General features: G+C 43.8%; 3 protein-coding genes across 6 annotated transcripts; 1 reads left to right on the top strand and 2 right to left on the bottom strand.

The window, feature by feature from the left end:
- Positions 1 to 22,158: 22,158 nt before the first annotated feature.
- LOC123070289 (probable receptor-like protein kinase At2g42960) lies at positions 22,159 to 25,881 on the top strand. The gene is made up of 8 exons (XM_044493417.1): positions 22,159 to 22,453; positions 22,955 to 23,723; positions 23,797 to 23,901; positions 24,207 to 24,329; positions 24,572 to 24,742; positions 24,831 to 24,960; positions 25,050 to 25,259; positions 25,367 to 25,881. The coding sequence occupies exons 2-8, from the start codon at positions 23,065 to 23,067 to the stop codon at positions 25,451 to 25,453; spliced, it is 1,485 nt and encodes a 494-aa protein (XP_044349352.1). The 5' UTR covers positions 22,159 to 22,453; positions 22,955 to 23,064; the 3' UTR covers positions 25,454 to 25,881.
- A 987-nt stretch (positions 25,882 to 26,868) lies between these two features.
- Positions 26,869 to 31,902, bottom strand: LOC123070288 (uncharacterized). Its single transcript, XM_044493416.1, has 8 exons — positions 31,681 to 31,902; positions 30,560 to 31,242; positions 29,347 to 29,535; positions 29,167 to 29,258; positions 28,352 to 28,411; positions 28,146 to 28,215; positions 27,658 to 27,861; positions 26,869 to 27,503 (listed from the first exon to the last, which is right to left on the bottom strand). The coding sequence occupies exons 2-8, from the start codon at positions 31,223 to 31,225 to the stop codon at positions 27,120 to 27,122; spliced, it is 1,665 nt and encodes a 554-aa protein (XP_044349351.1). The 5' UTR covers positions 31,226 to 31,242; positions 31,681 to 31,902; the 3' UTR covers positions 26,869 to 27,119.
- An 11,340-nt stretch (positions 31,903 to 43,242) lies between these two features.
- LOC543433 (carboxyl-terminal-processing peptidase 1, chloroplastic) lies at positions 43,243 to 56,017 on the bottom strand. 4 transcript variants are annotated; one of them, XM_044493413.1, is made up of 13 exons: positions 55,582 to 56,017; positions 55,312 to 55,431; positions 50,107 to 50,244; positions 48,961 to 49,065; positions 48,691 to 48,859; positions 48,265 to 48,341; positions 47,847 to 47,891; positions 45,158 to 45,241; positions 44,632 to 44,670; positions 44,493 to 44,555; positions 44,250 to 44,379; positions 44,073 to 44,161; positions 43,243 to 43,869 (listed from the first exon to the last, which is right to left on the bottom strand). In XM_044493413.1, exons 1-12 carry the CDS (start codon positions 55,930 to 55,932, stop codon positions 44,106 to 44,108), a joined length of 1,377 nt encoding a protein of 458 aa, XP_044349348.1. In that variant the 5' UTR covers positions 55,933 to 56,017; the 3' UTR covers positions 43,243 to 43,869; positions 44,073 to 44,105. The 4 variants fall into 4 exon arrangements, with proteins under 4 accessions (XP_044349348.1, XP_044349346.1, XP_044349347.1 ...); XM_044493411.1 differs by having other exon boundaries at positions 43,243 to 43,566; XM_044493412.1 differs by having other exon boundaries at positions 43,243 to 43,566; positions 44,105 to 44,161.
- Positions 56,018 to 71,824: the final 15,807 nt, after the last annotated feature.

The raw sequence follows: 71,824 nt of genomic DNA, 5'->3' as shown, positions 1-71,824 counted from the left end.
TTTTCAATTTGGAATGTTATACATTAGATCATCATTGCATATCATATTTTATTGCATTTTGGCTTGATCCTATAAATTCTACGCAACTCAAGGACCCATGGAGAGAGTTGGGGATTTCGTTATTTTCATATTTGAGTTTTATCAAATTTTGAAAAGAGGATCATTTGATTTTAATTATTTTTCTCTTTATATATTTATTTTATAAAAATAAAAGAGAGGGAATAAAATGACTTTCCCAAAATAAAGAAATATTGGAGATTTAATATTAAAATCAAATAAGAATTTTATTCGGAGTTTTATCGCTATTTTATTTGAATTAGGAAAATATGCGTTTTTCAAAAATGCATTATAGGCCTAAGTAAATGTTCACTTTGTCCGATATATTTTTAGGATTTTTGGAGTCCGTTTAGTATTTCTTTTATTTGTTCTTTCCGTGGAATTGTTTAAAAAAAGAAGCGACTCCGGGCCGTAACCAGCCAGGACTCCCCCAGCCGGCCCTCTTATAAGCCGCCACACCGAGCCCCCCCAGCCCACCAGCCGCCGCCGCCGAACCCTAGCACCGCCCCGCCGCCAGATCCATGCCGCCGCCGCCGGTTGACGCCGCCGACAACGACGCCGCACGCCGCCGCCCGACACCGCCGCCCCTTGCCCCGCCGTCGTCGCCGGAGATCCCGCCGCCACCGGAGACCGCCGCCTCGCCCGCCGGACCACCGCTGGAGGTAGCCGCCGCCGCTGTCTCGCCGTTCGTCGGTTTTCCCAGAAAAACTGTTCGGTTTTTTATTCGAAAACCTAGATCTGTTTTTTTCAGATCCGGTTCAGGTTTTTTTTGGTTTAGTTAATTAGCGAACGCCCGTTCGTCCGTTCATTTTAACGAACGATTTTCACCGTTTAGCCGCAGACAGCGAATGTTCATTCGTTATCCTGTTCGTCAGTTTTTCTATTTCTAGGGATTTTCCGCGATTATTTTCGATTGCGATTTCTGCCCTGATTTTCGTATTAGTTTATCTTTTCGCTCGTTTAATGGAATCAGGTGATTCAAGCGCCTAGAGTTTTGACTCGAAACCCTCTTTCCGTTTAACCAACTTAAACATGGTTTTGCTACTGTAAAATTTGACTTAAGTCCAGATTAGTAAACGGAGCTTGTTTCTTTCGCAGTTTGATTTTCGTTGTTTCGTTTGATTTGATTCTTTTTACAAACTGGAGTTCTTAAGTTGAACTTTCTACTTAGATCTATTATTTGAGTTTTACCCATGCTTCTAGTTGAGTGCTTATTGTATGCTTGTTTGTTTGCGATAGAGTACCCGGAGTGCGAAGCGTGCTACTACGAGTCTCTAGGTTTCACGGATCATCAGCAAGGCGGGTAAAACTTTGATCATACCTCTTCACTACCCAGTTTTATTGCATTAGATCAATCCTCAAACAATTGCATGGTTAGGATCTGATTAATATGTGGATTTTGGGAACTAGATGAGGTAGTACCTATTGTCCTGTTTATTATCAAACTTTGGGAGTTACTTGTACAGTTGCTTATATTGCTATGCTTGTAGATGTGGATTGGGTGAGTGTATCCATGACAGATGTGAGTGTTGTTAATTAATGGTTAACTTAAGGTGGCTACTTTAATTCACATCTGGGTGGATTGAGGCACCTGGGGAACCCAGTGTTGCCTGTATTTTTTGGAAATCCCGGGGTACCGTGTGATTCTCCTATGCACCGCCACCCAGACTCAAAGGGATCGTAAGATTATTCATGCTAGAAACTTCCGTGTGTAGCCACAAGCTATTATTGGCTCTAGCATAGTTGAGTATGTTGCGTGACCTCTTTCAGTGGTAGGCTAGTAGATGTAGGGGATGTAGGTTGGTACTGTCTACCCAGAGGAAAGAGTTAATGCTTCTGAAAGATTGTGTCTCAGTCATCCGTTTCTCAAACATCATGTAGTGCAAGGAATCCAACGGAAGAGATCGAGTCTTGTGGGGAAAAGTGCGCAAACCTCTGCAGAGTGTACAAACTAATCATGGTTAGCCGTGTCCCCGGTTATGGATGTTTTGAGTATCTAGTTTCTTGGATTATCATGTGGATCTCATCACTCTTAATATAATTTGATTAGGTTTAATGATGATGCTTAATTGGGATTTAGTTGGGTGAACCTTCTCAATGTTTTACAACCACCACGATAGTTAAATAAAACTTATTCTTTTGTTGTAGGGAAAATTGGCTTTATGCAAAACTGTAACCATAGAGCTTTCCACCAGCCATATATGCATGTAGTGATAGCATTATTCTCTTCATTACTCTCTATGTGTTACATTGCCAGCATATTCCATGTGCTGACCCATTTTTGGGCTGCAACGTTCATGTTATAGACTTTTCAGACGACGAGTAAGGTGCCTTAGGTCGTGATCTTTCACTCAGCGATGTCGTTGGAGTTTATGGACTCGCTTTATCTTCCAAGCCTTCCGTTGTTATCGTATTTAGATGGCCTTAAGCCATATTTATTGTAATAAGTTCTCTTTTGAGACATTCGATGTAATAAGTGTGTGATTGCTACTCTGTTATAAATCCTTCAAGTATTGTGCGTGTCGGCATTACCGATCCAGGGATGACACTGATGCACAGAGATCAGACTGTTTGAGGTCTGGTCGCTACAGCCGCCCGACGCCGCCGCCTCCCCGCCGACAATGACCGCCCCGCCCGCCGCCGCCGCCCGCCCGCCCGCCGGAGTCGCCACCGCCGCCACCCGATCCCGCCGCCACTCGCCGGAGGTAGAAACCGCCGTCGCCGCCGTTTCATTTTTTTTTCAAAAAAATATTTTGGTTTTTTTAAACCCTAGATCTAGTTTTTTTATTAGAACGGTTCGGTTTTTTCGGTTTAGTTAATTAGCGGGCGTTCATCCGTACGTTAGTTTTAAGGAACGTTGTTCGTCAGTTAGTCGCAGACAGCGAACGTTTGTTCATTAGCCTATTCGTCTCGTTTTATTTTCCAGGGGTTTTCTGCGATTATTTTTCGATCGCGATTTCTGCCCTGATCTTCGATCTAGTTTATCTTTTCGCTCGTTTATTCAAATTAGATGAAACAAGCGCCTAGATATTCGAATCGGAGCCCTCTTTCTGTTTAACCAACTTGAACATGATTTTGGTACTGTAAAATTTGACTTTAGTCCAGATTAGTAAATGATTCTTGTTTCTTATGTAGTTTGAGTTTTGTTGCTCCGTTTGATTTGATTCTTTTTGCAAACCGGAGTTCTTCAGTTGAACTTCTGGTTAAATCTTCATATTTGAGTTTTACCCGTGCTGTTAGTTTGAGTGCTTATGTATGCCTTTGTATGTTTGCGATACAATTCCCGGAGTGCGAAGCGTGCTACTACGAGTCTCTAGGTTTTGCGGATTGATACGTGTCCAACGTATCTATAATTTATGAAGTATTCATGCTATTATATTATCTGTTTTGGATGTTTATGGGCTTTACTAAGCACTTTTATACTATTTTTGGGACTAACCTATTAACCGGAGGCCCAGACCAAATTGTTGTTTTCTTGCCTATTTCAATGTTTCGAAGAAAAGGAATATCAAACGGAGTCCAAATGGAATGAAACCTTTGGGAGAGTTATTTTTGGAACGGAAGCAATCCAGGAGACTTGGAGTGTACGTAAGGGAAGCAACGAGGAAGCCACGAGGCAGGGAGGCGCGCCCTACCCCCCTAGGCGCGCCCCCAACCTCATGGGCCCCTCGTGGGCCCCTGACCGACTTATTTTGCCTATATATGTCCATATACCCTAAAAACATCGAGGAGCACAATAGATCAGGAGTTCCGCCGCTGCAAGCCTCTGTAGCCACCAAAAACCAATTGGGACCCTGTTCCGGCAGCCTGTCGGACGGGGGATCCCTCACCGGTGGCCATCTTCATCATCCCGGCGCTGTCCATGACGAGGAGGGAGTAGCTCACCCTCAGGGCTGAGGGTATGTACTAGTAGCTATGTGTTTGATCTCTCTCTCTCTCGTGTTCTTGAGGTGGCACGATCTTGATGTATCGCGAGCTTTGCTATTATAGTTGGATCTTATGATGTTTCTCCCCCTCTACTCTCTTGTAATGGATTGAGTTTTCCCTTTGAAGTTATCTTATCGGATTGAGTCTTTAAGGATTTGAGAACACTTGATGTATGTCTTGCATGTGCTTATCTAGGGTGACAATGGGATATCATGTGATTCACTTGATGTATGTTTTGGTGATCAACTTGCGGGTTCAGTGACCTTGTGAACTTATGCATAGGGGTTGGCACACGTTTTCGTCTTGACTCTCCGGTAGAAACTTTGGGGCACTCTTTGAAGTACTTTGTGTTGGTTGAATAGATGAATCTGAGATTGTGTGATGCATATCGTATAATCATGCCCACGGATACTTGAGGTGACATTGGAGTATCTAGGTGACATTAGGGTTTTGGTTGATTTGTGTCTTAAGGTGTTATTCTAGTACAAACTCTATGATAGATCGAACGGAAAGAATAGCTTCGTGTTATTTTACTACGGACTCTTGAATAGATCAATCAAAAAGGATAACTTTGAGGTGGTTTCGTACCCTACCATAATCTCTTCGGTTGTTCTCTGCTATTAGTGACTTTGGAGTGACTCTTTGTTGCATGTTCAGGGATAGTTATATGATCTATTTATGTTATTATTGTTGAGAGAACTTGCACTAGTGAAAGTATGAACCCTAGGCCTTGTTTCCTAGCATTGCAATATCGTTTACGCTCACTTTTATCATTAGTTACCTTGCTGTTTTTCTCAAATTACAAAAACCTATATCTACCATCCATATTGCACTTGTATCACCATATCTTCGCCGAACTAGTGCACCTATACAATTTACCATTGTATTGGGTGTGTTGGCGACACAAGAGACTCTTTGTATTTGGTTGTAGGGTTGTTTGAGAGACACCATCTTCATCCTACGCCTCCCACAGATTGATAAACCTTAGGTCATCCACTTGAGGGAAATTTGCTACTATCCTACAAACCTCTACACTTGGAGGCTCAACAACATCTACAAGAAGAAGGTTGTGTAGTAGACATCAAGCTCTTTCCTGGCGCCGTTGCCGGGGAGGTGAGTGCTTGAAGGTATATCTTTAGATCTTGCAATCGAATCTTTTAGTTTCTTGTTTTATCACTAGTTTAGTTTATAAAAGAAAACTACAAAAAATGGAATTGAGTTTGCCTCATACGCTTCATCTTTTTAATATCTTTCGTGAGAATGATGGAAAGGAAAATTGTGTTCAATTGCTAGAAGAAGAAGTCTATAAAATGTTTGGTACTAAATGTTTGAATGATGAGCATGATTGCAATGTTGTTAGTATGAACTCCTTGAATATCCATAGTACTAATGATGATTGCACTAGAAAATATCTCTTATAAGTATGTCGATTTTTGTGGAGTGCATAGAGTTTGCAAGTACATACCAAATAGAGAAGATAGATTTTGCAAGAGGCATAAGTATTTAGAAACTAAATGGTTGCAAGAAAGGCTAGATGTGAGTGCTGAAAATTTAAAATATCTCCGCCATACTTGTGAACTTTGCAATGAACATGGTCATTTAAATCTTCGATGCAAATTGTTTCATGATCGAATCGTGTCCAAAAATTGTGATGACTTGATTTCCCTTGCACATCATATTGAACTTAGTTTGCTTTTGGGTTATGAAGAATTGAAACATGCAACTAAACATATTCTAGAAATTAACCTTAAGAAATTTCTTGATATTGATCTAGAGGAAATTTATATGTATTGTGCGGTGAATTGCATTGAAAACCCTTATATTGCCAATTACATAAAGAAAAGAAAGCAAATAGAAGATGAAGAGAATACTAATGAAAGGGAAGAAACTTCCCAATATCCTCCTATTATTTCTTATGATGAATCAGGTAACAAGGAGGAGCCTTCTATTCAACCAATCTCATTAATAAGGAGCTCCAAAAGGAGGATTCAACCCACACATGATGTGAAGGAGAAAAAGAAAAGACGGAGAAAAGATAAAAATGTATCCCTCCCAAATGATGTTGCTCCTACTACTCATTATGATGATGATAATTGCTATACTATTGGTGCTATCCATACTATTAATGATGAGAGTGATTATGCTTATGATATGAAAAGGCCCAAGCTTGGGGAAGCTATGTTTGATGAGGATGACATATTTGAGAATATATTTGCTGCAAATAATATTTGTCCCAAGCTTGGGGATGCTATGTTTAATGAAGATGATATTGTTAGCCTCCCAAGTTTTGATATGCAAATTTGTTATGATGATAGCATGCCTCCTACTTATGATGATTATATTGATGAAAGTCGGTTTGGAAGAGTGTCAACTTTAGGAAGTAATGATCCCACTATTTTGGAGGATGTTGAATCTTATTGTGATGATTATGAAAGTGGATTTGGATAGGTCATGACTTTATTTAGTAATGATTCCACTATCTTGGAAGAGGTTTCAATTGATTATGATGAGAACAAAGTTGCTACTTATGATGATTATTGTGATGAAACTTATGCTATAAAAAGTAGTGATGATTATATTTATAAAACTTGTCATGATTATGATTACCCTTTTTCTGAACATTACTCTTTTAATGTGGAAACAATTTATAGTATTCGAGTCTCTTATGATTCTCCCACTATCCCGAATGCGAAGAATTTTGCTTATGTGGAGAGTAGTAAGTTTTCTATGCAAGTAGATCATGGAAAGAATGCTTTAGGTGCTGGTTATATTGTTGAATTCATTCATGATGCTATTGAAAATTATTATTAGGGAGGAACATATGCTTGTAGGAATTGCAATAATATCAAGTTTCCTCCCTGTGTGTTGAAAATTTCGAAGCTATACTTATTTTACCTTCCTATGCTAGTTGATTATTGTTCCCATAAGTTGTTTGTTCACAAAAATCCCTATGCATAGGAAGTGGGTTCGACTTAAATGTGCTAGTCATATTCTTCATGATGCTCCCGCTATGTTTCAATTCTTATCTTTTATGTGAGCATCATTGAAATCATCATGCCTAGCTAGGGGCGTTAAATGATAGCGCTTGTTGGGAGGCAACCCAATACTTATCCTTACTGTTTTTGTGTGTTCACATGATTAGGCTACTGTAGTAATCATGTTTTATAGCTTTTGTTCCAATAAAGTGCCAAGTAAGACCTTTAGGATAGCTTACGGTGATAGTTGTGTTGATCCTGCTGAAAATCAGAAACTTTTGCATCAAATAAATTAGTTTTGATAATTCACAGAGACGTGATTTTGATCTGATTCTTTTTGAACTGAATTGGTACACACATTTCTCAGGTCTTCCTAATATGGTAGAATTTTTGGAGTTACATAAGTATTCGAATGATACAGATTACTACAGACTGTTCTGTTTTTGACAGATTCTGTTTTCTATGTGTTATTTGCTTATTTTTGATGAATCTATGAGTATTATCGGAGGGTATGAACCATACAAAAGTCGGAATACAGTAGATATTACACCAATATGAATTTAGAATGAGTTCACAACAGTACCTAAGTGGTGGTTTTATTTTCTTATACTAACGGAGCTTACGAGTTTTCTGTTGAGTTTTGTGTTGTGAAGTTTTCAAGTTTAGGATAAAGATTTGATGGACTATGGAATAAGGAGTGGCAAGAGCCTAAGCTTGGGGATGCCCAAGGCACCCCAAGGTAATATTCAAGGACAACCAAGAGCCTAAGCTTGGGGATGCCCCGGATGGCATCCCCTCTTTCGTCTTTGTCTATCGGTAACTTTACTTGGAGCTATATTTCTATTCACCACATGATATGTGTTTTGCTTGGAGCATCATTTTATTTTGTTTTGCTTTGCTTGTTGTTTGAATAAAATACCAATATCTGAAATTCTTAAATGAGAGAGACCATCTTCATCCTACGCCTCCCATGGATTGATAAACCTTAGGTCATCCACTTGAGGGAAATTTGTTACTGTCCTACAAACCTCTGCATTTGGAGGCCCAACAACGTCTACAAGAAGAAGGTTGTGTAGTAGACATCACGGATCATCAGCAAGGCAAGTAACACTTTGATCATATCTCCCTATTACCCATGTTTTTATGCATTAGTCCCAGTCCTCAAACATTGCATGGTTAGGATCTGAATAACATGTGGGTTTGGGAAGTAGATGATGAGGTAGAACCTATTGTCCTTTTACTATCAAACCTTTGGGAGTTACTTCTCGTTATGCTCAAGATTGCTATGCTATGCTCGTAGACATGGATTGGGTGAGTGTATCCATGACAGATGTGAGTATTATTAATAAATGGTTAACTTAAGGTGGCTACTTAAATACACATCTGGGTGGATTGGTTGAGGCACCTTGGAGTACCCAGTGGTTGTCAGAGCACCTGGAGAATCCAGTGTTGTCCTAGGATATCCTGGAGTACCAGTGTGATCATCGTACGGTTCGCCACCCAGGCTCAAAGGGATCATAAGATTATTCATGCTAGAAACTTCCATGTGCAGCCACAAGCTATTATGGGCTCTAGCATAGTTGAGTAGGTTGCATGACCTCTTTCAGTGGTGGGCTAGCAGATGTAGGGGGAAGTAGGTGTAACTGTCCACCCAGGGTAAAGATTTAATGTTTTTGAAAGACTGTGTCTCGGTCATCCGTTTCTCAAACACCATGTAGTGCGAGAAATCTAACGGAGGAGATCGAATCTTGTGGGGAAAAGTGTGCAAACCTCTGCAGAGTGTACAAACTAATCTTGGTTAGCCGTGTCCCCGGTTATGGACATTTTTGAGTATCTGGTTCTTGGATTATCATGTTGATCTCATCACTCTAAATTAATTTGTTGGGTTTAATGATATTGTTTAATTGGGATTGAGTTGGAGAAACCTTCTCGATGTTTAACAACCACCATGATAGTTAAATAAAATGTATTCCTTTGTTGTAGGGGAAAATTGGCTTTATGCAAAAAAAGTAACCATAGAGCTTTCCACCAGCCTTACATGCATGTAGTGATAGCATTTATTCTATTAATTACTCTATGTGTTACTTTGCCAGCATATTCCATGTGCTGACCCATTTCGGGCTGCAACATATCATGTTGCAGACTTTTGAAATGACGAGTAAGGTGCCATAGGTCTTTGTCGTTCACTCAGCTATGTCGTTGGAGTTGACGGACTCACTTTATCTGCCAAGCCTTCCGTTGTTATCTTATTTAGATGGCCTTAAGCCATATTTTTGTAATAAGTTCTCTTTTGAGACGTTCGATGTAATAAGTGTGTGATTGAAACTCTATTATAAATCCTCAAGTACTGTGCATGTCAGCATTACCGATCCAGGGATGACACTGATGCACAGAGACTGGACTGTTTGAGGTCTGGTCACTACAGGGAAACATCATCCGGTAATAACCCTACATGTTTGTGGCTAGGTCTCATTATGATCATGAGGGAGTCGTCAGTAAGTCGTCTCTTTGTGTCTAGCCCTAGAGATTGTTTCTTCTTACTTATCCCTCTTTGGGGAGCCCTACCCCTCCTTATATAAGTTGAAGGGGCGGGTTACATGACTAGTCCTAGTAGGATTAGGATTACTCTATTACAAGTGGAGTCCTAGTCTTGCTTCCTTTATAAGGGAATATTCCTTATGCATTCCTCTTAAGCCAGCCCATCATAACATAAGCCGGCCTTCTGGGCCTTGGGCCTAGTATTCTAACTGACCTGTCGTCGGGGCCATTAGTGAGTCGCCAGGCTTGTGAGTCGTCAGACCAGTGACCCGCCAGACTCGTAAGTCGCCAATCCTCCGATGGGTTACCAATGAAGCCGCTGCGGTCTCTTCTCACCTTGCGGCCACAACTTCGTTCAGTTACGGCGTGCCACTACGGCCTTGACCCACCGTCGTGCTTGTGAGCCGCCGCCCAGGATCTGCCACGAATTTGTGCCGGCTCTGCCCTGCGTTGTGATGGTCTCCCGCGCACGTACTCGCAGCCGCCGTGGCTCGTTGCATTTTCAGCTTCCTACGAACCGCTGCTGCAGCGTGGACTTGACTCACCGTCACCCGTGCTGCAAGTCGCCGGCCGGGTCTGCCTTCGCCTTGCCTCAGCTCGGAGGAAGCTGACAACGCAACAAGCCACAACGGCTGTGAGTACGTGCGCGGGAGACCAACGCAGCTCGGGGCAGAGCCGGCACAAATCGGCTGCAGGGCCCGGGCGGTGGCTCATAGGCCCAGCGGCGGGTCAAGGCCACGGTGGCACGCCGTAACTGAACGAAGTTGTGGCTGCGAGGTGAGAAGAGACCGTGGCGGCTTCATTGGCAACCCTCCGGAGGATTGGGGACTTACGAGTCTGGCGGCTCACTGGTCTGACGACTCACAAGCCTGACGACTCGCTAATGGCCCCGACGGCAGGTTAATTAGAAGACTAGGCCCAAGACCCAGAAGGTCGGCTTATGTTATGATGGGCCGGCTTAAGAGGAAAGCATAAGGAATATTCCCTTACAAAGGAAGCAAGACTAGGACTCCACCTGTAATAGAGTAATCCTAATCCTACTAGGACTAGTCATGTAATCCGCCCCTTCAACTTATATAAGGATGGGCAGGGCTCCCCAAAGAGGGACAAGTAAGAAGAAACGATCTCTAGGGCTGGACACAAAGAGCCTGCTTACTGACGAGTCCCTCATGATCATAATGAGACCTAGCCACAAACAACATGTAGGGTTATTACCGGATAATGTTTGCCGGGGCCCGAAGCTGTGTAAATCCATGTCTTATATTGCGTCTCTCAATTCCGCCCAACCCCTCTCAATCTACCACATAGATGTGTTGGCCTCGCGACTAAGTCCTCACACTAGGACATCTACCGTGACAAATCCACGATAGTAAACGAGCCTTTTAACAGGCTGAAATACAAACCTGGATTAGAATGGGCCCAAAAGAACAGAGGCCTGTTAATGGGCCTGATCTGATATGGGCCGTAATTTGTCCCAAAACACGGCAGGCTATGAACATGACTGATCTGATATGGGCCTCAATTTGACCCAAAACATGGCAGGCTGTTAACGGTCCAGCCCACTAGTGTCGGAAAAAATATGGTGGGCCTTTAGCTGAGCCGGCCTTTTTTACCTTAAATGGGCCATTGTTGGGCTGTCCACGTGTCGACATATCATAGGGGTCTTTCGTCCATTGTAGGGATGACATATGTCCCAATGACGAGATGACACGTGTTTCCTTTGGCAAATGAGAATTTTACACATGGAACATCCCCATTGGTCGGGGCTGTTAACGGGTTATCGGATCCAAACTGGAACCTGATAGCTTAACCGTGACCCGTTACGGTGGATGCCACGTGTCAGTCACCCTTGACGAAAGCACTTCTACGACGCGTGATTTATCGTCATGGAAGTGGACACTTCCGTGATGATAATTTTGGTAATATCATGGAACACTTATATGACAGCACATGCATGACTATCTTAATTCTGTCATAAAATCGTCATGGATGTACATGCATGACAAAAACCGTGACCTACTGTGACAAACGCGTATCATCACGAAAGTTTATTTTTTTTGTAGTGTTATCATGAGGTTTTTCTACTTCAGGTTCACTATGGGCATGCAAAGTCCTATCATTTTTCTTCTTTTCTTTTCTTTTTAGAAGGACTAGATGCATCAGTGTTAATTCTTTGAGAATCTTGTTCAATTCTCTTAGGGTGTCCCTCATGATAAAGTGGTTCCTGAGTCATTTTACCTCCTCTAGTTGCTACTCTAACAGCAAAGTCACTTATATTATTGTTCATTTCATCAAGAAGCTCTCTTTGAGATTTAGTAACTTGTTCTAGTTGAGTTTGAACCATAGAAGCATGCTTTCCTACACCTCTAACATCATATGAAATTCAAAATAACAAGTCACTTAAGCGAGCAATCATATCAGAGTTGTATTTCAATTGTTTCATAACATTTGCATTGAAGTGATCTTGCTTTCTAATGTAATTATCAAACTCATAAAGGCATTGACTAGGATGTTTGTTATGAGGATTATCACTATCATTGAATTTCATTAAAGAATTTACCTCTACCACCTTAGGTGGTGGTGGTGTATCAAGCCCATGTATTTCTTCAATAGGAGGTAAATTTTTTACATCCTCAGCTTTGATACCTTTTTCCTTCATAGATTTTTTTGCCTCTTGCATATCTTCAGGAGTGAGATATAAAATACCCCTCTTTTTGGAGTGGGTTTAGGCGGTGTTTTAGGAGGAGTCCAATCATCATAATTTGTCAACATGTTATTCAATAATTCTTCAGCTTACTCAATAGTTCGTTCCCTAAAAACACAACCAGCACAACTATCTAGGAAATCCTTAGAAGCATCGGTTAGTCCATTATAGAAGATATCATGTATTTCATTTTTCTTAAGAGGATGATCAGGCAAAGCATTAAGCAATTGGAGAAGCCTCCCCCAAGATTGTGGGAGACTCTCTTCTTCAATTTGCACAAAGTTAAATATTTCCTACAAGGCAGCTTGTTTCTTATGAGCAGGGAAATATTTTTCAGAGAAGTAATAAATCATATCCTGGGGACTACGCACATGACCAGGAGCAAGAGTATTGTACCAAGCTTTAGCATCACCCTTTAATGAGAACGGAAATAATTTGAGGATGTAGTAATAGCAAATCTTCTTATCATGAGCAAAAAGAGTGGCTATGTCATTCAACTTAGTAAGATGTGCCACAATAGTTTCAGTTTCATAACCATGGAATGGATCAGATTCAACCAAAGTAATTAACTCTGGGTCGACAGAGAATTCATAATCCTTATCATCAATAAAGATAGGTGAAGTAGCAAACTTAGGATCACATTTCATTCTAGCATTCAAAGATCTTTCTTTATACTTGCATAATAATTTTTCTAGATCATCTCTATCCTTACAAGCAAGAATATCTCAACTTGCCTCATCACCCATAACATAACCTTCCGGTACCTTTGGCAATTCATATCTAGGATGACTAGTTCTAATAGGTGTTTCAAGATTTTTAGTTTCAAGCTCATCATCAGTTTCAACAATATCATGATGTCTTACTCTAGCAATTTGTTCATCAAGAAATTCACCTAGTGGCACATTATCATCAAGGAAGGTACTAGCATCATCATGAGTAGCATTCATAGTAGAAGTAGCATCATCTATAACTTGTGACATATCAGAATTAATAGCATGTGGTGGTGTTGCAAGTCTATTTATAACAGAAGGTGAATCAAGTGCGGAGCTAGATGGCAGCCCCTTACCTCCCCTCATCTTAGAGGGAAAAATCTTAGTCTTAGCATCCTTCAGATTCTTCATAGTGACAATTTTATAATAATCCCAAGTGACTCAACAAATATTGCTATGCTCCCCGGCAACAACGCCAGAAAAAGGTCTTGATAACCCACAAGTATATGGGATCACAAAAGTTTTTGAGGGTAGAGTATACAACCCAAATATAGATTCAGCACAAGGGGAGCCAAAGAATATTTGTAAGTATTAGCAGTTGAGTTGTCAATTCAACCACACCTGGAGATTAATTATCTGCAGCAAAGTGATCAGTAGCAAAGTGGTATGATAGTTTTAATAGGAGTAGCAACAACAATAGTAACAGTAACAGCGATAGCAGTAGTTTTGTAGCAAGTGCGGTAGCAACAATAGCAGTAGTAACTTAGCAAGATGAGTATGTAGGAAAATCATAGGCATTGGATCGGCGATTCGTTGGATGATATTCATCATGAGACAGTCATAACCTAGGGCGATACGGCACTAACTCTAGTTCTAAATATAATGTAGGCATGTATTCCGTAAATAGTCATACGTGCATATGGAAAGAACTTGCATGACATCTGTTGTCCTACCCTCCCGTGGCAGCGGGGTCCTATTGGAAACTAAGGGATATTAAGGCCTCCTTTTAATAACGAACCATAACAAAGCATTAACACATGATGAATGCATGAGCTCCTCAAACTACGGTCATCACCGGGAGTGGTCCCGGCTATTGTCACTCCGGGGTTGCCGGATCATAACACATAGTAGGTGACTATAACTTGCAAGATCGTATCTAGAACATAGATATAATGGTGATAACATAAATGGTTCAGATCTGAAATCATGGCACCCGGGCCCAAAGTGACAAGCATTAAGCATGGCAAAGTCATAGCAACATCAATCTCAGAACATAATGGATACTAGGGATCAAGCCCTAACAAAATTAACTCGATTACATGATGAATCTCATCCAACTCCTCACCGACCAGCGAGCCTACGAAGGAATTACTCACTCCCAGTGGGGAACATCATGGAATTGGCGATGGAGAAGGGTTGGTGATGATGAAGATCGAAGATCCCCCTCTCTGGAGCCCCAAACAAACTCCAGATTTGGCCTCCTGAAGAACAGAAGATGGCGCCGGCTCCGTCTCGTGAAACACGATAATTCTTTCTCCCTCATTTTTTTGGAAAAGTAGGATTTTATAGTGTCGGCTTCAGGGTCTGCGGGGCCACCAGGTGGGGACAACCCCCTAGGCACGCCTGGAGGGGGTGGCGCGCCCTAGTGGGTTGTGCCCACCCAGGTACCCCCTTCCGGTGGTTCTTGGCTCCAGAAATTATCTTTTATTGTATAAAAAATCCTCGCAAAGTTTCGTTCCATTCTGAGAACTTCTATTTCTGCACAAAAACAACACCATGGTAGTTATGCTGAAAACAACGTCAGTCCAGGTTAGTTTCATTCAAATCATGCAAATTAGAGTCCAAAACAAGAGGAAAAGTGTTAGGAAAAGTAGATACGACGGAGACGTATCATACTGCATCATCCTCTCCTCTTCGGGGAAATTCCAACGCAGCTCACAAGTAGTATACATCAACCTTCTTGCCCTTCCGATGATGTATGAGTAGTTTACCATAGACTTACGGGTCCATAGCTAGTAGCTAGATTGCTTCTTCTTTCTCTTTGATCTTCAATACAATATTCTCCTTGATGTTCTTGGAGTCTATTTGATGTAATCCTTTTTGTGGTGTGTTTGTTGGGATCCAATGAATTGTGAGTTTATGATCAGATTATCCATGAATAGTGTTTGAGTCTTTTCTGAATTCTTATATGCATGATTATTATAGCTTTGTATTCTCTCTGATCTATCCATTTGGTTTGGCCAACTAGATTGGTTTATCTTGCATTGGGAGAGGTGCTTTGCAATGGGTTCGATCTTCGGTGCCCAATCCTAGTGACAGAAGGGGACATGACACATACTTGTATCATTGCCATTAAGGAAAAAAAAGATGGGGTGTATTCATATTGATTGAGTTTACTTTGTCTACATCATGTCATCTTGCTTAAGGCGTTACTCCGTTCTTTATGAACTTAATACTCTAGATGCATGATGGATAGCGGTCGATGTGTGGAGTTATAGTAGTAGATGCAAGGATGAGTCGGTCTAGTTGTCTCAGACGTGATGCCTATATACATGATCATTGCCTGGTTATTCGCTTTTCTATCAAATTCCGAAAGTAATTTGTTTACCCACCATGTGCTATGTTCAAGAGATAAGCCTCTAGTGAAAATTATGGCCCCCGGGTCTTATCTTTATCATATATTAAAATCCAAAAATACCTTGCTGCAATTTTATTTACTTTATTTTATTTTGTGTTTTTGTTTGTCTATATATCACTACGAGATTTTATCCTTGCAATAAATCTCCAAGGGATTGACAACCCCTTGTTTGCGTTGGGTGCAATTATTTGTTATTTTGTGTGTAGGTGTTGTTCACGAGATGTTGTGTGGTTCTCCTACTGGATTGATAACTTTGGTTCTTAACTGACGGAAATACTTATCTCTACTGTACTGCATCATCCTCTCCTCTTCGAGGAAAGCCCAACGCAGCTCACAAGTAGCACACTGCTGCTGGGCTGCAGCCGCTGCTACTACTACTTCTTTCTTTCTATTTCTTCAGACAGAAAAATAAAGACATAAGCACAGGAATAGTGGAGAGGGATGTGTAAGAAACAAATATACCCCTAGACTCCTGGAATTATGTATTATTTGAACAAATTGCTTTGGACATTTTTAGAGGTAGAAAAATAATGCAAGTTTGAATAAAATTCAAACTTGGGCCATTTTTAAACCCAGCCAAAACAACTCCAAATGGGATGAAATTTGACAGAGAGGTATAAGGCATGGTGAAGGATTTATAGGAAAATACTGAACATTCTTGGAAGAGGGTAAAATGCCACTTGAAAAATGAAAGGGAGAAGAAGGGAGGAGGTGATGATGCATGGGCCAAATGCATAGGCGAGCAACATTAACAAACATAGTGCAAGCACAACAAGATGAATACCAAGATGCACATGAGATGATCTTGGCAACAACATAGGATGGCACAATGCAACATAACAATGACGGGCATGACATGCAACAAATTAAGGAACAATGCAAAACAACATGATGAAGCCATAAATCATAAAACCCACATGAAAATACTCATGACCAAGGTTGGATATGTTACAAAATAGGAAGGATCACACTTGGGGTGTTACAGTCCCCTACATTTAGTAGATGGTAGAATCCTAGTGACTCATCTAGCATAAGGATGATATAAACCATGCGTCCTGTTAGCGATATACACAGAAACCAGAGAAATCCAAGTGTTTTATCGACCACAAATCCAAGTATCAGCATACGTCATGGACCTTTACCAAAATATCTAATGGCAATTGATCAGGTTCAAACAAAAATCCTTTTGACCGAGTGACGCACTAGGAACTATAAACCAAGCAAAGGCACCGCCTGCAACAATTTCTCCCCTAAACCATGCCGCTTTAGGATTCGTGTGATTCTTGGTAGTTTGAAATAGTAGAGGTCATAATTAAAGTGGAGTTTTAAAATTAGTATCGTAGCTAGGGTCTAAGAAATTAGTCAATTAATCCCAAAGTGTGATTTTGCCAATATGTTACCATGCGTTATGGACCTATATCACAACAACTCTTGGCAACATGTTTTCTCATTAAGTGATGCACACCAAGCAAAGGCGCCGCTCACAAAAATCCCTCCTCTAAATGTATCTATCCATACAATAAAAGGCGATCTGATGAAATCTATCCGTTACATTGATGTTTTCTAGTGTTCATATGTAGATGTCTGACCGGTCGAAAGAAACTATATGCCACAATAACACATATGACCAATGATGAATGCAAATGTTTTATATCCAACATTATTCGTCAACTTGATGGATGTTCCCTACGTCCATAAATGGTGGATGGTCAAATCTTATTGGCTAATCTAATCGAAGAAACAATTAAAACCATACGTCATGGTAGAGATATACACGAAAATCACAGAAATCCAAGTGTTTCATCAACCATAGATCCAAGTACCAGCGTACATCATGGACCTTTGCCACAATATCTCATGGCAACTGAGGTTCAAACAAAAATATTTTTGACCGGAGTGACGCATTAAGAATAATAAATCAAGCAAAGGTGCCATCCGCAAAAATTTCTCCCCTAAACCATGCCACTTTAGGATTCATGCGATTCTCAGTAGTTTGAAATAATAGGGGCCGTAATCAAAGTGGAGTTTTAAAATTAGTATCCTAAACAGGGTTAAGAAAGTAATCAATTAATCCCGAAGTGTGATTCTGCCGATATGTCGCCATGGGTTATAGACCTACGTCACAACAACTCGTGACAACATATTTTTATCGGAAATATGCCCTAGAGGCAATAATATTTGTATTATTTATTTCCAAGTTTATCGTTAATGTTTATATTCTATTATATAACTCCTATGGTTCTTGAATAATTGGTTCAGAGGAAAACACATAAGCACGTGTAGAAGCATAAACGGTAAAACATGATTCTAGTCTTGCCTCTAGGATAAGCTCAGGTGTTATAATGATAATTCTATTTTCCTGATCAAAGGCATATGCCAATAACATTTGAGAGCACGATGTTGGTAGAACTCTCATGTCAAATTAACCCAAGTTGTTTGTTATACTTAAGAGATTATATCGTTTGAAGTCTTTACTTCATAACACAGGAGTTAATGTATGTATAATTCCTTGACCATAAGATTATCGAGTCACTCCATACCATACATTGCTCTTCGGGGTTGTTCAAAAGTCATTCGCAACAGGGTGATCATACCGACAACTTACGGGTTCATTGAAAATGTATGTCGAGAAACTAGATAGCTCGAGACTGGGATTTGCTCCTCCGACCATGGAGATATGTTCTTAGGGCCCTCTTAGTGTGACGGCATCCATCATCGTATGGCAGACACAGGTGACTCTGTCACAGGGATACCAGAACACGACAATGAGAAATAAGAACAAAACCAATAACGAGGAGACAGGTACAGTGAGCATGTGAATGACTCACGGGGATACCAATATATCTCACCCTGGGTTTTGTAATGTATCGCGAAGCAAAGGGAATGACATATGATAACCAACGGTTCACTTGGATATCATTCGTGTAAGTATAAGGATCATTATGGATGTCCACGATTCTGCTATTGATCATTGAATGAAAGGTGTTTTCGCTCATGTTTATATTTTAATGAACTTGCAGGGTCACATGCTTAAGGGATTATGATATATTGAGTTCTATAGGAGTTAGTAATATGAAAAAAAATGTCTGAATAGTTTTGAGAATAAAATAAATAGTTTTGAGAGAAACCAGAAGCGTTTCGGGATCATCGAAAGTGTTTCGGGTAGTACCGAGTAATACCGGGAATTAATATATATGTGGAAATTGTTTTCGCAGACTTAAATATAAATTATAAATGTCTGCAATATTATTGTGATTTGTGAGGTCCCGAGGATTTATTTAAAATCAACGGGCTAAAGAAAATACATAAAGGCCTATTAGAGGAGAATTAATGGACCCTAAGGCCGAATTGGAGCTCCACCTCCCCCTAGGGCCGACGCAAGGGGAGGGGAACCCTTCCCCAAGTCGGCCACCCTTCCCCTCTCCGCTACACATATATATACTAGAGGTTTTTACCCCTTTGAGACACAAGTTTCTCCTCTAGTTCTCTTTAGTTGATCTAGTTATAATTTAGACTTGATCTAGATTAGAGCTAGTTCTAGTTTTCTCTAAACCTCATAATAGAGAACCCCTGTGAGGTTCTCTTCTCCCCCCTCTAGTTCTTTGACGACGTCTAGCTCTCGACAGCGAATCACCATCGGATCGTGAAGCTCGTAACTGTGCAATCCGTGGAGAGGTCGTGCTTTCGGTCTTCGGTTCGAAGGATTGTTTGTGAACAGTTCGAGAGACTTCATCAACGATATACACCAATTGTTCTTCCACTCCAACTCGTTGTTGGTAACAATCTGATTTAAACCTCTTAATGCATCTTCATAGTTTTTCTGGGATCATGATCGTAGGATGAAAATTTTGTTTTCTACTACGTTTCCCAACACTTTTCTCATTAAGTGATGCACACCAGGAATGTAGCTATCTATACAATAAATGACGATCTGTTGAAATCTGTTTGTTACATTGATGCCTTGTAGTGCTCATATGTAGATGTCTGACCGGTCGAAAGAACTAGATAAACTCATATGCCACAATAACACATATGACCGATGATGAATGGAAATGTTTTAATATCCAACATTATTCGTCAACTTGATGGATGTTCCCTACATCCATAAACGGTAGATGGTCAAATCCTATTGACTCGTCTAATAGAAGGACAATTAAAACAATATGTCATGGTAGTGATATACATGAAAACCGGAGAAATCCAAGTGTTTCATCGACCAGAGATCCAAGTATCACCATGCATCATGGAAGTTTACCACAATATCTCATGGCAACCGATCGGATTCAACTAGAAATGTTTTTGACCGAGTCACGCACTAAGAACTATAAACCAAGCAAAGGCGCCGCCCATAACAATTTCTCCCCTAAACCATGCCTCTTTAGGATTCGTGCAACTCTCGGTAGTTTGAAATAATACAAGCCATGATTAAAGTGGACTTTTAAAATTAGTACCCTAACCAAGGTCTAAGAAAGTAGTCAATCAATCCCCAAAGCGTGATTTTGCCAATATATTGCCATGTGTTATGGACCTACGTCACAACAACTCATGGCAACATAATTTCTCATTAAGTGATGCACACCAGCAAAAGGTGTAGCTCACAAGAATCACTCCTCTAAATGTATCTATCTATAAAATAAAAAGCGATTTGATGAAATCTATATGTTATGATGATGACTTCTAGTGTTCAAATGTAGATGCCTGACCGACCGAAAGAACTAGATAAACTCGTATGCCACAATAACACATATGACTGATGATGAGTGCAAATGTTTCACTCTCCGACATTATTCGTCAACTTAATGGGTGTTCCTTATGTCCATAAAAGGTAGATTGTCAAATCCTATTGACTCATCCAATAGAAGGATAATTAAAACCATCTTCATGGTAGTGATATACATGAAAACTAGAGAAATACAAATGTTTCATCAACCACATATCTGAGTATCACCACACATCATGAACCTTCATCGCAATATCTCATAGCAACCGATCAGGTTCAATCAAAAATATTTTTTGACCGAGTCACACACTAAAAACTGTAAACCAAGCAAAGGCATCGATCCCAACAATTTCTCACCTAAAGCATGCCGCTTTAGGATTCGTGTGATTCGGTGGTTTGAAATAATAGGGGCCATAATTAAAGTGGAGTTATAAAAATTGGTATCCTAGCCAAGGTCTAAGAAAGTAGTCAATTAATCCCAAAGTCTGATTTTGCCAATATATTGCCATGCGTTATGGACCTATGTCACAATAGCTCATGGCAATATATTTTCTCATTAAGTGATGCACACTAGGCAAAGGCGCCACTCACAAAAAATCCTCCTCTAAATGTATCTATCTATATAATAAAAAGTGATCCGATGAAATCTACCTGTTATGTTGATGCTTTGTAGCGATATGCATGGAAACCAGAGACATCCAAGTGCTTCATCAATAACAGATCCAAGTATTACCATACGTCATGGACCTTTATCACAATATCTCATGGCAATCGGTCGGGTTCAAACAAAAAATCTTTTTTGACCAAATGACGCTCTAAGAACTATAAAACAAGCAAAGGCGTCGCCTGCAACAATTTCTCCCCTAAACTTTTAGGAGTTTCTTGGTAGTTTGAAACAATAGAGGTCGTAAATAAAGTGGAGTTTTAAAAATTGGCAACAAAGGGTGATTTTGCCAATATGTTGCCATGCGTTATGGACCTATGTCACAACAGGTCATGCAACATCTTTTCTCATCAAGTGATGCACATCAGGCAAAGGCGCCGCTCATAAAAACCCCTCCTCTAAATGTATCTATCTATAAAATAAAACGCGATCCGATGAAATCTATCTGTTACGTTGATGCTTTGTAGTATTCAAACGTAGATGTCTGACCAATCGAAAGAACTAGATAGACTTGTATGCCACAATAACACATATGACCGCTGATGAATGTAAATATTTCACTATCCAACATTATTCGTCAACTTGATGAATGTTCCCTACGTCCATAAACGACAGATGGTCAAATTCTATTGACTCATCCAATAGAAGGACAATTAAAACCATGCGTCATGGTAGCGATGTACACGAAAACCAGAGAATCCAGGTGTTTCATCAACCACAGACCCAAGTATCACCATACGTCATGACCTTTATCACAATATCTCAAAGCAACCGATCGGATTCAAACAAAAATCTTTTTTGACCAAGTGACGCACTAAGAACTATAGACCGGGCAAAGGCGCCGCCCGCAACAATCTCTTCTCTAAACCACGCCGCCTTAAGATTCATGCAACCCTCGGTAGTTTAAAATAACACGGGCGTAATTAAAGTGGAGTTTTAAAAATTGGCATCCTAACCAGGGTCTAGGGAAGTAGTCAATTAATCCCAACAAGGTATGATTTTGCCAATAGGATTGGCGTTTCCATGAGAGGAGCCAGCGGAGGGAGCCCCTGGACGTTTGACTTCCCTTGTGTAATCTTCTCTTCTTACCTCACGGGCCACATGCAGTCCTCAACCAAACCCACCATTAATTCCCTCCTTCCCCCATTCTTATTTTCCTTAATAACCACCCCCCTCCATTTTAATGGGTTCCATCTTCTTTCCTCACCTTTAACTCCAAACACTGCAACCCCTTCTCCTCCTCCTCCCCCCTCCCCTCCCCTTTGCTTCCCCTTTACTCTCTCTCTCTCTCTTAATGTGTGCATGTGTGTGCTGTGTTCGTCTTTCCGGCTCCCTCTCTCTCGCCGAGAAGCAAAGGTCACTTGCCCTTCCCCCGTCTCCGCATTTCTCCGCCACTCCACACAAGCGGGAGCAGCGCCCAGCAAGCACCGGGCTTTTCTGGTTCTGACTTCCGAGGGGGCGGAGCTGGACCTGTTGACGGAATCCCTGTCCAATGGGGCTGGATTGGGCGTCCTGTCAAGGTACTTTCTTGATTCTTCCTTCTCCCCGACCCGTTGATCTTCCTCGGACCCATCCGCATCTCCCTCTCTCTCTCGAAAGATTTGACTTGTTCATCTGAATCGTGTTGGTTCTTGCGATTCATGGTGTGTTGGACCGGAACTGAAATCCATTCTAGTACATTGTTGTCTGGATTGTTTCAAGCGCCCTGCGTGTAGCGGCTGATGTATTTTTGACCTTTTTATTTGCGGTTGTCGGATTCACGGTCCAGACCCCAGCCAGAGTTCATCACGAGTTCTCCCGTCCTGCAATGACCATGCTGCTGTTTGATTTGTTTGCTTGCTCCGAGCTTTTTTCTCCATCAATATGCAAGTGATAATTTCTTTCTCCAGGAGGGAAGAATTGTGCTATCATGTGCGGCACCTTTTTCTTGCAGAGACAAATTTACCCCTTTACTTTTGTAGTTTTGTGCATGTGCTACCTTGGATTCCCCTGCTGGCTAATGCACCTTTTTCTTGGTACAGATAAATCAGTCAGGATAAGTTTGTAAAATAAACTCCTTCGGCAAACGGCACAGGACTCTGAATTTCGCAAACATCCCATACGATTGTTCGTCAGACCAACCGAAGATAACATGTCGTCATCCGACAATTCCATCACCGCGGCATTGTCGCGGACAACACCTGTGTTTAGCCTGAGAGTATGGGTTCTGATTGCCATTGGCATTGGGATCCTGATGGCAATCCTGTTCATCATAGTACTGTGGCTTTCCATCCGAAGGAAGAACAAGGCGGTGAACGGATTCGACACTACATCGCAAACAGAAATCCCTATTGTGTCCAAGGAAATCAACATTGACAAAGGAGTTGATTCACAGAGTGTGAATGACAGCAGCGAAGTGGCCTTCATGCCAGTGCATGACAAATACACACAGATGAAGAGTGTACCACCTTTGGCAGAGACTAGATCTCTCGACGTGGACGCCTTCAGCCAATGCAGCTCAGTGTACAACATAGAGAAGGCTTTAAGCTCATACTCTGAGGACTACAACAGCTCAGGTCCAAAGAGGGCAGGGAGTTCACCATATGGATTTACATCTACTTCACCGCTGGTTGGCCTGCCTGAGCTGTCACATTTGGGCTGGGGCCACTGGTTTACCTTGAGGGACCTGGAGTTTGCGACAAATCGGTTTGCCAAGAGTAATATCCTTGGGGAGGGTGGCTATGGAGTTGTCTACAAAGGCCGGCTTATGAATGGGACTGAGGTGGCTGTGAAGAAGATCCTAAACAATGTGTAAGTGTATGTTATCTTGTTGAATTCACTGTGATATTAACTTGGAACTAATGTTTGTTAATTGGGTTTCCAGAGGGCAGGCAGAGAAGGAATTTAGAGTTGAAGTTGAAGCCATAGGTCATGTTCGGCACAAGAATCTGGTGCGCCTTTTGGGGTACTGCGTTGAAGGGATACACAGGTGACACATTTCTTCCCTTTATTTTACTTTTCATCTTGAAATATTATAGAAGCTACTAGAATTAGCTTGTGTGCATAATGCATCCACCTTGTGCAAGTTCATCATCATATCTCCGCCAGACTTCCTGTTCTGAAGAATCGTGATTGAAAATGGATAATTAATACCATGAGAAGGACATTGTTTGTGTTCCTTCGTTTTGCGATAATGCTAGCTAGTTTGTGTTTTTCCTGTCATCTGGTTTCAAGATTATTATTCCTTACCAGATAAACGACTCCGAACTAAAGCATGGTTCTTCTCACCTGCAGGATGCTTGTGTATGAGTATGTAAACAATGGCAACCTAGAACAATGGCTCCATGGGGCCATGAGTCAACATGGTATCCTTAGTTGGGAAAGCCGTATGAAGATTCTGCTTGGGACAGCAAAAGCGTAAGTTTGGCATGTGGACTTCTTTTACGACCATCTCCTGATATCATGTTAAATGAACAGATAAATTTCACGTGAGACTGTTGACTAGTACTCCCTCCGTCTGGAAAAACTTGTCCAAGGCTTGTTCCTTAAATGGATGTATCTAGCACTAACTTGGTGCTAGATACATCAGTTTGAGGGACAAATTTTTCCGGACGGAGGGAGTACTTACATGCTAATGCACGTTCGATCATGATTTTCAGGCTTGCATACCTTCACGAAGCAATAGACCCCAAAGTCGTCCACCGAGATATCAAGTCAAGTAATATCTTAATTGATACCGAATTCAACAGCAAGGTTTCTGATTTTGGGTTAGCGAAACTTCTGGATTCCGACGCAAGCCATATCAATACAAGAGTGATGGGAACATATGGGTATAGCTCTCTTTCTACTCCTTCCCCGCTAAGTTTTTCTGTGCTTTTGGAAACACATCTCCTAATCTTCCTCTTGATCTGATGATAGGTATGTTGCGCCTGAGTACGCGAATAGTGGGATGCTGAATGAAAAGAGTGATATTTACAGTTTTGGAGTTGTGTTGTTGGAATGCATTACAGCTAGGGATCCAGTTGACTACAGTAAGCCTGCAGATGAGGTACGGCTATAGCTTATCCCATTTCAAGCAATTTGATCTAATTCCTTTCTGTTAGAGGTCCTTACACCTCTTTTTTGCTGTTGCTTCAGTCAAATCTTGTAGAGTGGCTTAAAATGATGGTTAGCACAAAGAGGGCAGAGGAGGTTGTGGACCCAGGCCTTGAGGTTAAACCACCTAAGCGTGCCCTTAAGCGGGCAATTTTGGTTGGCCTCAAGTGTGTCGATCCCGACGCCGACAAGAGGCCGAAGATGAGCCATGTTGTCCAAATGCTTGAAGCGGTTCAGAAAGCATACCAAGAAGTATGTTGGTTTCTTATCCGTGTTCTCTGTGTCTTTACCACCGAATTTCAGAGCTTTTACTCTTGCCACATAACTAACTGTATGCTTCTTTTGTTAAATAATGACAGGATGAGAAGAAGCACAGCCAGATGGGAAGCATCGATCTAGAGTCGCAGCAGTCAGTAGAGGAGCTATCAAACAGTGCTGATGCCTGAAGCTCCAGTTGTGAATAAACCCCCAAACAAATAGGAAACCTTAAGTTATTTGATAGTGACAGCTGATTTGATCAAACATGTTCAATACTTGAGTAGAGTGAGTGAAACAGGTTTGCAATTTGCTTGCAGATACCGGAGGTTGTTGGATTCAGTTAGGTGCAAGCTGCTCATTTCCGTGTTTTTTTTTTTTGTGATTTCCGAGGATTGTTGCTTCTATGCTCCCCTGAAAGAGTTGCCTCACTGTCTGTTTTCTGTGGATGAGTCTTATAACTCGTTTGCTTTAGTGTTTTGTCTAGTCTTCTTCTAGGGGAGCATAGAAGCAAGCACTCTCTTCGTCTTGAGTTATTGTCAGTGAGCTACCAGGAGGAACTGATTTGATTGAAATGCATGACTATATATATAGATACCGGATTGCGTTTGCCGATGTATGGAATCCTTGTATGGGTCTAAAGTTCTACCATGAAATGAAATCATAAATCTGTTGGTGTACCTTGTGAGAAGCCTTGTTTACCTGTGGCCAAAGGTGTCCACGCGATTGCGCGTGCAGGGTGGTCTTCCACGGGAGAACCCAGGAGCACCTGCAGTACACTTACTCCGTTGTGGGGAATGAGCTGGTGTCAGTCGCCGTGGCCAATCATTTGCGTCCTTCACATGTTGAAACTTGCCACCTTTGATTGCGAAAACTGAAAGACATCCGTTTGGTGGCTATAATTTTTGGCTTGTGCGCATGATTGCAGGCTGCCAATGATCAGTGTCTGCTTGTTTTGCAAGCTTGGCCAGCTTCTCCCCTCCTTTTTCTAATGGACCATTCGTTGGTCATTGGTGCAGTTGTTGCTGCACTTGTCCAACTTGTACTCCTTGGAATTCACAAATGTACGCACCATTCAGCAAGGCTCTCCTTTTAGGTGCACAAATCTTATGTCGATAAGTACCCCCTTGTTAATAAATATAAGTCCTTTTAGAGATTTCAAATATAGACTACATACTTTACACTCTAAAACATGTCTACATATACATCCATAGTTCGTATTGAAATATCTAAAAAGACTTATATTTAGGAACAAAGGTGCTAGTGTTTATTTATTTTTTGAGGGAAAGTGGTTGCTAGTATTTTATGGTACAAACAAACAGAAAGTTTTTTTTTCGAAAAGGAGGTTGAAACAAACAGAAAGGTAGAGCTGGCCTAGGCGGCAGCCACCATCCTTAGCTGCTGTGTCCCCGACAGAGCGTGCAAGCTCCAACCTGCCGTTGGAGCTTTGACAATGGTCGCTCCAGCTGGAGGCTCGCTGGATATATAACAAACTTAATTCAGACAGGAGGCAACCAACCGTCCCAAGCTATTTCCAGAGTGGAGGTTACGGCCCATCCACAATAAGTTACCATTAGGCATTAGCAACGCCAGTCACACACACAAATAAAGAACAAATCTGTTACTCGGATCGTATTGATCATCTCTATATATTGTTTATACCAACTCCTCAGTGACAATCATCACACACAAGATAGACACCGTGTTAGGTACTATATGATTTTCTTTTCTGTACGCCTGTTGAGGACACATGAACGAATCGGACTGGAATCAGTTTACTTCCCACGGGGACAAAACACCAGGTCCCGAACGTGGCCTAAGCTTACACTACAGAGTTTGAGGCATGCATTAGCAAGATCAGGAAATCAAGATGTAGCCTTCATCGCCCGAAGCCGCAGCGGAACTCGGCGACAAGCCGTGCCGGCTCAGGCCTTCCCTCACCTTCCCATGCTGCTCCGCCTCATGCTGGAACATCGAAACAAGCTGCTGGAGCTCCAGCTTCCGCACCTTCACCTTCTCACTGGTTACTGGATTTGTCAGCCCAAGATACATCAACCCAACGCCAACAAGGACGATCCCGAGGAAGAAGAGAAGCCCCGCAAACAGCCCAAAAGCGTACGGAGTGTTCTGAGCTCCCGGTATGCCATCCACGTTGATTCCAAAGAGGCCGGTGATTATGGATAGAACTATGCCGCCACCGCCGAAAATAGCCAGGTTGTGGGTGATACGAAGGCTTCTGTCCTGTAGAAAGTTAATTTTTGGGACTATATCAGTTTCAAATTTAAAACCACCTCAAGAACAAAGGAACGGCTAAGCTAATGAAATCTACCTGAAGAGCACAGGAATAGCTAAAACTCTACTTTGTTGAAAATGCCATGCCGCAGAACTTGCGTACCTGTAACCATGCACGAACAGTGCTCTGCATAACATCCTGGATGGTGAACAAGCGGCCACGGACAGCTTCCTGCTCCTCCAACATCTCCCTTGCAGACTTCCTCTCTCTCTCTAAAATGATTCTTGTGGCATTTCCCCTTAAATGACGGAGAAGCTCAAGTATGATCTCTTCCCTTGCATGCAGTGACCATTTAACCCTGATCACCTGTAGCAGATGGTATGTTCTTACACATTCCAGTCATAATACCAGCAAGTGGAGAATAGCATGCATGAACGCTGTGTGTGAAAGCTTCATCATGTTAAATATGCTAACCATATGTTAAAGTTTCCTTGCAGTATCCAACCAGAACCTGATCGTATTTTGGATTTATCTGATCCAACTGTTGTATTATAAATGGTACAGGCACGATGACCACTCTACTACATTGATGAGCAAATATTCAAAGAGTATTTTCATGATAGAAAAAGGGAAACTAGAAAGATAATTACCTGTGTTGCTAACCTCCTGATTTCTTGATTTAATATGATGCTGACTAGGTTCAGATCTTCACTATTTCTCCTGTAAATTGAATTTTTTAATATGTAATCATTCGATTGTTAATTTAAAATGTAATAAAACCATTCCATATAAGGGCACTGGCATCAATTCAGATAAATGTTCTGGGAGTTCAAACATGTTCATTCGGCCTTCTTACCTATTCACAAACTTCAATTCAATTTCATCTGCTTCCCCAAAGACATATTTACGGAATAATCTGAGAACAGCATAAACACATGTTATACACCTCTAGAGTACCATTATTTTGGGTAACAGCGGTATTATATATAATAATGACAGTTGCAGAAGACCCAAGATGAATAAGAAGATTACCCTTTCTGCTCCTGAATAAATGATATTCTAGATTTCAAATGTAGTTCCTAAATACATGCCACTGTACGGAAAATCACTCCCTAAATTTTTTTCCCCTTCTTGTATAAGTCTTCTCTTCACAATTCTATGGTATGCAAAATATTAGTCTCACAAGCATTACTATTTCTAAAGGACATTAACTACTGTGCACTATGCAGTTCCAAGAACGATTAACTAGTCGTACATCTTCTCTATTCAATCCAAAGGACATGTTGCACCGTGTGGCATTGAAAGCAGAGTGACCATGTTAACCAGAAGTTCATTACATTACTGAATGTCTGAATGAGGGGAATTTGGTCTTCTCAACACTTGTTCTTGGTTGAAGTACAAAATCCTAGAATGGCACGCATTTGGAACGGAGAGTAGGTCGGTACATATCAAACTTACAAGTAAATACATCTTCTATGAGAAAAACAACCTATTGGAGTCTCATCTCAAAAGCTATTTTATCGCAAATTCAACGGAAGATTATTTTTAGAAAATGGAAGTATCTATTAACCCTGGTCTCTGCATCCTAAGATGTTGACCTTATTGATGAGGATGAATCCCACAACTGACACAGTTAGAAAAATGGAAGTGATGATAAAATATCAAAAGTACCTGTCATCCCATCGCGAAAGACGACTGACCAAATGTGCTATTACTTCATGAGCTGATCTGGGTGTTTGACTTCCACCAGAAATAAGCAACTCCTGGACAGATTCCCATAAGCATCTTAAGATGTACATTTAAAGCACCGAACTTCAATTTTTTAGCGGTAAACAAAACTTTAGTTGATACCTGCACTTCAGTCACTCCTAAAACATTTACGTTGGTTGAAGGACCTTTCACATGCATTGCAGTTAAAAGAAAGTTCTGTGCCTGCCACGATCTAAGTACAATTGGTATGTCTTCCTCTTCATGATTTGGATCCCCAACTGATTGACCAAGAAGCTCAAATAACAGTCCTCCTGCAACTCTAACTGGAACCTGAATAGCAAACAGAGACGACTTCTATGATAAATATGATAACCAGATCATATCAACACAGCATGTGCAAGACATAGAAGTAATGAACACATCATCATCATCAGAGTAATTATCTTACTTGTAACATGTGACGAGGTAGATAAAACATACTGAAAACAGCATTTCCCAATATAGTTGGACAAACTACTATCTGAATCAGCCATTATAATTTGCAAAGAGAAAAAGGTAGAACAGTTCGACAACATTTATATTTGCCTACTTCCCCATATTGTTCATGCACAGTTATCAGAAGAGATGCGTACAATTCATAATGGAAAATGTTTTAGCAATATTTTTCAAACATAGAACACTTGCTATAATTGGTCATGAGTAGACACCTACCAAAAATGTGAACCCATGAAAACAAACACTAAAGTTGCTTGACTTCGAGCTACTATTGCATGTCTTTTTATAACAAGAGCAACTTGTTAAACATAGACCACACGCAATTTGCAGATTGGTGTAGGGCATAGTAGATAGGAGTCGATGTAGTCTTGATTGTAATGGCGTCTGATGTATTCCAAGTGTTCTTTACTTTTCTCCTCAGCTGTAGCAGTAGCACCAGTGAAAGCTCTTGAACTATGATAAAATCTAGGATGAATTATTATTTATGTTCTAGCTGGTCTGAACCACCCAATTAGGCCAGCGCGTGATTGATATGTCACCACAACATTCAAGGAGAAAAGGTAGCTATCATGATAATATTATGCAAACAGGATCTGAACTCTGAAGCAATCAGATAATTTTCACATGGAAATCACAGGCGATCAAAAGATTGTGAAGACGTGTTGGATGCTCTCTTGAGAATTGATAGTTGATCATTAGTGCATTTTGGAGAGTTTGCATAATAAACAGTAACTTAACATGGTTAGTTCAAAAATGTTGAACCTGAATTCACTAGTCTAGAAACATCAAAGAATAGCTATATCGATATAAAATTGCAGGCAGAAAATGTGCATACACAAATAAGAATGAGAAAGATAACCTCATAGAGAAGGTACTTCATCCGGTCGCTTATCAGACGGCTTTCATCTCTCAGTGCAGTTCTGATAGCTGGATGCATCCAGTGAGCACTACCCAACCATGCATCAACGGAAGGATGGCCTGCGGTGACATGGAACCACCATGTAGGTCCCCCAGGACGCAGCCAGTACGGAGCCGCAACATCGGCTACAGTGTAATCATCCTCGCTGTCGCTGATCGGCACATGTTCATTCTCCCAGCTAGCATCTGATTGAACCCTCTGGCTCAGCTCAGCAATCCTTGACCATCCAATGGGCACCCACTTGTGATCATGAACATCTCCAGCATGTGATGGCCTGTCTTTGACCGCAAAAGGATCGATACCAAGCTCCGCCTGGCTGGGGATTTCCACCACACCTCCCTCATTCGGTGCCGGGCTCACAACGCGATGCCCATTCCTAGCTGCCTGGTTCTTCATGTGCGCGAGATCAATCTTTGGCAACGATTTGTGATGAACCAGCTTCCTGTGACCCTTGACGAGCTCAAAAGCGCAGATAAGGCCATCGGTCCAGAGCTCGCTCCCCGGAACGTGCTCCTTGACCAGATTCGGCTTGGTGCCACCGTCCTGCAGCTTGGAGTTGGACATGCTGCTGATCTGAGGCGGCGGCTGCCCCTCCACGCCAGCCATGCCCCTTCCAATTCTACCTGCGTGCAGATGGGTTCAGCAGGGGATACGTGAGAGATGCCGATACTGATTTCTCGGATGTTACAAGTATAATTGTGTTTAAGTTAGAGATAGAATAGGATTAAACCATAACCACGTACGACTCGTCCTCTACGCAAAAGTCTATCTCCCTCGCATTGTACTCCGTATACACCACATACGAGGATCGGATCAAATCAAACACACAGCAAACATTGTAGGGTTCCATAATTTGCACGCTCGACACATCCAGCACAGCGCAATCAGTAAGCATGAGTTCATGGGACGGGCTCGTTCGCAAGCAGGGGGGCATGCGATGGGTTTAGGTGAAGCAAAAATATATTCGAGCAGATTAGGGGCCTGCAAAATACGCACGCCGGAACCAGATCGCGGCGCCGGCAGCAGCGCCGACACGACGCCGCGCCGGGGTGGAACCTTACCTTTCAAGCTTGGCGGCGGGGCCCCGACGGTGTCCGCATGTGCTAAGCTTGCGCGCTTCTTTCGCCCCCGCGCGCAAGCCCGCCCTGGTGGTTCCGCGGAAGGGAGGAGGAACGGAAATAATTTCGAAAGCGAGAGGGGGGGAGGGGGGGAGGGGGGAACCGAAGCGGGGGCGAGGGAATCGCGGAAGAAGGGAGGAGCGGCCGAGTGGAGTGGAGCGGAGCGGGTGCTTCGAGAAAAGGGAGATGCAAATGCTTGATTTGCTTTGCCGCGACCACTCCTTTTCTACCAGGATCAGGACCTTTGACACGTACAGTACTAGTAGTAGCACTATTACTGCTGTTTTTCTTTTGGTAAATGTTTACACCCGGTGCGCCGGCCGAACTTTCGGCCGGACGCGCACGGGACGTTCAATCGGCTGCATCACGTGGCCAGAAGTTGCGTACCCATCTTATCCCTTTGCTTCTTTCTACGTTGACTTTCTCTTTCCCCGCTGCTACCCATCCGACCAACCCCTGGTCGCCGGCAAGCTGCTACCGCACGTGGGCGGAGGACGAGCCAAAGTGCGCGCCGGCGAGCTTCTACCACACGTGGCCGGAGTAAGAGCCGGAGTCCGCGCCGGCGAGATGCTCCCCGCACGAGATGCAAACATATGGCCAAGCTGCAACCATTGAGAGCTTCGTGCACGGCCGTGTTATGGTGGCGCGATGAGCGGCGCGTCAGTGGAGCTGAACGAGGGACGGTGAGCCTGATTAATGGTGCAGCGGTGGAGCGCTGTGGGGACACCACGACAATGTTGCAACCATCATCACGATTTGCTACAACCGGCGTCGTATTTTGCTGGAACCAGAGACCGCGGTTGCTAGAAGCACCCCCATCACAAAATCGATGAAATGCTACAACCAGCTTGGTGATTTGCTGGAACCGTTGTCACGGTTTGCTGGAACTAGCTTTTCCTTCCTCAGTGGTGACCATGGTGACCACGGGGAATGTTACAACCACATCCTTTTTTGCTACAACCACATCCTGGTTTTGCTACAACCGGCGACCTTTTTGCTACATGCGTGGCAGACGACGGGCGCCAATGCTTCAACCTGACATGGAAAAAAGTTTCAACTCACCTAGGAGAAGTTACAACCGCCGGCGGAAAAAGCTTCAACAGGCATAGTGGAAAAAGCTTCAACCCCCATGAAAAAGCTTCACGCATGGAAAATTGCTTCAATCGGCGTAGGAAAAGCTTCAACCAGAGGCTAAAAAAGCTTCAACCGGGGACGAGTGTGGGCGCACGAGCGGCGACAGCGACGAGCGGCGACGGAGGGGAGAGGACAGGCCGGGGTGCTGCGACGGCGAGGGAGAGGACGTGGATGCTTCCTATTCTCGCCGGAGCACACGCATGCGGTGGCTGGGGCAGGGACACATCGCGTCGAATGGATCTGAAGCGTGGGGAGGGAGGAAGAAGATGATATGACGTGGGGGAGGGGGATCAGACGGCTCCTGCCTGCTAGATCGCACGGCTGCAGGCGGACCAGCCCAAACTTGGGCCGGTGCGCCGGCGCGTATGACTGCCCTCTTTTGGAGGGGGCATGTCACTAGTAGATTAACTTGTGTCAGGGCATCTCTCCAACTCAACTCAGATCACCAAAACGCCCGTAAATATCGGGAGCGGAAATCTCTTTGGGGAATCAAATTATATGCAAATGTCTGGGTCTAACGGTTGGAGCATTCTTTTTCTTTTGCCATCCATCGACCGTCATCAAAAGGGTTTGATCTAGGAAGGTTTGGGGGAGTTCGGACATCTAAAATCCCGCAAACCAATATGAAACCTGGCAAGAACCGACACCAAACCTGGAAAAGTTCGATGGAATTTGGACATCCGTCACATCAGACTTGGACACCACGACACCAAAATACCCCACCTGTAGCCCCTTTCCCCTGCTCCATCTCTCATATGTGCTTTGTATCCACACACTCAGAGACCACCGCCGCTCATGCCTTGCCGAACCCAAGACCTCTGCCGCTCCAGCCAGCGCCTGCCCCCCTTTGCCTACGTCGCCATTTCTGCCAAAGCCCAGGTACAATCCGCCCCTGCCACTATCATCCATGGCGCACGTCATGCTCATCAGGTGTTTGGCCAAACCATAGCGAGATTTTTTAGCGTTGTTGTTGTTGACTTTAAAGGAAACACAATGGTTGTGTACTCGGTGAAGGAGAATGAATTATTGTATGAGGCGTGGTCGACAGTGTGGAGTTTCAAGGCATGAAGCGAAAAGTAGCATTTTCGCAAAGTGTGCATGTTTGGTTCAACGAGCAAAATAACTACACACCCTACAACATCGAAGTGATCCATGATCGCGATGCAATCTCTACTTCATCAATGGTACACCATTCAAAAGGCCGTCAACAGGTATTGCGGTGTGATTGCACAAGTGAAAAGAAAGTGGCCAAGGGACATGTCACTCGTGAGCTTGTAAGTTTTGCTTCTTGTTGCTTTATGTGTTGGTCATTTCATTAGTTTGCTTAATGTTGCAACTTGTTGACCATGTCAATGCATTTTTCAATGTAGCTCAAGGGCATAGCTATTAAAAAGCATGTGCCAAGAGAGGTTCAAGCTCGAGGAGAGGAAGTTTCAGATGAAGGCCGCTTTTAAGACTCCAAATATCAAGGTCTTTGGCATGAACACACTGTTCATTTGCATTTGGGATCGATGAATTTAAAAAGGTTGTTGAACATCCAACGATTTCATATTTAAATGTACGGCTGAGTTGCTATTCATCTTAGATACTTCTGTCAAAGTGTGGGGTTGGACCAGACAAGGTGCCGCTGGGCATTTGCAAAATCTGACCGGCGCCGGTATGGGTCTCTCACGGAGGCCTGGGCTTACACCGGTGACCATCGCAGAGACTTTTGCGCGTCGGCTATGCCGTGTTGACGGGAAGATCGGCGAGGGGTGGTCGCTCAGTGACACCTCCGCCGCCGCCGGCAGGTGCAAGCCCAGGGCATCCTAGCCAGGGTCGGCATTGGCCGAGCCCCCCCTCCCCCACGGAGCGAGAGAAAGCGGGGTGACTCGTCCACAAGCGCCAGATAGCAGTCGGGCTCCCGTGCACATGCGCTCTTCTGCCGCTAGAGGGGACACTCCGACGATGATGGCAACATGGATGACGAAGGAGGTGCCGCGGGCCACACGTACGAGGTCACCTTGCTATATGATAGTTTAGTTTTTTTTAAGATTTTAGTTGAACGGACGAAATCTGTTTTACATAATTATGTCTGAACTTAAACAATTTTGTGATCAAAGAACATGGTCCAATGATCCGACCGAGGATGGCTCCTCCTCCTTCCTCCTCTCTCCCCTCTCCCTCCTCCCCTTCCCCATCCCCACTCCGGTGTCCTGGTCCGGTCCTCCCTGCTTCCCTCCCTCTGCCATCACAGGCTCTCACCCTCGTCGCCCCCCTCGCCTCTCGGGTCTGCTCGGTGCTCGCTCGCCTCTGGATCCGGATCTGGGAACAAGTTCTGGGCCTTGTCGTCGGGCGAGGCGGATGAGGATTCCGATCTGGAGGTTGGTGCTCCCTCCCTTCCCTTGGTTTCTCCTCCGCCCGCTTCACTGGCGTTGGAATCGATGCCGTCTGATCGGGTTCAGAAGTTTGCCCCGGGCGGCCGTGGTCGTCCGGTGGCCTCTGTTGAGGGGAATGGATTGGGTTGGCTCCAGGTGAGGTATGGCCGGCGACGGAAGCGCTCGGGGACGCTTTCCTCGCCGGGTCGTGCGGTTTTTGGTGGCGTTTCTTCTCGGGCGGGTGGCCCTACGCGTTCCTCCTGCTCCCCGCCGTCCTCGCCGCCGGTGGCCTTGTTGGTGTCGGCGCCGCTGGCGGCGACGACGGTCGCTTTTTCTCCTTCCCCAACCCTAGATCCATCCCCTGTGCGTGAGGCTCGTGGGCCCTCCGTGCCTTTTCAGTTGGGCCTACCTGGGCCGTCTGCTCCTGCTGGGCCGCCAACGCTGTCGTCCTTTAGTGATTCCCCCCTCTCCATCCTGGGCCCTGGGCCCAGCGCGGCCCTCATGCCTTCCTCTGCCTTGGCTGGCCCGGCCTGCGTTTCCCTCCCCCCCCCGCCTGGCTAGCTCTGGTTATTTATGGGTCCGAAAGGGTTCGACTCCCCCATTTCTAGGGTTTCCTGCGTCTCTGCGCCGCTCCCGCCTCCCGCATCCCCACCTATCGTAGATCTCCTTCCCCCACCTCTCTCCCTCCCTTTCACGGCGGTGGTGGCCATGGATCGCTCCCGTGGTTCTTCGAGCGAGGTCGTGTCGGGCATGAAGCGGCAGCGGGAGGACGCGGGCGACGGGGCGGCTGATCTGGAGCTCGAGGCTTCCCTGCACTCTAAGTTTGAGGCCGAGCAGGCGGCTCGGCGGCAAGTGGCTCGGGAGCGCGAGGCCTGGGCGGCGGGGCCTGAGTGGATCCAGAGGGATGAGCATGCTAGGGCAGCGGCGCCGGCCATGGCGGGCTCTGGATCTGATGCCCCCGGATCGGGCGGATCTGGGGCTGATCCATGGGAGGCTCTGGTCCCGTGGCCCGTCCCCCTCCTCCTCCCTCGCAGGGACCGCCCCCTGGCTCGTGGAGGCGGCCGCGTCTCTTGTCCGCCATCTGGGTTTGGTGGGCGTTCGATGGGTCGTGGGGGCTGCGGATCTGGCTCCCTTGGTCGTCGTCCCCCGGTTTCTGGCCCTGGTTCGTCCTCTGGCGCCTTGGGTGACGGGATTCTCCCTCCTCCTCCTCCTCCACCGGCCCGTCCATCTCCTCCGCCTCTCCATCCTCCTAACCCTAATCTTACATGCTTCGCCTACCATCAACCTGGCCACTTCCAATCCCGCTATTTCAACCCCCCCGTTCTGCCTGATCTGTAGAAAGGAAGGCCACCTTACGGTGAACTGCCAAAATCATCGCAAGTTTGCATCTTTTAAGCTCTTTGGTCAAGGTCTCCTTGGATGCTCCTTCTTCACGCTTGACAGTGAGATCCCTCAGGTGGCAGTGGCCCCTGCGCTCTCCAACGCTGCTATCATCTCGATCAAAGACCACAAAATCTCCACCCAAACTCTCCTGGACGAGCTTAAACTTTGGGATGATGGGGGCTGGGACTGGCAGGTCCGATAGTTGTCCGACTTTGATTTCGATGTGGTCTTCCCTTCCAAGAGCAGTCTTAAGATGATATCTTCATGCATAAGCTTCACTCTTCCTCTTAACCAAATGGCTGTCTCGGTGAAGGCGGCTGCCAATGGTGCAAAACCTATATCACCCCTCTCGGAGATTTGGGTCCTTGTGGATGATGTCCCCCCTAGCTTACGCTCTACCGAGTTCGTCATGGCCTTTGGTGTTCTTATTGGCAAGCCTATCTTGGTTGATCGGGATTCCCTCTCTGTCCTTGGCCCCGTTCGCCTCAAGATCTGGGCTGTGGACCCCTTGTGCATACATGGCCATGTCGATGTCTTTCCTTCTGCGGATGGCTTCAGGCTTCGGGTGCGAGTGGAGGGCGGCGCAAATTCCCACTCCCCACCCCCTCCTCCTCCTCCTTCGGCCGATAACCTGGGCGGTGAGGGTGATAATGATGGCAACTTGAGTGAGGGCTCGCTCCCTCACTTCACGGCCTCTGAATGGGATGGATTGGGTTCGGATTGTCGCGAGCTTTTCAAGGAGAATGCCCCGAAGAGTAAGGATGGTGGAAATGATCAAAATGATGCACATGTCTCTGCTCAGGCTGCCCCGGTTGCTCCTCCTGCTGGCACTCTAATGTCGGGGGTGTGCTCCAACCTGCCGGTTCGGCCGGGGTCTCCGTCTCTTTCTGGCATTGAGGACCTCCCCGCCTCCCCGCTCCGCGCTGCAACGGGGTCTCTTCCCAAGCGCAAGTCTTCTGTTCGCAAGTTCTCCGTTCGCAGTCGGGCTTCTTCAGGGACCAAGCTATCTGCTGCGGGTATGTGCCGCCGCCTCGATGGTGATATGGGCGATGTGGTGGGTCAGGCCTCCCCGGTGGTGGCTCGGTCTACTCCGATTCAATCTCCCTCCTCTACGGCGCGTAAAAGCGGACGGATCCGCGACAGTGGTATGCGGGTGGCTGACAAGGCGGCTAGGCGTGCGGCTGCTCGTGACCTTCCTGCTTCAGGTATTCCTCCTGCCCCTTCCCCGTCGGTTCAGAACATCTCTTCACCTACTAGGCTTGTATTGCCTTCTTACTCGGATGAGCATTTGACTAAGGTTCTCGCGGATTCTGGTATCTCTCTTGATCATAATTTTGGATCTCCCTCTTCTCTGATTGCTCTTATTAGGGCCAATGAGGTGGCTCAGGCGGCTTTGGCCAAGGCTAAAGAGGCCGCCGCGGCTCCTCCTGCCCCCCCCCCAGTTGTGGCTGGGGTTATGGAGGAGGGGGGCCCTGCTAGCGATGTTGCCCCGCAGATTTATGTGAAGAAGGGTGTCTCAAAACGTGCTAAAACCTGCTTGGCACCCTGCAGGTCGAGCTTACGCATTAAGAATCTGTCTTACAAATGAGAGCCCTTTTCTGGAATAGCAGAGGTTTCGGGGCTCGAGCGCTGGGACCAAATTAAAGATATTGTCAGGGGTGATAATATAGACTTGATTGGTTTGGTTGAAACCTTCAAACATTCCTTCTCTCCCCACGAACTTTCTTCTATTGCGTGGGCTGATCGCTTTGATTGGAATTTTCTTCCCTCCTCTGGTCATTCGGGTGGCATTCTGTTAGGGTCGAAACGCGACGTTTTCGACTTTGTTATGTTTGATCATGGTATTTTTTGGGCCAGCTCCATGGTGTTTCACCGTCAGCTCAACTCGCTTTGGGAATTTATGGTCGTTTATGGTCCAGACTATTACTGCTGTTTTTCTTTTGGAGGGGGCATATCACTAGTATTACCTTGTGTCAGGGCATCTCTCCAACTCAACTCAGATCACCAAAACACACGTAAATATCGGGATCGGAAATCTCCTTTGGGGAATCAAATCATATGCAAATGTTTGGGTATAACGGTTGGAACATTCTTTTGCCATCCATCGACAGTCATCGAAAGGGTTTGACCTGGGAAGGGTTGGGGGAGTCCGGACGTCTAAAATTCCGCAAACCAACACCAAACCTGGCAAGAGCCGACACCAACCCTGAAAAAGTTCAATGGAGTTTGGACATCCGTCACATCAGACTTGGACATCACAGCACCAAAATACCCTGCCTGTAGCCCCTTTCCCTGCTCCATCTCTCCTACGTGCTTTGTATCCGCACACTCGGAGACCACCTCCACTCATGCCTTGCCGAACCCAGGACCTCTGCCGCTCCAGCCAACGCATGCCCGCCTTTGTTTACATCGCCATTCCTGCCAAAGGCCAGGTACAATCCGCCCCTGCCACTATCATCCATGGCGCACGCCATGCTCATCAGGTGTTTGGCCAAACCATAGCGGGATTTTTTGGCGTTGTTGTTGTTGTTGACTTTAAAGGAAACACACAATGGTTGTATACTCGGCGAAGGAGAATGAATTATTATGTGAGGCGTGGTCGACAGTGTGGAGTTTCAAGGCATGAAGCGAAACGTAACATTTTTGCAAAGTGTGCATGTTTGGTTCAACGAGCAAAATAACTACACACCCTACAACATGGAAGTGATCCATGATTGCGATGCAATCGCTACTCCATCAATGGTACACCATTCAAAAGGCCATCAACAAGTATTGCGGTGTGATTGCACAAGTGAAAAGAAAGTGGCTAAGAGACATGTCACTCGTGAGCTTATAAGTTTTGCTTCTTGTTGCTCTATGTGTTGGTCATTTCATTAGTTTGCTTAATGTTGTAACTTGTTGACCACGTTGATGCATTTTTCAATGTAGCTCAATGGCATAGCTATTAAAAAGCATGTGCCAAGAAGAGGTTTAAGCTCGAGGAGAGGAAGTTTCAGATGGATGCCGCTTTTAAGACTCTAAATATCAAGGTCTTTGGCACGAACACACTGTTCATTTGCATTTGGGATCAATGAATTTAAAAAGATTGTTGAACATCCAACGATTTCGTATTTAAATGTACGGTTCAGTTGCTATTCATCTTAGATATTGTTGTCAAAGTGTGACGTTGGACCAGATAAGGTGCCGCTGGGCGTTTGCGAAATCCAATCGGCGCCGGTATGGGTCTCTCGCGGAGGCCTGGGCTTACAACGGTGACCACCGCGAAGACTTCTGCGCATCGGCTATGCCGTGTCGATGGGAAGATCGGCGAGGGGTGGTCGCTCAGTGACACCTTCGTCGCCGACGGCAGGTGCAAGCCCAGGGCATCCTAGCCAGGGTCGGCATTGGTGACTCCTCCACGAGCGGCAGGTAGCAGCCGGTCTCCCGTGCACATGCGCTCTTCTGCCGCTAGGGGGGCCGCTCTCACGATGACGACAACATGGACGGCGAAGGAGGTGTCGCGGGCCACACGTACAAGGTCACCTTGCGCTATATGATAGTTTAGTTTTTTTTTAAGATTTTGGTTGAACGGACGAAATCTGTTTTATGTAATTATGTCCGAACTTAAATTAATTTTGTCGTGTTTGCATAAACTTCATCCGAATGTGTTTGTATTGCGGGCGGACATTTATGTCTAGCGTTGGATGCCATATCACTGTACCTCTCCGATGATGACGACGACGACATGGATGACGAAGGAGGTGTCGTTGGCCATTTTACGTAAATTTATGTCCGAACTTAAATGAATTCTATCATGTTTGCATGAATTTCATCTGAATGTGTTTTGTATTGCAGGCGGACGTTTATGTCTAGCGTTGGATGCCATATCATTGTACTGCTCCAATGATGACGACAATATAGACAACAAAGGAGGTGCACTATGCCACGGACTCGTCGAGATGCATCCGCGGACAAATACCATGTTCGTTTTAGGTGATAGCATTGAAGATGCCATGAGTTCTGCTAAAGAGCTAAGAGCATTACTAGTAGAACTCTCAAACCCTCAAACCTTCACTAGCGTTTTAAGGATCCAAAAATGATCTTTTTGTGCACTTTTACAGGTTGAAAAACAGGGGCAAAGATTAGAACCCTCAAACCCAACCCTTATAACGGAATATTCCTCATGAACGACGTTGTCGTTGCGCGCGGGAGGTCGACGGGGTGGCCACCGGCGATTGGGGCGACTAGCAGCGGCGGTCGCGGGCGTGGGCGCGGGAGTTGGGAGGATTTTTCCCTCCCGCACGAGGATAACCGCCAAATGAGGGTTGGGGTAGGTTTTGCTCCCCAGCCCTTACTTTTGAGGATTGGGAGAGGGTTTGAGGGTTGGACCTTTAAAATTTTTTGAGGGTTTGAGGGTTAAGGGGTTCTAGTCTACGGCTTTTTTTCGACAAAAACTGTAAAAAAGCAGTTATTTTTAAGGGTTTGAGGATTTGAGGGCTCTACTAGTAATGCTCTAAGAGCATTACTAGTAGAACCCTCAAACCCTCAAATCCTTAAAGCACTTTTAAGGGTTGAGAAGTGCCACTTTTTGACACTTTTAAGGGTTGAAAAATAGGGGCAAATACTAGAACCCTCAAACCCAACCCGTAAGCTGCTTTAAGGGTTGGATTTGAGGGTTCTAGTCTTTGCCTCAACCCCAATCTTTAAATCTATCATTTGAGAACTCACAATTTATGACAACAAGAACACAATCAACTTCCAAACAAACTACCAAATGACAATCATTGATGCATGGTTTAATAGTTTACATCACAAAATCATCATCTTCCTCCTCTCATCGGCACCATCACCAAAAGTTGCACCTCGGCGCCATCTCCTAGACCACAAGCGGGCTCCATCAAGCATCTCCATCGGCACCGGTGGAGTCGTACACACCGCCATCACCACAACTACTCATCGGAGTGTCACCTCGAAAAGTAGAGGACGCAACACGGAACATCCTCTTCCTCTCCGCGATGTCCTCCTTGTAGTCCTTCCACCATTGCAATTGGTCTTGATCCATGTCCTTTTTGGACATCATCATGTGCTCTTTCTCTTCCACCATGAGTTCTTTCCATACCTTTGCCTCTTTGAGCTTGATCATCCTCTCCTCCAACTTGGCCTTGCGCTTTGCTTTTTCACGCTTTGCTTCAACTTGTGCAAGCTTGACCTCTTTCTTCTTCTCGGTGATAAGAAGCTTCGTCTCCAATGTCTTCGTTGTCAATTCCTTTCTTGCCTTCATCATGTGGTCCATCTTCTCCCTTAGGCTTGACGCCTCTTCTTCCATCTTCACCCTTAGCTTGCCCTTCTTGTTTCCCTCGGGCTTGCCCACGTTCCTCTCCTCCTCATCTTCACTATCGTCCATCCTTAGCATTGCCGACTTCTTGGGTCCACCTCCGCGTTTTGGAGGAGGTCCATGAACGAGGATGGGGTTGCCATTTCCTCGAGCACCTCGTGCGCGGCGGGAGGAGGTTCGGCGACGGTGGCGGGCGGGGCCACGGCCGCGGCGGCGGGCTTCTTCCGCGGCTTCTTCACGGCCGGGGACGAGCCGACGACCTTGGCGGCCCCTCGAGGCCCACGGCCGGCCGCCTTCAGCCGGCTCTTCTTGGGGGCGGGCGCCGGGGCCGTGGCGGGGGCAGGCGCCGGGGCGGAGACGGGGGCCGGGGCGGGAGGCTGGGAGGCGGGAGGAGGCGCCGCGAGGCCCGCCCGCCGCCGCTTCGCCCCGACGTGGGTCGCCGCCACCACGTCGGCGACGGTCGGTTGGGCGGGGGCGGGGGCGGGGGCGGGGGCGGGCGCCGGGGCGAGCGGGGCGGGAGCGGCGGGCGGGGGCTTGGCGACGCTGGGGCCTTCCATGGCCGGCGCGGCGGGAGGCGGCGGGAGCGGAGAAGGAGCGGTTGGCTCCCGCGCGATGAGGAGGAGTGCGACGAGGAGTGCGGGTTGGGGGGAGATTTTCCCCTCAACCCCTACTTCTACAGATTGCAAAGTCGTTCGAGGGTTGGACCTCTAAATTTTTTTACGGGTTTGAGGGTTTAGAGGTTCTAGTCTACGGCGTTTTTTCGGCGAAAACTGTAAAAAAGCGGTTATTTTCAGGGGTTTGAGGGCTCTACTAGTAATGCTCTAAGTAGGGAAAAGAGATATTACAATGGTAACTAGAGCCTGCATAGCTAGAAGTAAACGTTGATGTTCCGGGAAAAGGGTGTCAGCAAAAGAATGTAAAGCCGCACATCTTTCACTTAAGTCGCCTTGGCTCGTCTCAGTCGCTCATTCTCTGGAGCATTTTGTTCCACTCAATGCTAGTGTTGTGTTTCTTCAGGTAGAAGTGAATCTTCAGATGAGTTTGAGACATGATAGACTATCATCATCTTGAGTTGCGCCTTATCCTCAAGGCAAAGAAGTTTGTAACATGGGAATGTATTTGTCCAGAGGTACCGCCCAACTAGAATCTTGTTGCCATGCCTGATGCGTGTGTCCAAGATTGCCACAGCCCACAGGACTAGTTTTTTGTTTCTCCATACTTCAAATGTGTCCTGTAAAATTTAGAGTGCACTCCAAAACGATTTCGGAGGCTGCCTTTTTGGGGGATCTGCTACCGTTGCTCTAAGATAGTGTTGTCTTGGCAAAATGCTTGGATTAGAGCTACTGTTGGACTTCTTTATATAACGAATGCCACTGGTTGCACACGGATCACAGGTTATTTACATACTGGTGCTGGGTATATTCAGCAGAAGCCAATGCAATCCAAGGGCTCTCTCCTTTCCTTTCTCTACCGAGCTGCGGAACCGGTGAGAATGCAAGGACATGCTCACTCTGATTTCTGCAGAAGCCTACATTAATGCTTCGATGTAGAGCTTGCGGTCTCGCCTCACCAGGGAGAGTTCATTCTTCGCTGTACAATTCTCCCGGGCATAACCTCCGTTCCATACTTCTAACGTGTTGCCTGCAAAGGAGAGAAATTCCAAGTATTATGACAGCTAGCTACTCCCTCAGTAAACTAATATAAGAGCGTTTAGATAACTAAAATACTGATCTAAATGCTCTTATATTAGTTTACGGAGGGAGTACATTTGACCATTAGGTCCATACTCAGTAGCTTGCAAGTCAAAAGAGACATTTTATGAGATGGAAACATATCATAAACACCAAGTGGAGAATCATAGGCCAGGCCAGTATTTCTGCGCAGTGCAAGGCCAGTGTGAGCACATGTGGCTCCAAAACTTATGAATAGCCAGTGTGTGAATCCCTATGATTTACCCATGAAAATATTTTAGACAATGTTTTGTGAAACTAATTGAGATATAAAATTACAAGTACTGATGTGAAATAGTGCAAGCAGTCAAACTCAGACCAGCTGGATTAGCATATTGCTACGAACAGTCAAGTGCATCGTTTTTCTTTATTATAGCATGAAGAGCTAAATATGCAAGGATAAATAGTTTTTCTTACTGCGTAAGAAGCTTTGTAATGAAGCACTTCACCTCAATTTAATTTCTTGCTTTGGCAACGCATAAGATAATCTCTGGCTTCATTGAGATCTGTCACAAAAGTACATTCAGCCGAAGTAGTAAAGTACGTTGCATGTCAGGTGTAACAAAATGAAAATCTGGTGAACGTGAACAGCACCAGGAAGACGGCGGTAGTCTGGTTCTATTCCATCTCCATTGATGTCTTTGTGATTTGGCGTGACATATTTGCCAACTGTGACGACAATACCAGAACCATCATGAAGTTCAAATACAGACTGGATTAAGCCCTGCAATATCATAGACACTTGAGTTACATATGAGAACGGGCATACTATAAGCCTGTTGGTCACAGCAGGGATTGACATATGATCTGCTATTTCAGGTGGTTCAAACTTTAAACCTTGCCAAAAGTCCTTTCGCCAACAAGAACGGCTTTGCAATTGTCATGAAGTGCTGAAGCAACCTATAAATTATCCTTAACTTGGTGAGATCCTACTACTATGATCTTTTATACTACCAGTGAGAAAAAAATTACTTACTATTTCGCTGGCACTCGCTGTCCTATTGTTCACCAGTACCTGTGTGTCATAAGGTGCGGATGGACAAGTGAGATACAAATGAGTCTGGAGATCTGACTGCACCATAATAAATACTCCTATATGGCATGACCTACTAAATTTCTGTAAGCAACAAGTTAACTAGGGGACTTGCTACAACATAAAACTGAATCTGCAATAAACCATTTATTTATAGTATTGATCTGATTAAAAGTGTGAAGTAAGAAGACCCATGAAGTATGGACACAGTTAAATCAGGAAATAATCTGTAACTCAAGGATACTCACATTGTCAAGTTTATTATAGGAAAGTGTTAACATTGAATTAGCCAGCTGAAGCTGCTTAACAACTTTAATGTGGTAAGGACCGAGGAATGTGTGGGTAAATGCTGTATTCACACTTACACGGTTCAACAAAACAGTGGAGAAGTGTATCTGCTTGAGATATCTTTGTACTACTAACTCTTGAAGCATTTCGAAATAGGTACATCACCATCATTAAAACATACCATCACAGGAGTTGTAACCAAAGGTCCACTGTCAGCAACAATTGTATTTTGGACTTGACGATCCCGGCCAGTAGTATAAATGACCTGAAAAACAATCCGTTAAGGGCATTTATGTTTCACTACCAAAGTTTAGTTAAGAACATGAAACTATAAATAGAAATGCTTTAAGCAATTCAATACATGACGCTCTCAAACTTACTACTATGTAAAGAAAGACTTTTTGACTTTTAACAGTCTTTATCGAAAGCATATGAAGAATGGTAATGTTATGGCGCTGCTAGAAGGAGGGCGCGAGAGGGCCGGCCGGGAGCCTTTTGCCCACGGCCGGGCAAGAGGGAAGGGATTTCCTTCTTAATTCTTGCTTGATTCGATTGATACATCTCCTCTCTTTATTTAGAGAGGCTTACTTGACTCCCAAGCAAGGCTTACTAAGCAAGCGACCCTTATCTCTAATTAACCCTAAGACTAACGGGCTATACCACCAGCCCAGGCCATTAGGCCCATTACGTACTCTAACAGGTAACTACTAACTAGAAGCCCATATGCATTGGCTTTTTAACTAACTATTGGTCTGTTAAGATTAGCAGGTATTACTTCCGTCCCAACTTGTCTTAATTTTTCTAGATACGGATGTATCAATTTTTGGATAAATTGCGAAAGCCAGTACTTGAACTCAAGACCTTGGGCTCTGATACTATGTTAAGCTTCATGAACCAGGCAATCCATATATACACCTATACATGGACACAAAGGGGGCATCAACAATTTTTGGATAAATCGCAAAGCCAGGACTTGAACTCAAGACCTTGGACTCTGATAGCATGTTAAGATTCATGCGCTAGCCAACACAACCAAAAGTCCGAACTGATGGAAAGCGCCAGGCAATCCATATATACACTTCAACAGATAAATGTTACCAACTGCTCAAGAATGAGATTTTTTTTCCATAGAGAGCCTGCATTACAGTTAGGCTGGTGACCAGCGGAAAAACATCAGGACCTAAACCAGCGGTGATCACTATTTAACTGGTGTACTGGTAGCTACTGATTGCTATGTAAAAATGGCTGGTTCATGGGCCAAATGACACCATTCAATTCCTCCCACCGGTAGAATATATGCATTTTCCCTTGTATGCACGATACAAACATCAAAATTAAAACTAGTAACCCAACAAAACCACACGCTGCTAAATGAGCGCATGATTTTTATTAATTGAAAATATGAATCACGGTGGCGGTGGTGATGGTAACAACCTCTTCATGTTGTTAATATATTTTGAACTGCGGAATTAGTTTAGAATTTCAAATCATTAGTCAACATCAACGAAAAACTAGCACGATCAGTTGCTTCCATGACCATGTCCCAACCAAGATTAAAGCATCTGGCACATGCATTGTACTTAACTAGATGATGCCCTGCACGTTGTTGCCGGACTGTTTTGCAATATTTCAATGAGGTTTTGGCTATATGGAAAATGAATATTTTAAATAGTAATTTTTAAACTAATATAAGAATTAAATGTAAATAGCATTATAGAATGGAATTTCCATGCATGCATGTTTGCATGTTGAGGAGGGCCTTTTCCCTTGCATATTGAATGATGAGGTAGCATGCTTGCATGTTGGGAGAAATATGTTAGTGGGGGCTAGCTATTTAGATATAGAAGATTCCTGAGTTACTATTTCATGGAAAGTAAGCTTGTATTCAAATGGACACAAAAGTTCCATAAGATTTTAAGGCCAGCTTCAGAATACTTGAATTGGAGAACACCAGACCAAGGAAACCGCAGGAATAGTGAAATCCTATGGGAAACAAAACCAAATGAACGGTTTCAAATGGCTGTTCCAAAGCATACAAGAATCTGGAGAGTGGATTTTTTTTTCTTTCCATAACAGCCTTTGGAATGTCGGAATGGACCAACGAACTACAATGGAAACCCTTCCTCTCTTCAACATATTGGAGGATAGTTAATATGAGCTCAGCTCAAGCCCCATTTTAAAGCATGACTGCTCTTTCTCACACATCTTCTCTCTACAACAACAACAAAGCCTTTCAATCCCAAACAAGTTGGGGTAGGCTAAAGTTGAAACCCATAAGATCTCAAAACCTAGCCATGGTTCATCTTCTCTCTGTAACAAAAATGATATTACTGTAAAGAATGCATGTAGAGCATCCAAATAGCTATCTTGTACATTTCTGTGTCTTCATTTCCTCTAGGAACCCAGTAGAATTGACATCTACTCCCTCCGTCCCATAATATAAGAACGTTTTTAACACTAGTGTAGTGTCAAAAACTTTCTTATATTATGGGACGGAGGGAGCAATTATTGTGTTTCTCCTAATCCCGCTTCTAATATTTCCAAAGTCCCAAGCGGGCCGTTGTTTTTACCCAAATTTCCTCTATAATGGGTCATTCCATAGGAACTTCAAAGCAATCCTAAGCATTCATTCATTCCAGGCATACATAGGAAAATCCAGTTCACTCCAAAATTTCCTCTACTTTCCCTTTATTTCAGAAAATCCCCAACAGAATTTACTTTGACTAGTCATGTGGGTAAAAGCAAAGCTGTTAAAGCCATAACCAATGATCTAGCACCATTTTGACATGAAAATAAAACATATGCACCAATTTTGTAATGATTGCAGAAAAGAAAGCACAAGTTAAAAATAAAGAAGTAAAGTTCCATACCGTGTCTCCTTTGTTCAAGAAGAGCTTTGCAATCTCTATTCCAGCCTTCAAGATAAACATAACATCAGACCGTGTAAGCATAACCCATCGAAAAAAGATGATATCTTGGCAGTTCATTTCTGAACCTATGTGACGAGCCTCAAACTATTTCAAGAAATTCACAATAACTCAAGAGCCTCAATAAGAAGAGAATACCCTACCAAACACAATTTAATTCCGGGCTTCTAGCAGATTAAAGATAGGACATTCTAGCATTCAAATTTTGGTTCCTATACACCATCCGAGAGCGAGAAGTGACCTAATGAAGGGCGGTAATATAGCCTTTTGTATACATGCCTTTAGATATTGCTCATAATCCTAGAATGACATCTACTTTAGGAAGCGTGGGCGTAATTTGAAAAAGAAAAAAATGGCATACTTGCACTAGTCCACCAAGATTGTCCCTCAGGTCCAAAACAAAATAGGAGGCACCTGAATTCTGTAGACGTTTCAGTGCTGCAAGAGACAGGTAACGTTAAAAGGACAAATCTTGCTGTAAATCAACAACAATGATATCTAAAAGACTACAACTAAGATTATTGTAGTATCAACAGAATCACATGCAAGCCAAAGGTACTAAAAGAGCAGAAACAATCAATCGTGTACATTCAGTTTGCAAAAAAGGGAGGGAGTATTATAAACTGTCGTTATGTTCTCAATTTGGATAAGAATTTAAATATTTAGATGTATGCAAATCAGCTCACTAGAGTTAGACACTAGATAGCAATTTGCAAAACATAGTTATACAAAAAATGGCACAGATTTAGAAATGACAGAGGATAGGGTGAACAAACCAGCAACACACCGCTGACCAAATCTTTTTTGGCCACTGCATTGAACTCTTTAATGTGAATATATCCGACAGATGAATTCTCATTGTCTCTTTTCTCCAAACGATAGAAAATTGGAGTGCGAGCAGCCATCTGTCTTTGCACTTTCATTGACTCAACAGGACCACAGTTGCCATGCTTAACCTATATATAATATTATAAAAAAGAGTAAGATAGTTTGAAAATAAGGGACACAAAGAGATGCCAGACAGACTCTTAATAGTGTTCATAAGATTGTTCAAAACCTTAATTGTAACAAAAGTTTCCTTTGGGCCTTGCAGCATCGATGACACGTCAAATGCAGATTTACCTCTTACATCGATACCATTGACAGACATAAGCTCATCACCCTGATAAAGATAAATGACCCGGAAGGATTAGGTGATGTGTGTATATGATCTAACTTCATACCCAACTAGGTCATGGGATAATCCTAGGCTCCCAGCAATCAACAGTAAAATAACAGTGTTCTCTGATAATGCATCCACGAAGCCTTTTATCCCAAACAAGTTGGGGTAGGCTAGATATGAAACCCTTTCACGAGGACTTCCCAGGAGGTCACCCATCCTAGTACTACTCTCGCCCAAATGGGTTTCATACCCAAAAGACTGGCTAGTTTTTACGTTGGCTCGCCAAGCCTATCACAACCCTTAGATATGAAACCCTTTCACGAGGACTTCCTAGGAGGTCACCCATCCTAGTACTATTCTCGCTCAAATGGGTTTCATACCTATGGGACTGGCTAGTTTTTACGTTGGCTCGCCAAGCCTATCACAACCCTCCTCCTTTACCCGGGCTTGGGACCGGCTATGCCTAAAATAACAGTGTTCTCTGATAATAATTACCAAAAGTGTATTTTCCGAAATAAATGCTGCTTTCCCCTAAAAAAATGATGCCTTTAGTATGTTGAGAATGAGAAAAGTCAAAATAGAACTTGCCATTTGTTCAAATATCTTAACACGTTCAATTTTTAGGAATGAAATAAAAAAAGCTAAAGCTGAGAATACTATGTTCTATAGTGAAGCGCTTAGCACAAAATATGAAATAGAAAGGGTTCGGTTAATCCATGCAAAAAAGATTAAAAGCTTTAGTCATCCTTTTCAAGACAAAAAAAAAGCATTACTGATCTAGTTACTCCATAAGGTATAAGCAGAGACATGAGCCAACATTATTTCAGCATCTTGATTCTTAAATTGGGAGTATATAGTCAAATGCTGCCCATATGTAACTGGTCATGCAGTTTGACTATCTGCTAAGATAACTTTGTACAAGAAGTACATACCAGAAACCGGAACATGGTCGGTTTGAAAACATTGTGGTATAAGCAAGATTCCCATAGAAAAGCAAAGCAAACTATCAATTAAAAAGCCTAAATGCTTAGCAGTTGATACCTGTCTAACACCAGCAGAGTGAGCAGGCCCATCTAGTATCAGTCCTAATACCACCAATCTTAAAGAACCATTGTCATCAGGAATCTCTCGTAAGTTCAACCCAATACCAGTCATGTCATACTTTGACATCTTTGAGAACTTTAGCAGATTGATTGAACATATGCAAAATTACCAAATAAAATCAATCAAAGATCAGCAATTAGTAAAAACATTCAAGCAAGAGTTTTGTATTACAACACTATGAAAGCAAAGGAGAAAAAGAGCACAAGATTGTTAGCTTTTGAACGCTAGAACAAATCAACCAGGAGCAACCTGTACGTGCAAGCTAGCTTCAACAAGCAACCAAGCAGGCAACTTAATTGATAGTAGCTAGCTAGGTTGTACTCGCCGGCGACTTGTACTACACAGGATCGATTTGATCTTGGATCGACGGGGCGACTCTCTCGACGGAACTCCCGTAAACTTGCGAACGTAAACTAGTACAGACGAAAACTGATTTTGGTGATAGCTACAGGAGCGTGTCTCTCCTGGCTTCTTTTTATTTGAATTGCTTTTTCGTTGTGTTTACAAGGGGCAGGTACAGGCATATATATATGCGTAGGACAGCCTAGTATCTAACCGATCTATACTAGCTAATACCAATCCTACTCGGTATCCTATATGTTGTACTACTCGGACACGTACACAGACGTGTACTCGGACGTCGGGTTTAATCCCAATATTCACCCCCTTAAACATGACGTCCTCGCTACGGCCTGGATCCCAAATGCGATGACTGCTTGTATGCTTTACTGTTGGCATTCCTTTCGTCGTTCCTCGTAGCATTTCAGGGACCGTCTTTGCTGTCGTCGGCTCGTCTGTAGCTTGACGCCAGCGCTCCTCCTTGGTCACGTCTTTAACCTTCACTTGTTCTTCGGTGCTTGATAGACTGTCATTTGGATCATCGAGGGGACATATCTTGAACCCGAGCAAGACCAAACTTCGGTCTAACTTTGCGTTCCAAGCTCTTGGCGCTTGCTTCAGCCCGTAAAGTGCCTTCTTGAGCTTGTAAACTTTCCGTTCTTCGCCTTTCTTCTCGTAGCCGAGGGGTAGTTCCACGTACACTTCTTCTTTGAGGTCGCCGTTGAGGAAAGCGGATTTCACATCCATATGATGAACCTTCCAATCCTCTTGTGCTGCCAAAGCTAGGAGCACTCTCACCGTCTCGATTCGAGCAACCGGTGCAAACACCTCCTCATAGTCAACTCCTTGACGTTGTACGTAGCCCTTTGCGACGAGTCTTGCCTTGTGCTTCACAATGGCACCCTTCGTGTCCTTCTTCAACTTGTAAACCCACTTCAAACCTATGGCCTTTTGGTTCGGAGGTCGGGTTACCAAAGTCCACGTGCCATTGCTCTCGATCGCCTTCATCTCCTCATCCATGGCGTGCATCCAACTTGAACTTTTGCTCGCCTCTACGAAGTTCGCCGGCTCCTTAACTCCGAGTAAACACAAATCGGAGTACTCGAGTGTAACTGGCTTTGCATACTTGTAGACTTTCTTGAGGGGCTTGTAGCGACGAGGCCCGGAAGAATCCGTCGTGGCTTGCGAAGGGGGTGACACAAATTGTGACGGCGTCGATGCACTTGAGGAAGACCGTTGAGTCTCGGGCGTGGTAGATGCCGGGTCGTTGGCATCCGCGTCGTCAGCGTAGTCGTCGTGATCGTGACCATCATCTTGATTGTCATCATCACTATGCGCCTCGTTGTCGATGTCGTCGCCGAGATCTCTACCCGTGTCTTGCGCGTCGTTGTTGCTATCACCTTGCGACCCATGCACGTCGTCGTTGGTGTCGGCACCATGGTGATCACTGCCATTGCGGTCACCTTGGTTGAGTGTCTTGCCAACCACCTGGACATCCTCCCTTGCATCTTCATCAGTTGGAAATTCAACAATGAATATGTTACCGTTTGGAGCATCGTCGGCTGCTGCGCTCCAATTCCACGCTTGGTTTTCTTCAAACACAACGTCGCGTGAAATCCGTAGACGCTTGGTTCGTGGATGTAGAAGCGGTATGCCTTGGTGCCGAAACTCCTCTCGTATCCGATGAACACCATCTTGGTGCTGCGATCGGCAAGCTTTGAGAGATGCGGCTCCGCCGTCTTCACATGCGCCACACACTCAAACGTCCGTAGATGAGACACATTCGGCTTTCGTCCGTAAATTGCTTCATACGGAGTCTTGCCGATCACCGCCTTCATTGGAGCCCGATTGAGAAGATAGACCGCCGTCGAGAGAGCTTCTCCCCAAAAAGTCCCCGGCAAGTTCTTGCTCTTGAGTAAACTTCTCGCCATGTCAACGACGGTTCGATTGCGCCTTTCAACAACCCCGTTCTGCTGTGGCGTATAAGGTGCCGTCAGGAACCTCTTTATGCCAATCTTCTCGCAGTAGTCATTGAACTCGTTCGACGTAAACTCTCCGCCACGATCTGTCCGTAGAGCGCGAACCTTCAGCTTGTGTTCCATCTCCGTTGCAGCCTTCAGCTTCTTGAACGCTTCAAACGCCTCATCTTTAGATCGTAGGAGAACGACCCACATATATCTCGAGTAGTCATCTACCACAAGGAAGAAGTACTTCTTTCCTCCGTGAGTTGCTGGGGTGATAGGGCCACATAGATCACCATGGAGCAGCTCGAGTGCATCACTTGCACGATAGGTAGACTGAGCAGGGAATGGCCTGCGGTGCTGTTTTCCAACCAAGCACCCATCACATACTCGATCAACATGGTCGATAAACGGCATCCCAGATACCATCTCCATCTTCGACATCTTCTTCAAGGCGTAGAAGTTAACGTGTCCAAATCTAGCATGCCATAACCATGAATCATCATCACTCTTGGCGAGCCAACACTCCGGTTGAGATTGATCAAGGTTGAGAATATAGAGCCTGTTCCGCGTGCGATTCACACGCACTAGCACGTTTCGGAGGTTGTCGAAGATCGTCATCACTCCGTTCTCGATATTCACCTTGCATCCATTCTCGTCAAGTTTCCCGATAGAGATGATGTTGTTGCGAAGCCTTGGGATGTAGTACACTCCGGTGAGTATGCCATGTTCTCCTGTGAGACCCTCGAAGAGGACAGAGCCTTGCCCGCAAATCTCCACATTTGAACCATCACCGAACTTGACCGAGCCTGGAACATCATATTCCAGCTCGAGGAACTTCTCCTTGCACCCCGTCATGTGGTTACTGGCACCCATGTCTAGATACCATGACATGTTCTGGTTTCCGGATAACTTTGGTGTTACTTTTTTCTCATGAAGTAGCACCTTCCGGTTTAGTTTCACAACCGCCGTTTGGACGAGATCACAAACTTCGGCCATCAGAAGACCTGGACGTTCGTCTTCCTGCTTCGCCAAATTTGCCTTGATCTCCCGCTTGTTAGGCTCCGGACAATCCTTCGCAAAGTGACCCATCTCGTTGCAGTTATAGCACTTGACCTCAGACATATCCAAGTTCCTTGGCTTCCACTCTTTAGATCGGTTTGCCTTACCACGACCTTGTGGCTTGCCTTTTCCTTTGCCTTTTCTGGTTTGTCCGCCGCGCTTCGCGTTGCTTGAGCCTTCGCCAACGTTGTGCCTTCCTTTGCTACTTGGGGACTCCCAATCTGTGCGCGAGTACATGAGTTGGTCACCACCTCCTCCTTTGCCTTTCCGACAACCACGAGCATTCTCTTCCCATGTCCGCAAGCGTCCGATCGCCTCCGTTATGGTCATGTCGTCGATGTCGTAAAGCTGCTCGAGCGTGCCAATGATGTACGTGAATTTATCAGTCACCGAACTGAAAAACTTCTCCACAATCTCGGTCTCCTCGAGCTTTGCACCAAGCGCGCGGATCTCTCCCACCAATGTAGTCAGACGCATGGCATAGTCGTTCACCGATTCAGTTTCCTCCATCTGCAACTTGTGAAATTGGCGCTTCAGCACTTGTGCCCGAGCCTTGGTGACGCGATCTTCTCCGATCCTCATCTCTTTGAGTGCGTTCCACGCCTCTCTTGCTGTCTCGAACTCCGCCAATGTCATCAGCACGGAATCCGGCACAGACTGGGCTATGGCGGCCATGGCACCTTCGTCGCACTCCTTGTCGACGTCGTCGTCCGTAATGGCCTCCCACACTCGAAGGGTTCGGAGAATGATCTTCATCTTCACCGCCCACACGCCGTAGTTGGCGTCGGTGAGCATCGGGTACTGGATGGGGATGTTGCGATGCGCCTGTACATTGGCGCCGCCCGTTCCGCCACCACTTGTTGCTGACTTGCTCTGATACCAATTGTTAGCTTTTGAACGCTAGAACAAATCAACCAGGAGCAACCTGTACGTGCAAGCTAGCTTCAACAAGCAACCAAGCAGGCAGCTTAATTGATAGTAGCTAGCTAGGTTGTACTTGCCGGCGACTTGTACTACACAGGATCGATTTGATCTTGGATCGACGGGGTGACTCCCTCGACGGAACTCTCGTAAACTTGCGAACGTAAACTAGTACAGACGAAAACTGATTTTGGTGATAGCTACAGGAGCGTGTCGCTCCTGGCTTCTTTTTATTTGAATTGCTTTTTCGTTGTGTTTACAAGGGGCAGGTACAGGCATATATATATATATATATATGCTTAGGACAGCCTAGTATCTAACCGATCTGTACTAGCTAATAAAGATGGCATCGCATTGCTACAGTCTCCAGATGTAGGTTCGTTAGGCCAGACCGCCAGAGTGTGTACCATGTACCAAACATACAAAACAACAACAGAGAGTGGAAGTCCAAGTCAGATGGTATTCTCAAGTGTAGTCCAACTCATGCTGATCTAGAGAACTCTTTGAAGATCAGCATGCATGACACTATGACTTCCAGTGCAGAAAGAAATGAAATATTTTTTGCCTGAGATCCAAGAGGAAACAGTAGATCTAGTTTACATCAACTTTCGCACATGTACTTGACGATATCATGGAACTCAAGTGCTCGTGGCATGCTAGTAACATGCAAAATGGCCCGGGGAGAGCTTCTATGTCATTATTATCTAACAAAAGATGTAAAATGGATACGTGGATCATGAAGGACAAAAGGTAATGACCTTAGTGGATTGGGGAAACAATAAACATCAATCCAAGTTTGAGCCATGTTTCGCTTGCTGAAATCAATGGCATAGAACAGTGCCACTTATAAATAACTTACATCTGAGGACGACAGGAATCTTGTATATGGATCACCCAGGCTAGCTAGCATTTTCGTGATGATGTCGTGGGCTCTAGAGCGGGATTTGATTGAGCCTTGAAGAATATCTTGCTTCCGTTGCTGCATCAAATTAAAATTGAGAGATTCACTATCACTGATGATAGAAGTGAGCGTTCTGGGCTTCTAGCTACAGTGTGCATTGAGACTTTATTGTAGTAATGTGAACCAACAAATACAGTGATACAGAATCGCATCACGAGACAAATTTACCATCCACAGCTCCGGTGACCACGGGCGGCTGCCGGCGTCGGGGAGGAAGCCCTCGTTGACCACCTCCCACGCCTCCTCCACGAGCTGCTCGTTCGTCACCGCCTCGGCCTTCACCTCCACCTCCCTCCCGTCGTCCTGGCCGCGGCATATCTCCGGGGGCTGCTCCACCGGCGCCACAGCCGCGGCGTTGCCCGCGAGGAGGGAGAAGGAGATGGCGGCCGCCGCGGCCGCCGTGCGGAGGGCGGCGGGGAAGAGAAGCACGCACGGCTGGGGCTTGGGCTTGTGGCTAGGGCTGGGGTTCGGTCGCGACTGCGGCGGCGGTAGCGGTGGCGCGTAGGAGAGTGGTACCATTTCGGTGCTGTGCTGGCTCCACCTCCACAAGCTTCGTGGTGGGAGGGAGTGAAAGAGGGGGGGAAACACTTGGTTTTTGGTTTAGTGGTGGGGGTGGGGATTTGGAGCGGATGTGGGGATGGGGCTGGCCGTTGAACAGTCCGCCACGGCGGAGGTAGTGGAAGACGAATTTTGGGATTCTCTCAACTTTCTTTTCGTGAAATTTGTAGGCTTTACTTTTTTTATATATCAGGTTTAGGTTTTGTGTACTAATAGAAGGTTTGTGCACTTCCTAAAAAAATGTGTGTATTTTTGCTGGGCCGTTTGTGTTATTGGAATTTCATAAAGAGATATATTGGGTTCGGCGCATGAAGAAGATGATGGGCTATGTTTTTTATAATGCGGTGTTTGAGTGGATCCTTCCACAAGGTGATACACGTGGGAAAGCTTCCAACACGTGCGGCCGCATGTACTGTATTTGTGTTACAGTGTCGCATGTTGACGAATTCTTCTTTTTTTTTGCCAGGTGATGAGAGAGTTCGCGGGAGTCATGTGTTTAATAGGTTGATTGTTGATACTTTTTTGGTATGCTCGTTGTTATTGATTGATTTGAGAAATAATTACCTGGGTCGAAATCATGAACGAAATCCAAATGTGGACACCTCAGTCAAGATCGTTAACCCAGTTAAAATTATGAAACATCTGAAATTAAACACCACAATTGAATGAAAATCATGAATCAAATTCAAAATAATCTCAATCAAAACCATTGACCGATTTAAATTCGTGAACCAAATTCAAAACTAAACACCTCAATCGAATGACAAAGCTTCAAAGTTAGAGAGCATATTGTATTAATAGGTAGATAGATTACCTGTCTTTTTCTTTTCTTTATGAGGGGAAGAGTAACAAAGTTACCGAAGGAGCAGGAGAATATTTAGAATACACAAGTTTCGAAGCTCCTCAGGAACGCTGGTTATTAAGATATTAATATTTCATCTTCCCTTAATCTGGCATGAGCTGTCAGCTCATGAGCCATCTGATTTTGGTCCTTTCCGATGTGGTGAATTTGATAAGATGCAAAACATTTGGGAGCAATCTTGATCTCGCTCATCACTGGGAACCATGCAGTGTTGGAAATATGCTCTTGAGGCAATAATAATTGTGTTACTATTTATTTTCAGGTTTATGGTTAATATTTGTATTCTATATTATAACTGCTATGGTTCTCGAATATGCGATTTGGAGGGAAATTCATGAGCACGTGTAGAGTCATAAACGGTAAAATAAGATTCCTAGTCTTGCCTCTAGGACTAGCTCAAAGTGTTGATTGACGATTTTGTTTTCCTAATCATGGGCATGACCATAATGCCAGTAACATTTGAGAGCACGGTGTTGGAAAAACATTCATGTTGAATTGACTCATAGTGTTTGTTATACGATGTCTACAACCCATAACACATGAGTTAACGTATGTATGATTCCTTAAAACATGAGAGTATCCACTCCATACAGGACGATGCGCTTTGGGTTGTTCCAACGTCATCTGTAATAGGATGATCATGACAGGAAATTACGGGCTCATGAAAACGTATGACAAGGGAGTAGATAGCTCGAGACTGGGATTTGCTCCTCTAACGATGGAGAGATATTCTTAGGGCCCTCTCGGTGTGACAGCATCCATTATCGTGTGGCTAGACACGGCGCGAATTGATCACGGGGGGCCGAAACACGAGAAGGAGAAAAGAGAACAAAACCGATAACAAGGAGCCCGGTATTAGTGAGCATGAGTTTGTCTCACGAGAATACTGATATATCTCATCTCGGGTTTTGTAAAGTACCGCGAAGCAAAAGAAATAACATATGATAACCAAATGTTCACTCAAATATCATTCGTGTGAGTATAGGGGTCGATATGGATGTCCACGTTTTCGTTATTTATCATCTCGAGCTTGTGTCCCCTTGAAAGAAGTAGTGCCATACTTCCTTTGTTGAGGAACAAACTTCGTCTTGGAGTATTGATCTTCTTCCCACTCAACTCCATTACATTGATCTTTCATTCAAAACCAACACCTTAATTCTTCCGCTGGCATCCTTGCTTGCGAACAATCTCATCAAACTGCTTACTCCCGACAAGGCTCTTGTAGACACCATTTTCTATGATCCCTTTAAATAAATTATTTTCTTGCTCAAGTGAATAACTTGGCTAAGAAAATCAAGTGGAATCAATAGAACAACTAGAAGTAACAACGTTGGATTTAGCATTGTTGAGTATCATGATCAGTTAGGAAATATGAGATAGACTAGGATTTGTTCTGACTTGTCTTGTACTTCAAGTTGATCATGTACTCCACTCCTATATATACGCCCACGAGGCTCAAGCAATACAACAATCGATTCCACCAATCTCTCTCTATACATTCCTACATGGTTCCAGCCTAACCTCGATCAACAACTGTAGTCGTCGTCGCCGCTTCCGCACCGCGCCGCCCCAGGGCGGTCGACCTCCATGATCGCCACCGAGGGCCGCTTCACCTGTACCTAGGGTTCGTTCTTCGGTTGTGTTGACCGGCTGCCCTAGAGAGTCTTTTTTCCGATTTCTTGATCTGAATTTTCTCTCTCGTTGGACATCTTGATCGGCGGTTCTTTTTTGGTTTTCCAATCTTAAATCAGCTTGCGTCGCTCGCCGCGGTTCGTCATCTACAACGTGCATGTCTACTTCATCAGCATCTTCATCGTCTCTCTGACGGGATCGGTTGCCAAACGATGCCTCAGGCCATACGCACGTGCGTCGTGTACGCCGCTACGGTGGTCGCTCGCACTGGCCTACTGATACACTTTTGGCAACATTTTATATGATTTTTTTGGACTAACATATTGATCCAGTGCCCAGTGCCAGTTCCAATTTGTTGCGTGTTTTTTGTTTCACATAAAATTCATATCAAACGAAGTCCAAACGCGATAAAAATTTACAAAGAATTATTTTGGAATATTTATGATTTTTGGGAGGTGGAATCAACGCAAACGGGAGCCCACGGTGACCACAACCCACCAGGGCGCGCCGGGCACCCCCTGGTGCGGCAGGTATCTCGTGCCCTCCTCGAAGGTCGGTTGGGGCCCTTCTACTGGCGCTAGAAAGATAATTTATGGGAAAAATGTTGGGTAACGTAGTAATTTCAAAAAAAACTACGCACACGCAAGATAATGGTGATGCATAGCAACGAGAGGGGAGAGTGTTGTCCACGTACCCTCGTAGACCGAAAGCGGAAGCGTTAGAACAACACGGTTGATGTAGTCGTACGTCTTCACGGCCCGATCGATCAAGCAACGAAACTACGACACCTCCGAGTTCTAGCACACGTTCAGCTCGATGACGATCTCCGTACTCCGATCCGGCAGAATGTCGGAGAAGAGTTCCGTCAGCACGACGGCGTGGTGACGATCTTGATGTTCTACCGTCGCAGGGCTTCACCTAAGCACCGCTACAATATTATCGAGGAGGACTATGGTGGAGGGGGGCACCGCACACGGCTAAGAGATCAAGAGATCAATTGTTGTGTCTTTGGGGTGCCCCCTTGCCCCCGTATATAAAGGAGCTAGGGGGAGGCGGCCGGCCAAGGAGGAGGGCGCACCAAGGAGAGGGGAAGTCCTCCTCCTAGTAGGAGTAGGACTCCCCTTCCCTAGTCCAACTAGGAAGAGGGAAGGGGGAAGGAAAGAGAGGGAAAGAGGAGAAAGAAAGGGGGGTGCGCCCCCCTCCCCTAGTCCAATTCGTACCCCTCATGGGAGGGGGCGCACCACCTCCTGGACTGCTGCCCTCTCTCTTCCCTAAAGCCCACTAAGGCCCAATACTTCCCCGGGGGGTTCCGGTAACCCCTCCGGCACTCCGGTTTTCTCCGAAACTACCCGGAACACCTCCGGTGTCCGAATATAGTCGTCCAATATATCGATCTTTACGTCTCGACCATTTCGAGACTCCTCATCATGTCCCCGATCTCATCCGGGACTCCGAACTCTTTCGGTACATAAAAACTCATAAACTCATAATATAACTGTCATCGAAACCTTAAGCGTGCGGACCCTACGGGTTCGAGAACTATGTATACATGATCGAGACACGTTTCCGATTAATAACCAATAGCGGAACCTGGATGCTCATATTGGCTCCTACATATTCTACGCAGATCTTTATCAGTCAAACCGCATAACAACATACGTTGTTCCCTTTGTCATCGGTATGTTACTTGCCCGAGATTCGATCGTCCGTATCTCAATACCTAGTTCAATCTCGTTACCGGCAAGTCTCTTTACTCATTATGTAATGCATCATCTCGCAACTAACTCATTAGCTACATTGCTTGCAAGGCTTATAGTGATGTGCATTACCGAGAGGGCCTAGAGATACCTCTCCGATAATCGAAGTGACAAAACCTAATCTCGAAATACGCCAACTCAACATGTACCTTTGGAGACACCTGTAGAGCTCCTTTATAATCACCCAGTTACGTTGTGACGTTTGGTAGCACACAAAGTGTTCCTCCGATAAACGGGAGTTGCATAATCTCATAGGTGTAGGAACATGTATAAGTCATGAAGAAAGTAATAGCAACATACTAAACGATCAAGTGCTAAGCTAACAGAATGGGTCATGTCAATCATATCATTCTACTAATGATGTGATCCCGTTAATCAAATAACAACTCATGTCTATGGTTAGGAAACATAACCATCTTTGATTAATGAGCTAGTCTAGTAGAGGCATACTAGTGACAATATATTTGTATATGTATTCACACATGTATCATGTTTCCGGTTAATACAATTCTAGCATGAATAATAAACATTTATCATGATATAAGGAAATAAATAATAACTTTATTATTGCCTCTAGGGCATATTTCCTTTAGTCTCCCACTTGCACTAGATTCAATAATCTAGTTCACATCACCATGTGATTTAACACTAATGTTCACATCTGCATGTGATTAACACCCATAGTTCACATCGCCATGTGACCAACACCCAAAAGGTTTACTAGAGTCAATATCAAGTTCACATTGCTATGTGATTAACACCCAAAGAGTACTAAGGTGTGATCATGTTTTGCTCGTGACAGAAGCTTAGTCAACGGGTCTGTCACATTCAGAGTCGTATGTATTTTGCAAATATTCTATGTCTACAATGCTCTGCACGGAGCTACTCTAGCTAATTTCTCCCACTTTCAATATGTATCCAGATTGAGACTTAGAGTCATCTGGATCGGCGTGAAAGCTTGCACCGATGTAACTCTTTACGACGGGCTCTTTTATCACCTCCATAATCGAGAAACATTTCCTTAGTCCTCACTAAGGATATTCTTGACCAATGTCCAGTGATCTACTCCTAGATCACTATTGTACTCCCTTGCCTAATTCAGAGCAAGGTATACAATAGGTCTGGTACATAGCATAGCATACTTTATAGAACCTATGACTGAGGCATAGGGAATGACTTTCATTCTCTTTTCTATTTTCTGTCATGGTCGGGATTTGAGTCTTACTCAATTTCACACCTTTGCAACACATGCAATAACTCTTTTCTTTGACTGTTCCATTTTGAACTATTTCAAAATCTTGACAAGGTATGTACTTATTGAAAAACTTATCAAGCGTCTTGATCTATCTCAATAGATCTTGATGCTCAATATGTAAGTAGCTTTACTGAGGTCTTTCTTTTAAAGAACTCCTTTCAAATACTCCTTATGCTTTCCAGAAAAATTCTACATCATTTCTGATCAAAAATATGTTACTCACATATATTTATCAGAAAGGCGGTAGTGCTCCCACTCACTTTATTGTAAATACAGACTTCACCGCAAGTCTGTATAAAACTATATGCTTTGATCAACTTATCAAAGCGTATATTCCAACTCTAAGATGCTTGCACCAGTCCATAGATGGATCGCTGGAGCTTGCACATTTTGTTAGCACCTTTAGGATTCACAAAACCTTCTGGTTGCATCATATACAACTCTTCTTTAAGAAAACCATTAGGGAATGCAGTTTTGACATCCATTTGCCAGATTTCATAAAATGTGGCAATTGCTAACATGATTCGGACAAACTTAAGCATCGCTACAGTTGAGAAAATCTCATTGTAGTCAACACTTTGAACTTGTCGAAAACCTTTTTGTGATAAGTCGAGCTTTGTAGATAGTAACACTACTATCAGCGTCCGTCTTCCTCTTGAAGATCCATTTATTCTTAATGACTCACCAATCATCGAGCAAGTCAATCAAAGTCCACACTTTGTTCTCATACATGGATCCCATCTCAGATTTCATGGCTTCAAGCCATTTTGCGGAATCTGGGCTCATCATCGCTTCCTCATAGTTCATAGGTTTATCATGGTCTAGTAACATGACTTACAGAATAGGATTACCGTACCACTCTGGTGCGGACTGTACTTTGGAAGACCTACGAGGTTTTGTAGTAACTTAATCTAAAGTTTCATGATCATCATCATTAGCTTCCTCACTAATTGGTGTAGGAATCACTGGAACTGATTTCTGTGATGAACTACTTTCCAATTCGGGAGACGGTACAAATTACCTTATCAAGCTCTACTTTCCTCCCACTCACTTCTTTCCAGAGAAACACCTTCTCTAGAAAGGATCCATTCTTAGCAACGAATGTTTTGCCTTTGGATCTGTGATAGAAGGTGTACCCAATAGTTTCCTTTGGGTATTCTATGAAGACGCACTTCTCCGATTTGGGTTCGAGCTTATCAGGTTGAAACCTTTTTTCACATAAGCATCACAACTCCAAACTTTAAGAAACGACATCTTAGGTTTACTGCTAAACCATAGTTCATACGGTGTCGTCTCAACGGATTTAGATGGTGCCCTATTTAAAGTGAATGCGACTGTCTTTAATGCATAACCCCAAAATGATAATGGTAAATCGGTAAGAGACATCATAGATCGAACTATATCTAATAAAGTGTGGTTATGATGTTCGGGCACACGATTACGCTGTGGTGTTCCAGGTGGCATGAGTTTGTGAAACTATTCCACATTGTTTTAATTGAAGACCAAACTCATAACTCAAATACTCGTCTCCGTGATCAGATCGCAAAAACTTTATTTTCTTGTTACGATGATTTTCCACTTCACTCTGAAATTCTTTGAACTTTTCAAATATTTCAGACTTATGTTTCATCAAGTAGATATACTCATATCTGCTCGAATCATCTGTGAAGGTCAGAAAATAACAATACCCGCCACGAGCATCAACACTCATTGGACCGTATACATCGGTATGTATTATTTCCAACAAGTCAGTAGCTCGTTCCATTGTTCCAGAGAACGGCGTTTTAGTCATCTTGCCCATGAGGCACGGTTCGCAAGCATCAAATGATTCATAACCGAGTAATTCCGAAAATCCATCTTTATGGAGTTTCTTCATGTGCTTTACACTGATATGACCCAAACGACAGTGCCACAAATAAGTTGCACTATCATTATTAACTTTGCATCTCTTGGCATCAATATTATGAATATGTGTATCACTATGATCGAGATCCAACAAACTATTTTTATTGGGTGTATGACCATTGAAGGGTTTATTCATTTAAACAGAACAAGAATTATTCTCTGACTTTAAATGAATAACCGTATTGCAATAAACATGATCAAATCATGTTCATGCTCAACGCAAATGCCAAATAACATTTATTTAGGTTTAACACTAATCCCGAAATTATAGGGAGTGTGTGATGATGATTATATCAATCTTGGAACTACTTCCAACACTCATCGTCACTTCTCCTCAACTAGTCTCTATTTATTATGTAACTCCTGTTTCGAGTTACTAATCTTAGCAACCGAACAAGTATCAAATACTTAGGGGCTACTATAAACACTAGTAAGGCACACATCAATAACCGGTATATCAAATATACCCTCGTTCACTTTGCCATCCTTCTTATCTACCAAATATTCAGGGCATTTCCGCTTCCAGTGACCATTTCCTTTGCAGTGTAAGCACTCAGTTTCAGGCTTTGGTCCAGCTTTGGGCTTCTTCGCAGGAGTGACAACTTGCTTGTCATTCTACTTGAAGTTCCCTTTCTTTCCCTTTGCCCTTCTCTTGAAACTAGTGGTCTTGTCAATCATCAACACTTGATGCTCTTTCTTGATTTCTACCTTCGTCGATTTCAACATCACGAAGAGCTTGGGAATCGTTTTCGTCATCCCTTGCATACTATAGTTCATCACAAAGTTCTAGTAACTTGGTGATGGTGACTAGAGAACTCTATCAATCACTATCTTATCTGGAAGATTAACTCCCACTTGATTCAAGCGATTATAGTACCCAGACAATCTGAGCACATGCTCACTAGTTGAGCGATTCTCCTCCATCTTTTAGCTATAGAACTTGTTGGAGACTTCATATCTCTCAACTCGGTATTTGCTTGAAATATTAACTTCAGCTCCTGGAACATCTCATATGGCCCATGACGTTCAAAACGTTTTTGAAGTCCCGATTCTAAGCCGTTAAGTATGGTGCACTAAACTATCAAGTAGTCATCATATTGAGCTAGCCAAACGTTCATAACGTCTTGCATCTGCTCCTGCAATAGGTCCGTGACCTAGCGGTGCATCAAGGACATAATTCTTCTGTGCAGTAATGAGGATAAACCTCAGATCACGGATCCAATCCGCATCATTGCTACTAACATCTTTCAACACAATTTTCTCTAGGAACATATCAAAATAAACATATGAAAGAAATAACGCGAGCTATTGATCTACAACATAATTTGCAAAATACTACTAGGACTAAGTTCATGATAAATTTAAGTTCAATTAATCATATTACTTAAGAACTCCCACTCAGACAGACATCTCTCTAGTCATCTAAGTGATCACGTGATCCAAATCAACTAAACCATGTCCGATCATCACGTGAGATGGAGTAGTTTTCAATGGTGAACATCACTATGTTGATCATATCTACTATATGATTCACGCTCGACTTTTCGGTCTCCGTGTTCCGAGGCCATATCTGTATATGATAGGCTCATCAAGTTTAACCTGAGTATTCCGCGTGTGCAACTGTTTTGCACCCGTTGTATTTGAACGTAGAGCCTATCACACCCGATCATCACGTGGTGTCTCAGCACGAAGAACTTTCGCAACGGTGCATACTCAGGGAGAACACTTCTTGATAATTAGTGAGAGATCATCTTAAAATTCTACCGTCAATCAAAGCAAAATAAGATGCATAAAGGATAAACATCACATGCAATCAATATAAGTGATATGGTATGGCCATCATCATCTTGTGCTTGTGATCTCCATCTCCGAAGCACCGTCGTGATCACCATCGTCACCGGCGCGACACCTAGATCTCCATCGTAGCATCATTATCGTTCCGCCATCTATTGCTTCTACGACTATCGCTACCGCTTAGTGATAAAGTAAAGCAATTACAGGGCGCTTGCATTTCATACAATAAAGCGACAACCATATGGCTCCTTCCAGTTGCCGATAACTCAGTTACAAAACATGATCATCTCATACAATAAAATATAGCATCACGTCTTGACCATATCACATCACAACGTGCCCTGCAAAAACAAGTTAGATGTCCTCTACTTTGTTGTTGCAAATTTTACGTGGCTGCTATGGGCTGAGCAAGAACCGTTCTTACCTACGCATCAAAACCACAATGATAGTTCGTTAAGTTAGTGTTGTTTTAACCTTCGCAAGGACCGGGCGTAGCCACACTTGGTTCAACTAAAGTTGGAGAAACTGACACCCGCTAGTCACCTGTGTGCAAAGCACGGCGGTAAAACCAGTCTCGCGTAAGCGTACGCGTAATGTCGGTCCGGACCGCTTCATCCAACAATACCGCCGAACCAAAGTATGACATGCTGGTAAGCAGTATGACTTGTATCGCCCACAACTCACTTGTGTTCTACTCATGCATATAACATCTACGCATAAAACATGGCTCGGATGCCACTATTGGGTAACGTAGTAATTTAAAAAAAAATCCTACGCACACGCAAGATCATGGTGATGCATAGCAACAAGAGGGGAGAGTGTTGTCCACGTACCCTCGTAGACCGAAAGTGGAAGAGTTAGAACAACGCGGTTGATGTAGTCGTACGTATTCACGGCCCGACTGATCAAGCACCGAAACTACGGCACCTCCGAGTTCTAGCACACGTTCAGCTCGATGACGATCCCCGTACTCCAATCCAGCAGAATGTCGGGGAAGAGTTCCGTCAGCACGATGGCGTGGTGACGATCTTGATGTTCTACCGTCACAGGGCTTCGCCTAAGCACCGCTACAATATTATCGAGGAGGACTATGGTGGAGGGGGGCACCTCACACGACTAAAAGATCAAGAGATCAATTGTTGTGTCTTTGGGGTGCCCCCTTGCTCCCGTATATAAAGGAGCTAGGGGGAGGCGGCCGGCCAAGGAGGAGGGCGCACCAAGGAGGGGGGGAGTCCTCCTCCTACCCCTTTCTTAGTCCAACTAGGAAGAGGGAAGGGGGAGGGAAAGAGAGGGAAAGAGGAGAAGGAAAGGGGGGTGCGCCCCCCTCCCCTAGTCCAATTCGGACCCCTCATGGGAGGGGGCGCACCACCTCCTGGGCTGCTGCCCTCTCTCTTCCCTAAAGCCCACTAAGGCCCAATACTTCCCCAGGGGGTTCCGGTAACCCCTCCGGCACTCCGGTTTTCTCCGAAACTACCCGGAACACTTCCGGTGTTCGAATATAGTCGTCCAATATATTGATCTTTATGTCTCAACCATTTTGAGACTCCTCGTCATGTCCCCGATCTCATCCGGGACTCCGAACTCCTTCGGTACATCAAAACTCATAAACTCATAATATAACTGTCATCGAAACCTTAAGCGTGCAGACCCTACGGGTTCGAGAACTATGTAGACATGACCGAGACACGTTTCCGATCAATAACCAATAGCGGAACCTGGATGCTCATATTGGCTCCTACATATTCTACGAAGATCTTTATCGGTCAAACCGCATAACAACATACGTTGTTCCCTTTGTAATTGGTATGTTACTTGCCCGAGATTCAATCGTCGGTATCTCAATACCTAGTTCAATCTCGTTACCGGCAAGTCTCTTTACTCGTTATGTAATGCATCATCTCGCAACTAACTCATTAGCTACATTGCTTGCAAGGCTTATAGTGATGTGCATTACCGAGAGGGCCCAGAGATACCTCTGCGACAATCGGAGTGACAAAACCTAATCTCGAAATACGCCAACTCAACATGTACCTTTGGAGACACTTGTGGAGCTCCTTTATAATCACCCAGTTACATTGTGACGTTTGGTAGCACACAAAGTGTTCCTCCGGTAAACAGGAGTTTCATAATCTCATAGTTGTAGGCACATGTATAAGTCATGAAGAAAGCAATAGCAACATACTAAACGATGAAGTGCTAAGCTAACGGAATGGGTCATGTCAATCATATCGTTCTACTAATGATGTGATCCCGTTAATCAAATGACAACTCATGTCTATGGTTAGGAAACATAACCATCTTTGATTAATGAGCTAGTCTAGTAGGGGCATACTAGTGACAATATGTTTGTCTATGTATTCACACATGTATCATGTTTCCGGTTAATACAATTCTAGCATGAATAATAAACATTTATCATTATATAAGGAAATAAATAATAACTTTATTATTGCCTCTAGGGCATATTTCCTTCAAAAAAATCGTGTAAAAATTTCAACGCAATCGGAGTTACGGATCTCCAGAAATTTAAGAAACCGTGAAGGGCTAGATCTAGGGAACGCGAAACAGAAAAGAACAGAGAGGGAGATCCAATCTCGGAGGGGCTCCCGCCCCTCCCCTCCATGGAGGCCATGGACCAGATGGGTAACTCTCCTCCCATCTAAGGGGGGGGGGGGAGGTCAAAGAAGAAGAAGAAGGAGGGGGGCTCTCTCCCCCTCTCTCCCGGTGGCGCTGGAGTACTGCCGGGGCAAGGATCGTGACGGTGATCTACATCAACAATCTTGCTACCGTCAACACCAACTCTCTCCCCTCTATGCAGCAGTGTAACACCCCTTCTCACTGTTGTAATCTCTACTTAAACATGGTGCTCAACTCCATATATTATTTCCCAATGATCTATGATTATCCTATGATGTTTGAGTAGATATGTTTTGTCCTATGGGTTAATCGTGATCTTGGTTGGTATGATTGTATATTTTATTTATGGTGCTATCCTACGGTGCCCTCCATCTCGCGCAAACGTGAGGGGTCCCCGCTGTAGGGTGTTGCAATACGTTCATGATTCGCTTATGGTGGGCTGCGAGAGTGACAGAAGCTTAAACCCGAGTAGGTGGGTTGTTGCATATGGGATAAAGAGCACTTGATACTTAATGCTATGGTTGGGTTTCACGGCCTTAATGATCTTTAGTAGTTGCGAATTCTTGCTAGAGTTCCAATCATAAGTGCATATGATCCAAGTAGAGAAAGTATGTTAGCTCATGCCTCTCCCTCATATAGAATTACAAGAATGATTATCGACACTTGTTATCGATTGCCTAGGGACAAATGACTTTCTTGTTGACAAAAGCTATCCACTTTTATTACCTTGCAATTTATCCGTAGTTTTATTCTCGCAAAGTACTCATAGTTTTATTCTTGCTAAATAGTTTCATACTTATTCTAGGTAAAGCTAACGTTAAAGTGTGCGTAGAGTTGTATTGGTGGTCGATAGAACTTGAGGGAATATTTGTTCTACCTTTAGCTCCTCATTGGGTTCGACATTCTTATTTATCGAAGAAGGCTACAAACGATCCCCTACACTTGTGGGTTATCAAGACCTTTTTCTGGCACCGTTGCCGGGGAGCAACATCATGGGGTGAATATTCTCGTATGTGCTTGTTTGCTTTATCACCAAGTAGTTTTTATTTCTTGTTCTAAGTTGTTCTCTATCTCTAGTTATGGATATGGAACACGAAACACCAAAAAAGTTAGTTGTACTTGATACTCATGGAGATGGGGAACCTCCTAAAACCCTCAATGCTCGTTATGTGAAAAATCTTATGCACTACTTTGATAATCCTGAGAAAACCCCATTCAACATGATAATGGGAGACACGTTGGATCAACGTGAATACTTTAGGGATTATCGCTTCACACAAAAAGGGAAAATATTGTGGGATCAAATTGATATGTTGCATTGGTATGCTTGGAATTTATGCCAGATATAGGTTATACTTGTTGCTCTAGGATGAATGCTCCACACCTTCCCTTTTCATGCAAATTTAATGATAATGAAACCTTAGATTCTTATGCTAATGGTAGATATGATTACTATGATGTGGAAAAAACAGAAGAATTTGTTGCTTTTAAGGGTGCATATGAAATTGAATCTTTGTTTGAAAAGTTTGAAGATTTTGATGATTCAGTTTATAGACCTGAAAATTTTGCTATCCTTAAATATTGCTATGATAATTATAAATACAATTGCGACATTGATGTGTTTATTGAGAAAGTCTCCGCTGTCCAAGAAGAGACTAATATTTTGCAGGAGTCTATGGAAGAAGGAATTGATGAAACTGTGAGCTCATTGGATGAAGATGATGATGAAGAGAGTGAAGAACAAAAGGAGGAAGAGCGGATTAGCTACCCGTGCCCACCTTCTAATGAGAGTAACTCTTCAACTGATACATTATTTAATTTCCCTTCATGCTTACCGAAGGATGAATGTTATGATAATTGCTATGATCCCGTTGATTCTTTTGAAATATCCCTTTTTGATGAAAATGATGCTTGCTATGATTGTGGCCAAGATGCCAATATGAATTATGCTTATGGATATGAACTTGCTATAATTCCTTATGTTAAGAATGAAATTGTTGCTATTGCACCCATACATGATAGTCCTATTATATTTTTGAATTCTCCCAACTACACTATATCGGAGAAGTTTGCTCTTATTAAGGATTACAGTGATGGGTTGACTTTTACCATTGGACATGATGATTATTATGAATATAATATGCATGTGCTTGCTGCTCCTACTTGCAATTATTATGAGAGAGGAACTACATCTCCACCTCTCTATGTTTCCAACACTATAGAATTGCAAGGAACTGCTTATGCTATGTATTGGCCTTTACTTGATGTGCATGAATTGTTCTTTTATGACATGCTGATGCATAGGAAGAGAGTTAGACTTCATCATTGCATGATATATGTTGCTTTGTGCTCACTACTAAATGCCAAATCATTGCTAATTAAAATTGGCTTTGATATTCCTTGGGATCCGGGTGGATCCATTACTTGAGCACTTTATGCCTAGCTTAATGGCTTTAAAGAAAGCGCTGCCAGGGAGACAACCCGAAAGTTTTAGAGAGTCATTTTATTCTGTTGAGTGCTTTTGTAAAGTTTAAAAACAAAAAAATATAGAGGGGAACTTAAAACTTCACAAAAAGAAAAGTGAAAGTGAGAGGGACGAGCATTGTGAAAGTGGGAGCTAGCCTTGAACTTTGTTCATGCCCATGAAAACTTTGTGAATCTTAATTACGGAACTTTTCAACAAAAATAGTTATCCCCTTGTACAAATCCTTTGTATTGTAAAATTATTGTGCCAAGATTTGCCTTTAGGACGAGTAGATTGTTTGTTGGTATGTGCGGTGTAGGAACAAAAAATTTGACTGTAGTGCATGAATTTACATTTTTTACTGGAACGTCAAAAGCTTCTGAAACCTTTTGCACAATATTGACATACAAACTGTTTATTTGTTCCTAAATTTTTTCATATTTTTTGGAGTACCAGAAGTATGGTAGATGTTCAGATTTCTACAGACTGTCCTCTTTAAGACATATTCTGTTTTTGATGCATTGTTTTGCTTGTTTTGATGAAACTATCGATTTTTATCGGTGGTATAAGCCATGGAAAAGTTATATTACAGTAGCTACAATGCAAAAACAAAATATGAATTGGTTTGCAACAGTGCTTAGAGTAGTGATTTGCTTTATTATACTAACGGATCTTAACGAGTATTTCTGTCGAGTTTTGTGTGGATGAAGTGATCAAAGATCGAGGAGGTCTCAATATGAGGAGAAGGAGGGGAGGCAAGAGTTCAAGCTTGGGGATGCCCAAGGCACCCCAAGTAAATATTCAAGGAGACTCAAGCGTCTACGCTTGGGGATGCCCCGGAAGGCATCCCATCTTTCTTCAACAAGTATCAGTATGTTTTCGTCTTCATTTCGTTCATGTGATATGTGTAAATCTTGGAGCGTCTTTTGTGTTTAGGCTTTACTTTTATTTTATGCATCATGCTGGTATGAGATAGTCCATGGTCGATTTATAGAATGCTCATTGCACTTCACTTATATCTTTTGAGTATGGCTTTATAGAATGCTTCATGTGCTTCACTTATATCATTTGAAATTTGGATTGCTTGTTTCTCTTCACATAGAAAACCGTTATTTGTAGAATGCTCTTTTGCTTCACTTATATTTATTAGAGCATGATATTTTGTAGAAAGAATAAAACTCTCTTGATTCACTTATATCTATTTAGAGAGTCAATAGGAATTGGTCAATTGCATGGTTAGTCATGAAATCCTACATAAAACTTATGGATCACTGAATATGATATGTTTGATTCCTTGTAATAGTTTTGCGATATAGAGATGATAATATGTGGGAGGTAGTAGTAAAGGGTCGTGGTTAGTAGGAATATTGGTGTTAAGGTTTGTGATTCCCGAAGCATGCACGTATAGTCTCTCGTTATGCTATGAAGTTGGAGCATGATTTATTATTGATTGTCTTCCTTATGAGTGGCGGTCGGGGATGAGCGATGGTCTTTTCCTACCAATCTATCCCCTTAGGGGCATGCGTAGTAGTACTTTGCTTCGAGAG

The sequence above is a fragment of the Triticum aestivum genome, chromosome 3B, assembly GCF_018294505.1.
Source record: "Triticum aestivum cultivar Chinese Spring chromosome 3B, IWGSC CS RefSeq v2.1, whole genome shotgun sequence".
NCBI classification, from domain to species: Eukaryota; Viridiplantae; Streptophyta; class Magnoliopsida; order Poales; family Poaceae; genus Triticum; species Triticum aestivum.
Note: the sequence above shows the minus strand (reverse complement) of the source record. Positions and strands in the feature narration are given on the sequence as shown.

What these genes read in the sequence shown, in the direction of transcription:
- LOC123070289 (XM_044493417.1), top strand. Translation starts at nt 23,065, where the DNA reads ATGTCGTCATCCGACAATTCCATCACCGCGGCATTGTCGCGGACAACA. An exon ending in AGAGTGATGGGAACATATGG is followed by an intron (nt 24,743 to 24,830) that starts GTATAGCTCTCT and finishes ATCTGATGATAG; the next exon opens with GTATGTTGCGCCTGAGTACG. An exon ending in ACAGTAAGCCTGCAGATGAG is followed by an intron (nt 24,961 to 25,049) that starts GTACGGCTATAG and finishes CTGTTGCTTCAG; the next exon opens with TCAAATCTTGTAGAGTGGCT.
- LOC123070288 (XM_044493416.1), bottom strand. Translation starts at nt 31,225, where the DNA reads ATGGCTGGCGTGGAGGGGCAGCCGCCGCCTCAGATCAGCAGCATGTCC. An exon ending in GAATTGAAGTTTGTGAATAG is followed by an intron (nt 28,216 to 28,351) that starts GTAAGAAGGCCG and finishes TTCAATTTACAG; the next exon opens with GAGAAATAGTGAAGATCTGA. An exon ending in CTGTTCGTGCATGGTTACAG is followed by an intron (nt 27,504 to 27,657) that starts GTACGCAAGTTC and finishes AACTTTCTACAG; the next exon opens with GACAGAAGCCTTCGTATCAC.
- LOC543433 (XM_044493413.1), bottom strand. Translation starts at nt 55,932, where the DNA reads ATGGTACCACTCTCCTACGCGCCACCGCTACCGCCGCCGCAGTCGCGA. An exon ending in ATCTTGGTGGACTAGTGCAA is followed by an intron (nt 47,892 to 48,264) that starts GTATGCCATTTT and finishes TTTATCTTGAAG; the next exon opens with GCTGGAATAGAGATTGCAAA. An exon ending in TGGTTACAACTCCTGTGATG is followed by an intron (nt 44,671 to 45,157) that starts GTATGTTTTAAT and finishes TATGACACACAG; the next exon opens with GTACTGGTGAACAATAGGAC.